This window comes from Theobroma cacao, chromosome 9 (genome assembly GCF_053813885.1).
Source record: "Theobroma cacao isolate CCN51 chromosome 9, ASM5381388v1, whole genome shotgun sequence".
Lineage (NCBI taxonomy): Eukaryota > Viridiplantae > Streptophyta > Magnoliopsida > Malvales > Malvaceae > Theobroma > Theobroma cacao.
The window spans coordinates 34495641-34567729 of record NC_142647.1 but is presented as its reverse complement, the minus strand read 5'-3'; the positions used below and the strand labels follow the sequence as shown (position 1 = coordinate 34567729).

General features: G+C 32.8%; 2 protein-coding genes and 1 pseudogene across 3 annotated transcripts; 1 reads left to right on the top strand and 2 right to left on the bottom strand.

Annotated features, from left to right (window-relative positions):
* Positions 1 to 4954: 4954 nt before the first annotated feature.
* Positions 4955 to 16231, bottom strand: AAE18 (acyl-activating enzyme 18). The gene is made up of 14 exons (XM_018127536.2): positions 15786 to 16231; positions 11157 to 11286; positions 10760 to 11019; positions 9939 to 10140; positions 9193 to 9233; positions 8486 to 8614; positions 8184 to 8257; positions 7871 to 8091; positions 7144 to 7238; positions 6837 to 7053; positions 6488 to 6613; positions 5940 to 6038; positions 5553 to 5759; positions 4955 to 5307 (listed from the first exon to the last, which is right to left on the bottom strand). Exons 1-14 carry the CDS (start codon positions 16058 to 16060, stop codon positions 5194 to 5196), a joined length of 2190 nt encoding a protein of 729 aa, XP_017983025.1. The 5' UTR covers positions 16061 to 16231; the 3' UTR covers positions 4955 to 5193.
* A 21800-nt stretch (positions 16232 to 38031) lies between these two features.
* LOC148760881 (uncharacterized) lies at positions 38032 to 55224 on the top strand (annotated as a pseudogene).
* A 976-nt stretch (positions 55225 to 56200) lies between these two features.
* On the bottom strand, positions 56201 to 63973 carry LOC18589589 (putative CoA ligase CCL12). Of its 2 annotated transcripts, none has more exons than XM_018127535.2 (14): positions 63270 to 63970; positions 62338 to 62467; positions 61962 to 62221; positions 61407 to 61608; positions 60752 to 60792; positions 60113 to 60241; positions 59902 to 59975; positions 59587 to 59807; positions 59049 to 59143; positions 58749 to 58965; positions 58425 to 58550; positions 57512 to 57610; positions 56972 to 57178; positions 56201 to 56529 (listed from the first exon to the last, which is right to left on the bottom strand). In XM_018127535.2, exons 1-14 carry the CDS (start codon positions 63557 to 63559, stop codon positions 56416 to 56418), a joined length of 2205 nt encoding a protein of 734 aa, XP_017983024.2. In that variant the 5' UTR covers positions 63560 to 63970; the 3' UTR covers positions 56201 to 56415. The 2 variants fall into 2 exon arrangements, with proteins under 2 accessions (XP_017983024.2, XP_088666370.1); XM_088810244.1 differs by lacking the exon at positions 56201 to 56529 and adding an exon at positions 56600 to 56782 and having other exon boundaries at positions 63270 to 63973.
* Between the last annotated feature and the right edge of the window lie 8116 nt (positions 63974 to 72089).

Below are 72089 nucleotides of genomic sequence, written 5' to 3'. Positions count from 1 at the left end.
TTCTTAATAGTTTGTTGGTATGCTTTAATATAACTTTATCATGAAGATATTTTTGTATATTCTTATTATATTTAAATTATATGTTTTTATTATGTGTTTTTATTAATAAATTATATATTTACTATTCTCTTATGTTAACTTATAAGTTTCTTATTATGTATCTTGTTTTATTGAAGAAAAATATTGATATTAATCTTATTGGATCCAAGATCAATGATGCAAATATATATTTAACAGATATTGCTACAATGCACATTATTTAAAAATAAGAAATATTTTTTCCAATTGACAAAGGAAGAAACCAATGTCAATACAATATCTGATAATACAAGATTAACTAAAGGCTCCGGAAGAGTCAATATTTTACTACCTAAAGGAACAAAGTTCATAATAGAGGATGCATTATTTTCTATTAAGTCTCAAAGAAATTTATTAAGTTTTTCATTTAAATGGATATCATATTGAGACAATGAATGAAAGAGACATTGAATACCTTTATATTACATCTATTATTTTGGGTAAAAAAGTGTGTATTGGAAAAATTACTCGCTTTGTCTTGTGGAATGTACTACTCAAAAATTAGAATAATTGAAACTCATGCTATAGTAAACTAGAAGTTTACTAATAATTTTAATGTTTGGCATGACCAATTAGGTCATCCCGGATTAATAATATTCCACAAAGTTATTGAAAATACATGTAGTCATCCATCGAAAATTTTTCAATCTAATGGATTGTCATATGTTGCTTGCTTTGAAAGCAAATTAATTATAAGACCATAGCTTTCTAAAGTTGGGACTGAATCCCCTACATTTTTTAAAACATATTCAAGGTGATATATGTGGATTTGTACATCCACCATGTGGACCATTTAGATATTTTACAGTTTTAATCGATGCATCGACTAAATGGTCATATGTGTGCTTATTATCAATTTAAAAATTGGCATTTGCAATCATTCATTTGCAAGCACATTTTCCTGATTATACAATCAAAGACTATTTATCTTTACAATGTTTGTGAATTTACATCTTAAGCCTTTTAATGAATATTGTATATTAATTGAAATAACCATTGAACAGCTTGTTACTCATGTTTATGCACAAAACGATCTAACAGAATTATTTATTAAACACTTTCGACTAATTTTAAGGTCACTGTTTCAGAAATCCAAAGTCTCAATTTCTGTTTGTGGGCATGCCATTTTGGATGCAACAGCACTTGTACTCATTAGGCCAACAAGTTATTATAAATTCTTCCTTATACAATTAGTTTATGTCGAAAACTAAATATTTACCATCTCAAATTTTTTGGGTGTGTGGTATATGTTCTAATTTCTCCACCACGATGCACAAAGATGGGTCCTTAAAGGAGGCTAGGAATATATGTTGGATATGAATCTCCATCTATAATTAAATATTTACAACCATCAACAGAAGATTTATTCACAATAAAGTTTGTCAATTGTCATTTTGATGAAACAATTATTCCAACATTAAGGGAAGAAAAATAAGTAATTGGAAAAGGAAATATCATGGAATGCATTATCGTTATCTAGTTTTGATCCTCACACAAATTGATGTGAACTTGAAGTTCAAAATATGATTTATTTGTAAAATACAACAAATCAATTACTAGACATATTTACCGACGTAAAAAGAATAACTAAATCTCATATACCAACTACAAAAGCTCCTATTAGAATTTATGTCCTTGTAGTATAAAGCACGCCAGAAGTATGAGAGAACAATCGATTCCAAAGATAAAATCCTCAAAAAAGAAAAGGACCAAATATACAAGATGGTCAGAAAGAGAAAACAAAACCTTTATAAGCGACCCCTAACATTATTGATAAAATTCTAGAAGAAATTCAAGTACTTGAAATCATTGAAAATGAAGAAATCTTAATAAATTATGTCATGACGTGGAAAAGATAGGATAGAAATAAAATAAATGTTGACGATATTTTTGTATATAATATAGTGCTCAATATTATGAAAGAAAATGAGGATCTTGAACTTACATATATTGAAGAATGTAGAAATAGAAATGATTGGCCAATTTGGAAAGATGCAATAACGTGGAACTGAATTCACTTACAAAATGTGAAGTTTTTGGACTTATTGTCCATACATCAAATGGTGTAAAACTAGTGGGATATAAATGGGTATATGTGCAAAAACGAAATGAGAAAAATGAAATTGTGAGATATAAAGCACAATTTGTCACACAAGGTTTTACCCAAAGGCCTAGTATTGATTATGTAAAGATATATTCTCTTTCAGTGAATGCAATTACAATTATATATTAATTAGTCTAGCAATACATGAAAAGATTGAAATGCATTTAATAAATATAGCTACACCCTATTTATATGGCTCACTTGATAACGATATCTATATGAAAATCCCAAAAGATTTAAGTTGCCTAAAGTACAAAAATTTTAATTCTCAAAAAATTTATTCGATTAAATTAAATAAATCTTTATATGGATTAAACACTCCAAACGCATGTGGTATAACCGTCTTAGTGAATATTTGCTGAAAGAAGGCCATAAAAATAATCTTATATGCTCATGTGTTTTTATAAAAAGATTCAGATCTGAAATTGTCATAAGTTTTATTTGTGTTAATGACTTGAACATTATTGGAACTTTTGATGAGTTATCAAAAGCCGTAGATTACTTAAAAAAAGAATTGAAGATGAAAGATCTTGGAAATATGAATTTGCGTTTAAGTCTTTAGATTGAGCACTTGACAAATTGAATTTTTGTCCATCAATTTAATTATGTGGCAAAAGTGCTAAAACTATTTTATAAGTACAAAGCACATCCATTGAGTTTACCAATGGTTGTAAGGTCACTAGATGTTAAAAAAGACCCTTTCTGAAATTGTGAGGATGATGAAGAACTTCTTAGTCTTGAAGTACCACATCTTAGTGCCAATGGAGCATTAATGTATCTTGCTAGCAATACATGACTTGATATATCATTTGTTGTTAATTTATTAGCAAGATATAATTCTTCTCCAAATGAAAAATATTGGAATGGAATTAAACATATACTTCGATATCTCAAAAGAATAATGAATATTACTTAAATATATCAAAATAAAATTTAATTGGTTATGCAGATACAGGATATTTATATGATCCATACAAAGTTCAATCCTAGACAGGTTATTTATTCATATATGGAGGTACGGCTATTTCATGGCATTCTGTAAAACAAACTATAGTTGCTATTTTTCTAACCATGTAGAAATTTTAGTAATTCATAAGGCAAATCATGAATGTGTAACTCAACATATTCGAGAAACGTTTGGCTTGTCAACCAAAACGAAAATTCCAACAACGTTATGAGGATAATACTACTAGCATAGCATAATTAAAGGAATGATACATTAAAGGCGATAGAGCAAAACATATTTCATCAAAATTCTTCTTCACTTAATCTCTAAGTTAGGGTGATATTAATGTTCAACAATTTTTTTTAAAAGTGACAATCTAGCATATTTGTTCACTAAAGTCCTTCCTACTGTAATATTTAAAAAGTTGGTACAAAAGATCGGAATGTGACATTTTAAATATCTCAATAATGCAGTCATTAGGAAGAGTAAAATATGCACTATACTCTTTTCCTTCATCAAGGTTTTTCCCATTAGGTTTTTCTTGATAAGGTTTTCAATAAGGCAATATTTCAAAAGTATATTCTTAAAAAGAATTATGTACTATTTTTTCTTCACTCGAATTTTTTTCTCATGAGGTTTTTTTTCTAATAAGGTTTCAATGAGGCATATTTTTAATACAATAGATATTAAAGGAAAGTGTTATGAATATTTTTACGAATATCTATTTATGTTATATATATATATATATATATATATATATATGAATGTAGATTAGATTGGATTAAGATTAGAATTTAATCTATCCATCTAATCTCCTAGTATTATCTGCACCCTATAAATTCTATCTAAATAAAGGATTATTAATTTATAAATAGGTCTCTCACATCATTAGTAAATACACACTTGAGTAAGATCTTTTTAATCCCTCTAAATACTTTCTCTCCCTCCAAATACTTTCCCTTATAATTGTTCTTTCAAATTATATTTCATAACATATTCTATATAAGACAAGATTTTTTTCATTTTTCACATTTTCTTTCTCTTTTGTCTCTCTCCTATCTTTGAAAGAAACGATTTATTGCTACATTTGAGCTTGAATTGATTTGATGAAGAGAGAAGTGATAGCTTTGGAATTTGGGGAGGCAGTCGGTTTGAGAAATTATAATAGGGTGATTAGGTTTTCTTCTCCACAATGCAATGACCAATATTGAGTTGTGAAGACTCCTTTATATATATATATATATATATATATATACATACACACACGAGCATGTCTAGTCTTGGTAAAATGAGAGATGTGAAAAACTTACCTTTGAATGAATTGGTCATTAGCAAAAACTATGTTAATAATATATAATGATCTATACAAGGACACTCAATTTTAACTGGTTAAAGTCTAAAAATGCAAAAGTCAATAACATCATTAAAGAATTCTCAGTCCATGATAACTTAATAATTATTGATCTTATTTTTCACTTCACATTATCAATTTGTTTAGATTTTTAATATATCAGATAAAAGTAGTGAGCGAAAAAATAAGTTTTAAATTTTTATTATTCTTAAAATATTCTCAAGTCAACAAAAAATATTTTACAAAATCTGCATGATTAACCCGCAATACTAACATCAATAGGATTAATGATTTTGCATGAAGGTGTAACCACTCAATGAAAATTACCGTTAATGTTACATCAACATAATCAAAAATTTTGTTTGAAAGGTGTTATGTAATTGTTCAAATATCTATTAGTAAAATTGGGATAAAATAACTTTACCCTAATAATAATTCAAATGTAAACTTTTTATTTTTACTTAGAAAATATAACTTAGTAAACTGAAAAGCAAATTTGCATTGCTCTGAAGTATACGTAGGTGGCTCTTTAACTTTAACAGGTCTAATCCAACATCATCAGAGCCCATAACAATGATAAGTGACAACAGATTGGGAAAACCAATCATTACTAAATTTTCATACTCTACACATCCACATCCATGCACAAAGGGGAGACAAATTTTCTTGCTGGTATCTGGTATATGATGCTGCAAGGCCTTGCTGAAGCTGCCGTTACATTCTACTTCGGACAGACAGTTCATGCTTTATTTGGTCCCTCAAAACTCTCCTAAGTAATTTGTTAGAAGCAGTTCGAGGAAACTCTGGGATTATCTTCACAATTTTCACCTGTGATCAATCAAAAAGCAGTAGAATTTAGTCCCCAACGATAACAAACATGATTGTCTCTCTAGCTTATCTATGAGAACTGAACAGGAAATCAGTTACTCTTTCTCATATAAGTGAAATGACTCTTTAGTTTCGACTTTTGACTCCAAGCATTCAGATTGATTTATACAGTGTTGCTTGCTTAGCTGCAAAAATTTCATGCCTAGAGAATAATGACTAGATATTAAAACATCAAAGAGCGAAACCTTGAACAAGGGGTTGAGGTTGACTTGAATGGCTTTTGAGAATATCATCTTCAGCTTCTCTGGTTGGTGATCATATCCTTTCTTTAGCACCACAAATATTACCAATAGTTCTGGACCACCATCTGGTGGTGCTACACTCACTGCAGCAGTCTCCAAGACGCTTTCGTCAGCCCGGTCACAAACTCGCTCAATTTCAACAGAACTTGTCTGTAGATCAGGGAAGTTTAGGATTTTCATGCTTTCAAAACTATGTAGAAGCCAAATTAAAGTTCGGTCAAATACTTGAAGCTCAGTCAAATATTTTAGGTATGAATGACAACAAAAGTTTAATGATCTTCAAGTTTGCTTAATCATCAATTAAAAATAGGAGGCAGGAGGGTGTACTACCTTAATGCCGCCAAGATTCATCGTGTCATCAGCCCTTCCTTGGACGACAAGATAGCCTCCAACAGTTCTCTTAAGGATATCCCCATGTCTCCTGAGGCGCTGCCAATGCATATATCAAATCATAAGATAGCACTTCCAAACATTTGTTAAGAAAACTTATATAGCAATCGTTGCTTGAATATTTTCTAACTGATCTTAGTCCATACAAGTGATACAGGAATATTATAATTTAAGTCTAACAAGGTTTTAGCGAAAGTGATATCTTCAGGTTGGAAGAATTGATGTCTTTAGAATTTGTTGCCTCATTTTCAAAATAGTAAAGCAGCATAACAAGGAGAATGCAATGTGGGGAAGAGGAACTCTTTTCTTATTGGATAGTTAAAGTTAGGGAGGGGAAATTCAAACTTGGGACCTCCTTCGTAGTGCATTTGACCAACTATTTACCATATAATCTGAAAAATTAACCAGGAGCTATAAAAACACTCTGTAACATACAGCTTTTAGACTGTACCATGCAAATATCATAAGAAAGAAAATTTTGATCATACCATTCCATTATGTATCGGCATTCCCTTAAAGTAAACCTTCTCATGATCAGCATTAAGCAATCTATCAGTTGCTCCCAAATAGAGAGGGAATAAACCGACTTCACCAACACAAGCTTTATCATCCGGCTGTCACAAAGGTCAAACAGGTCAGACATAGACACGCATGCACACGCTCTCACACACTCAGAGACACCTTACTCTTTTAGTATTATCGCAACAAATTTATTCATCTGTCTCCCGCACTGATCATAATAGGATTAGTTTGGGGATATGTAAATCTTGTGAACTAAAAAGTTGAATGGATATTGTTGTAAAAGAAACTGCACCAGCTTCAAGATTAAGTTCTTACATAAGCAACTCCATCTTCATCCAAGATAACTAGGCCAGTTGTCATTGATGCAGTGCTAAATGCTCCAAAAGCTTGTGGCTGCAGTTGACTCCCTTGGATGTAAGATGATGCTAGCTCTGTGCCTCCACAACATTCAATAACTGGCTTGTAGTAAGATTTTGAGGAAAGCCAAAGGTCATCATCAACATTAGAGGCTTCTCCAGTGCTAGCAAAGGATCTGCAGCCATATAAAATTGTTAAGTCCCTCTTGTGAGAATTATTACTGATGCAAAAGTTCCTTTTGGATTAAAAAGGAAACAATGTTCACTTTATCTTTGTCCAGTCTAGGCCTTCCATACACTTGGTATTCTTCCAAGCTTTCACTAAGCTTGGAACTGTGCCCAAAACAGTTACTCCTGCATCCTGAAACAAAATAAATGAAGAATAAAATAAGCTGGAGTTTAGATGGTGTATGATAATGTTCATTAATGCTATACACTGTTTCATACTCACAGCAAGAAGAATAATTTTAATTTGTTAACAGAATGAAGAAACGAATCAAAGATGCATTTCAATTACTTCCGTTTCCTTTTCTTGTAAGAGAAGTCCATAGCACAAAGCCTATCTAACTAAAGCCAAGGGAAGTTCTTGTCATCTTCCCAGAATAAACCAATAAACATCTAAAAAATATTTTTGAACAACTGCTATTGGTATGGGACATTATATTGTCAGAAGCATATTAGTTATTGAGGATTTAGGCCTGCAAACTGTTCTGTTTTATCCAAGGGCATGATATGCTCAAAATCGTTGCCTTCCACTTTGCCTGAGGGTCAAATTTCCCTGGTTGTATGCTAATCAATCAGATTGCCCCAGAAATAAGCCATGCATACTTCCATACTTATTGGCATTTTCCCATACAACTATAGTATGTTATAACTTGTTTACTATACATTGATTATAGGCATTTTCTTTGAAATAACTGGATACTAAAACTGAATTCAAGTCACACCTCACAAGCAGTAAGCATTGGCAAGAATAAATATTGTAGGTTTGACCTGAACAAATTTCCCAAATCCACGGCCCAAAGGAGATCCATGATAGAGAGCAAGGGCTGCACCAGTTAGAAAGCATGAGAACAGTAAAATCGGTCCCATCACCCATCCTAGATTTGTAGGCCAGCAGTAAACATCTCCAACTCCGATGTCAATGTGAGCCCATGCATCAGAAGAACATCGAATAGGGGAAAGTTGAGTCCATGTAATAGCTTTTGGTTCTCCTGGTCAAGATCAATAAATATAATTGAAAATCTTCAAACAAATAAAGGAAACAAACAGGAAAAAGTACAAAAGAAGTGACAAATTTTTCCACCTGTGGTTCCAGACGAGAATAGTATGTTAATTGCAGAATCTATTGGTTGATAAGTTGGAGTGTAATATTTTGGTCTGCCACAGATATAATGTAATTAAATACTTTTACAGCAATGTTAGACAGTTATGTAAAGCTGATCAACTTGAGAAACTGTAAAATTAATATATGGATACTTGTTTAGGTAATGAGAATGATAAAGAGGTACTTATTAGTACAATATTGATATAGTAAACTTCTCAAGCTGTAATTGTAGAAATACCTTGATCTAGTAAACTTCTCTCAAGCTGTAATTGTAGACATACCTTGAATGTTGATTGACACAGGCCAGAAAATCTTTCCATGATAGGTCTTGTTCTCTTAATTGAATGCCTACATCATTCCCACTCACAGGGAGCACGATAGCTTTACATGGAGAAGCCTCTACAACTCGACTGCATGATAAAGACAAACAGTCATGAATAACAACAGAGGTGATAAACATATCAATACTAGTACCCTACAATTTGTATCTTCAAGAAATTCAGAATTAAAATGAAGGCATTAACAGCTAGTTTGGCCTTCCATTTTCATGGTAAAGCACTCTCATTAAGGCCTACAAAGATGCAACTTAAATGAAAACTTGTATCTGGAACATATAGTTGAATGGAAGGTAGCATTTCTAAGGACGTTTTAAAGCCAGTACATGTTGAGAAAATTGAGAAAGACAACTTTCTTTGGTGGGGTAAATGAAAGGCAAAGCACAAGACAGTAATTCATTCATAACCATAACCTCAAAACCTAGTAATTCTCACATAAATTAGGTACTACAAATCCCCCCCCTCCCCCCCCCCCCCCCCCCATAGGCATTTCATACCAAAACAAAGAATATGTTGTAAATTTAAAGGAGCCTTTGGCTTCCAGAGGTCGTCTCTAGGAACAACAAACCAATGATTCTCCATCTACCGGTTGTTTGGGAAAGTAAAAGTAGCACATTATTTAGCCTGTGCAACCAAAACTTAATTTGTTTTACCTGTATAAAGGAAACTTTCGACCTCCCCTTAGTATATAATCCTGAATACAAAGTGAAGGTATATCATTTCGAAAATAAAGCAAATAGGAAACTAGGACTAACATTGAGAGTTTTGCAAAAGTCTCAGAGAGCTAATATGTGATATAAATGCCAATTTATCAAGCTTTGATGTTATTCACTACAATCAACGTGTGCAGGAGTGACCAATTGAAAAAGAGTAAGTTTAGAACTATGAATAGGAACAGAAATCAGAATGAACAGAAAAATTACAACTGACTATTTAGTAGACATTGACTATCTACATCTAAGAATAAGAACGAACCATTAGACCGTGTAAGAATTACAGCCAAAAGTAATTTGGAGAATAGCATATATGTAAAAGCCCAGGGATTTTAAAAAAAAAAATGGAGTTTTGTTATATGAAGATGACCAATATATTTCAAAGATAGTCTATTGGACAAGATGATAACAAGAAATGATGTTACAGAAAAAATAGAGCAGCTCAGACCACTTTACACACACAATTCTGAGTATCTGAAATCATTTGGGAGAAAGCACAGAAAAGTTTTCTAGCAGATAAATTCTTATTCCCACCATTCATTTGTGTCAACTACCATATTCAGTGAAGCTTTCATCAACATATGCAATCTCGAAGCTAAACATTCTGGATGAGATTTTGTTCATATCCTTCAGCAACTTTATATTTTTCATTAAAAATTAAATAACCTACAGAAGTGGAAGAACACCTGAGTGAAGATAGCCTTCGCCTTAGAGACCCGCAAACGGGTTGCAATTTCCTTTGCAGCAAAACTATCAGCTATTGATACAACAACAAATCCAGCTAAAACTATTGCCAGGTATATAATAACTGCATTGACCGTCATTGGCATATCAATTGCGATTGCATCACCTTTTTGGAAAGTTGCATCTAGTGCATTTGCCACTAACCTGTAAAATGAAAATCAGAATGAAGATGGTATAACAGGAACAAAGAAAATAACATCATAAGATGAAATAAGGGATGTAATGTTTGGAGTTGCAAATAATCCAAAAACTACGCTGTAGGCATGCAGTACTACTCCTCATGCCCTCCATTTACGTTAAGGCTTCCTCTATACCTTAATGTGTAATCACCATGGTTTCGCAAATTTAGAAAGATTTAAATACAAAAAGGAGGCCAACATTTTTGAAATACCACCAATTTGGGCACAGGGGACCACTGAATTACTATGTCCTCGTGAGAGAACATGCTAATCACTAATTAATTAACTGGAAACTTCTAAATCATCATTTAAAAATTTCACTGGTAATTAAGATGGCATTTCCTGTTTTGATGATACCCACGCATAATTGTCCATAACTTCATTATTGTCATTTATTTTTCTTTTCTTTAAAAGAACCAAATTATATGAAATTAAGAAATAACACTGAAAAATCAGTAATAACTTCTCACTGGCATTTGATTTCAGACATTTTAGCTCCATTTGTATCTATGACATACTCAAACACAAAATGAAATGTAGGTCTTAAGAACCAGGTACAGCAGGTCAAGTAAATGATAGCATACATTACTTGTTCTCGTAATTCTTTAAGTGTCATACGGTTCACATCAGAATCATCATTGCCTTCATCTCTCCATACAACTGCAAAACTATCATCCTCTTTTCTGGGATGACTTGAGGGTAATAAGCAACATTCAGCAATATTCAAAACTGAACCAGGAAGCCAAGTTCCCCCAGGTCTTGATCCGTCAGCGGTATCCAGAATGCATTTAGGAGATTCATGAAATATAACTGAAAGCTCTTTTAGAATAATTGACCAATAAACCTGATAATTATTCAAAAAAAAGAAAAAAAGCTAGTCTTAGAAGACAAGATAAAATTTAGTAAAACTTCTTAATGCAGCATTGAGCGCTGTATTTGCCTGAAAAAGGTGCAAGGGGAAAAACATTAGTTGCTTATTACCTCAGGATGTTGGACAGTGAAATCCCGAAAGAGGTTAAAACTTGCAATGGGATCCTTGTATGAAGTCCCTAAAAGCTTTGGACCATGAATTTCCATTGTTCGTCCCAGGTTCGTAAGTTTAGACTCATATCTGGGCACTCAGAAAAGAATGTTTGACTCAGGAAAATGACAAAGTTTGACTGCCTGTCATAATTCTTGCAAACTTAGCCAAACAGAAGTACTGAATCATATGCGGGCTCGATCCCTTAAAAACAGATTCAAGCCACTTTGTGCATGGAATTCACATATAGTAAGATTCCCTACAGTTATCCATTATGAAATTGCTGGAATATTGTTGCTAATTCCAAAATTCTATGTTCAAATGAAACTTTTCTCAAGCTTGCTAACCCTTTGGTGAGATTAATTAAAAATTTCTTCTAACTTCAAAGAATATTCAAAAAATTAGTTACTATGCTCTCGAAAAGGCTCCATCATATCAACTAATTCTACAATTCTACTGACACATATATGAAGACACAATGGTAAGGCCTCCAATGGTCAAGTTACTGCTGGGGGGAAGGGCGAAGGAAGAGATATAAAAGTGAATGGAATAAGTGACCTGATGAGAGGAACGTTCACATAAAGGGTAAGGCTGACCTTGCATAAGGTAATTGCATGACCTAACCTGATGTGCTCCCTGCTTTATGCATGGTTGATTGGCATGTGTCTACAATGTGTTGTATTAGGTCAAACAATTGTATGGTGTTTGATATGGACAGAAAAGAAACTGAACATAAAAATTAGGATAAAAGTCATTCTTTCTATAATGAGGGGGAGTACATGACCCTTAAAGAGTCACATGTTTCTCTCTTTTGGTGTTTCATTCAAACATTTAAGCTTCCACTCCCCCTTCAGCTATAAGCTTCTTCGCTCCTTTTGACTTATTCCAAATAGGAGGGATTGTCCATGAGAGAAGTACTAAATCAGAGTAATTTTTTTTACTCATTTAAACCTTTTTCTAAATTCCTATACATGCAACGGTTTAGATGTCTAGTGTTTTTATTAGGGTTGCTCTCTTGGATCTTTATATATATTGCTACTACTATGTGCCCTTGGGTTTAGTTTGGGACACCTTTTGATTGCTTTTGGAGGAGTGTTGCTTATATAGGAAGGGATTTAATTGCTTAGGAATTTGTATGACTTATAAAGCAAGTAATTCCCACATTAAATGCAAAGGTGTGTCTTATAGAGGAAGATGTTTATCCATTGAATGCAAATAATGTGGCTTATAGAGGAAGGGATTCCCACATTGAATGCAAAGGACATGTCTTACAAAAGAAAGGATTTGCACATTGAAAAGCAAAGGACTCATACGGTTGCCTTTGAATTTCATGGCCATGGCCAATTGCCTTATGTGGTTTTCTTTATAAGGGCTTCTATATGCTCGTTGAGTTATGCTTATTGGAGAGTTTATGTGTCATGCTTTTACATACCTTGATGCCTACTGCTTTCTGGTATCTTTTCTTTTCTTGGTTATTTTGTTAGTTTCTTCATGCTCTCTTATCTGTAATGTTTGTTTAGCTTAAAGCCTTGAATCATTGTTTCAAACGCAAAGCCCAACACCTGGATATATTTTTCTCCAATGTTCAATGTTAAGAAAAAAACGATTTTTTTTTTTGTCTTTACTCGGCTACAATTAATTTCTGTTCCTTCTCCTGATGTAAAAACACATATTTTGTAAAATATATGCCATAAAAAAAAACCCTATAAAAACAAAATTACATCTGCCATATGTATCCTTTAGGCTTCACTCATATGATGTTTTTTGTTTTATGGCTCAATGGTTTTACAAAGATATGGCAGATATCTTTGAATAATACCAAGATTAAGAAGGCCTTGTATCCATGGTATCTGTTATCAAAGTCATCAATTAGATGAACTTTTCAGATAGAACCTTCATTTCTGTTTTCCCAAGTTCATGATTTAGATAATAAAAGAGAACAAGTGTAATAATATTCTTTTAATGAGAACAGAATTGAAAAGGAACCTGTCAAAGATTTGCTATTTAATTTTACTAGAGCTTAATGGACATGTAACTCTTGTCTCAATTTAGTGATATTCTGGATTGAATTTTGGTTTTAATTTTTTTTGCCAATTCCATGATTCATATAGAGAAAAGTGTGAGAACATTTCCATGATTGAAAAGTATTTATCAAGTTCAATCTGTTTTAAAAATAAATTCTGCTAAGGTGAAACATTTCTTTTTATTATAACTTAATGGACATATATCTCTTTAGTCTTAAATTAAATGATCTTTTTGCACTTAAGTTTTGTTTTTGTTTTGTGCTTATTTTCATGGTTCATATAGAGAGAAGTTGACAGGATTCATTGATTCAAAAATGAATTGTCAAATTGCTTTGAATATGTGCATCATTGAATGAAAATTTCCTTTTAAACATTAATAATTTCCACTCACTCTAACTTCATTATTGATAAGATTATTCTTTTGAGAATTTGTAGTATGATGGACTTCTTTGAACAGGAATGCGATTGAAAAGGTATTGTAATATACTGTACCATATTTATTTTCTCAATTTCATTCAAAAGGCCCTCTTGGACTTAACTTTAATTATTTTTTTTCTCATTTCGAATTTATGATTGATATAAATAGTTTGTTGGATTCTCTGCTATGGAAACATAAGCAAGAAGGGTTTTTTCAATCATTCATGGAAACAGAAATTCATTTGATATTAACTTTGTAAAATTCATAGAGAAGGGGAGTCAGCCTTTAGAGGAACTAGAGGATTTCTTAAAAGGGTAAGCTAAATTGGAAGCCAATTGCCATGGATAAGCCTCTAGAGGAGTGTAAGAACAAATAATTATCCAAGGCTTTAAGTTAGACAAAATTAGAGCTAACAGAGCCTGAAGAAAGTGGCAAATAACAAAAAAGAAAGAATAGAGATTAGAAAGTAGTAGATATGAAAGCATGAAAGAGCATACAAAATAAACTCATCAATAAGCGAAATAAGCAAAAGTCATTGAGCATGGAAAAGCAAGTTACATAAAGCTCTTATAAAGAAAATCACACAAGGCAACTCGTCATGAAATTTAAAGGGAATCCTAAAGTGACTCATTGGCATTCAATGTGCAAATCACTTATTCTATAAGCCCTAATCATTCCCAAGCAATCAAAAGGGTACCCTTGAATCTTTTGTATTTAATGTGACAAACCTTTCCTTTATAAGCCATACTCCTCGTCAATTAATAAAATCCCTTCCTCTAAAAACCATACTCCTCCACAAGCAATCAAAAATGTGTTCCAAGTTAACCTTAACAACACATAGTAGCCGTGTATATATGAGGATCCAACAAATCCAACTCAAGAAATGTACTCCCAATCTCAACTATTGCTTGCATAAGAATTTAAGAAAAGTAAAAATAAATCAAACAAAACTTAAACCAATTTAATACTATCATTTTTTTAATATAAAAGTAATAAAAAAATTAATTTTTACATTCAAAAAATATTGCAAAAATATTAAAAATAAAAAAACATTTAGATCTAATATTTAATATATCACGATTGAGTTTTCGTTGTTGACTTTTTGTATATTATATTTTGTCAGTCTTGTAATTTTTAATTTTTAAAGTAGTAAATAGTTGGATCAAATGTATAATTATTTTAATTTAATTGTAAATTACGAAAAAAAAATTTAAAAAAATTACAATCAAGGAAAGAAAAAGCTAAAAAAAGTGGAACAATAGAAAATTGTGTTAAAAATATATGTTATAGATGATATAGATGTTTTTACGTCTCTATTCTTTTTCCCCTTTTTTCTCTTTCTTTTATATTCTCATGGTTATTTAGAATTAATCAATATTGCTCAAATAATCCATAGTACCTTCCCAACACTCTTGGTAGGATCCAAAATTATTTCATTTAGGAATTTTTAAGAAATTCCTCACTTACAACTTTCCAAAAAATGTTCCAATTTTTGAGGTTTTCTAGATTACATTCTCATTATTGAGTTTATTCAACTACATTTTCATTTAATAAATTAAGAAATTTTATTAATAAAAAATTTAAACATAATACCAAAACAAATAAATAAGCAAAAGACAAAAATGGACTAGAAACCATTCTCATGAACAAGAAAAAGCCTATTGGACTGGACCCAAGTTAGCAGGGCCAAGACAGATCCGGGTTGGGCCACAGGACCCATCCAAACCCAGCCACGATCGGCCTTGCACGCCGCGGGTTGCTTGCAATCTTATAAAATAAAGCAACCAAGCGGACCCTCAACCACCGAAGGGGTCTGACATCCTAACCTTGGCAGCAACCAAAAGCTAACCCGCCATGGAGGCTACAGCTACCCCAGAAGTAGAGGGTGAAACCAAAAAGGAAAAATATTTAAATATGAAATGAATTTCCTATTTGAGATTTAAATCTTACAATTAATATAGACATAGTTTCATTTCTATACATTTTGCATTATTTTGTTTTGTTTTGATTTATTTGAATTTAATTTTATAAAGTATACATCACATAGGAACCTGTACAAACAAGCGGAAGTTGGTACTGAATATAGATATAAATGCAGGTGATAATAGAAGGAAGGTAAAGGAAGATAAAAGAAGAGGAGACATTACACAGAAGGGAACCAGTAAAGAGGGGGGCCGTCAACGGAGGCATCCCAGCGAGCATAGACGCTGTAGTAGACAAGTTGGTGCAGCGAATGCTGGTGCCATGGCTTCAGCACTCTCCTACGCACCACCTCCCTCCACACCTCTCTTGCATCGCCTCCTGCTTTCGCTATTGCTTCTGTTACAACTCCATGGATCTCTTTCGCCTCCTCTTTGCTTAATCCGCCTGCCTTGCACAGATCTTCTACGCCCACCTGAGCAATGCTCTTGTTTCCCATCATTTCGCCCACCACTCAATCTCTCTGTTACTCTCTCAAATTTGGCGTAGCGCGGGTTAATTTTTCTACTAAATAGAAACTGAGTGTGTAGAGTAGCTGATTGAGGTAGGTGAGGAAAGTAGGTAGGCACATCGGAGAAAGGAAGTTGAGCGGATTTTCTATGCATTTTGCACCCATTCTTTATACTAATATTATTAAATTATACAATTATTTAACGCTGAACTTTCTCATTCCTCTTCCTCTTGTCACAATTCTCCTTGAATTGGGTTTGAGTGAAAAAATTTTAAAATCATATATATATATAAGTGTGAGTATCCATTTTATTATAATTTAAGATCTTTTTTTATTTAGTCAAGCAACAAAGACAACCCAAATAACCCAATAGATATAGAAATGTAATTTGATCTGAATTTTTATATTTAATTAAATATATTTAGATTTAAATTAGATTAAGTTAAAATTTAAATTTAATTCATTCAAATCAAATTTCTTAACATTATTTTTATTTTGTAACTTCTATTTAGATAAGGGTTATTAATATATAAATAGATCTCTTACTTTATTTATAACTAAATACTCTTGAATAAGATCTTATCACTTTATTAATATTTTTCTATTATAGATAAATTTTATCATCATCTTTACGTCAAAGTCTCATTTTTTTCAAGTTTCAAAAGGAGTTAAATAGTTGGTCTTTGATTATTTTTTTTTAACAAATCAGGTACATGACTTGATATTTTTTTAGTATTTTCATTCCTTGATAATTAGCCTTCATGTAAATTTTGCTATCATATAGTATTTATCATATTTTTATCTCTTGATTTATTAAATCAGATTGAGCATGAAAATATATATAATTATATATGATATCTTTGTTCTAGTTTTGAAATATGATTTTCTCAATATATAATTTTTTTTGTTGAATTTCGACTAAAATTTTGCTCAACATATGTAAAATCCATTTTTGATGCTATGAGATTTTGCATAAAATATTTTTGAATTAAACATATGAAATTGACTTTGTATGATATCTAACTTTGTGTGATACCTATTTTTGTAATAAGTGAAAAATATAACACTTGGGCTAATCCAAAATATATTTTGTTTTAGATTTCATGTCTTTTTTGTGGTTGAGCGAAATAATGAGTTACTGATTAAAAATCATGAATTTCGTCTATTCTCTGAAGTGAATGTGACATAATTTAATAATTATAATAATAGATGTGAAAAAGATCGCCACAATAATTGCAATCATGGTGATTACACTATTTTAAGAATACATTTAACCACAAGAAGTAAATGGATACTTTTATCTACCAAAAATAGATGAGTAGTGAAGAGATATAAGAAAAAGATAAAAATGGATAGAATAAAAGAAATATAGAAAATTTCTGTCATCAATGTGACATGACAGGTTATTGGTCGCATACTTTTCGTATGTTGAAACATTTGAACTTTATCAAGAATTACTGAAAGCTAAAAAAAAAATATTGAAACAAATTTTGTTAAATATGATTTTAACTATGGCCAAATTGATATAATACATATAGATGTTGTTGTTTTTCTGATCCACTCTAAAAGAGGAATTGATTATGTGATTGGTGATTAAAATATAAAAGAATGAAATTTTTTTATATAATTTGTTAGTATGTTTTAGTATAATTTTCTTATGAAAAATAAAATATTTTTATATTTTCTCATTATATTTCAATGATATGTTTTTATTATGTTTTTTAATGAAAAATTATATATATATATATATATATATATTATGTTATCTTATGCTAACTTGCAAGTTTTTTACCATATATGTATCTATTTTATTGAAGAACAATATAAATATTCATCTAAATTATACTATACAAATATTAGAATTACTGAAATTCATGCTATAGTAAAGCAGAAGCTTATTAATGATTTTAATGTTTGACATGACTAGTTGGACCATCCGGATCATAATGATGCAAAAAAAATTGAAAATTCATATGGCCATCTATTGAAAAACTAGAAGATTTTTCAATTTGAAAAATTCTCATATGTTGTTTGCTCTCAAGGTAAATTAATTATAAGACCATCACCAGCTATACTTAGTACTGAATGTCTTATATTTTTTAAACGTATTCAAGGTGATATAAACGAACCCACTGTTTAGATATTTTATTAATTTAGTCAATCATCGACTAGATGGCCACATTTGTGCTTATTATTAACTTGCAATTTGGCATTTGTAAGATTAGTCGCTCAAATCATTCGTTTGCAAACACATTTTTCTAATTATGCAATCAAGACTATTTATCTTGACAATGCTAGTGAATTTATATTCTAAGCCTTTAATGAATATTGTATATTAGTTGGAATAACTATTAAATAGCTTGTTGCTCATTTTTATATACAAAACGGTTCAATACTTCCAACTAATTGGAAAGCCATTGCTTATGAAAACTGAACTCCCCATTTTTGTTTAGGGACATGCCATTTTTGCATGTAGTGGTACTTGTATGCATCATGCCAACGAGCTATCATAAACTCTCCTTTATACAATTGGTTTATAGTTAGAAACTAAATATTTCACATATAAGAATTTTTGGATGTACGGTATATGTCCCAATTGCTCCACCACAACGAATAAAGATGGGTTCTCAAAGGAGGTTAGGAATATATGTTAGACATAAATCTTCATCCATAATTAAATCTCTAGAATCATTAATAGGAGATTTTTTCATGGCAATGTTTGCCAATTATCATTTTGATTAAACAAATTTTTTAACATTAGAGGGACAAATAAGTAGCTAGAAAAAAAATTCTTGGAATGCATTATCACTATTTAGTTTTGATCCTCACACAAATCAATATCAACTTAAAATTTAAAAAAATAATTCATTTACAAAATATAACGAATTAATTATCAGACGTATTTATTGATTTAAAGAGAATAACTAAATCTCATATACTAGTTGCAAATGCTCCTACTAGAATTGATGGCCTTATAAGACAAGGCACGCTGGAAACGTGGGAAACCAATCAGTTCTAAAGATAAAATCCTCGAAATGAAAAATTAGTAAATATATAAGGTCAAAAAGAGGAAAAAAAACCCCAAAAGAGATCCCTAACAAAATCGATAAAATTTCAAAAAAAATTCAAGTACCTAAAATCATGGAAAATGAAGAGATCTAAAAAAATTACGTCATAATGGGAAAAAATGGAACTATAATGAAATAAATTTCGACAATATTTTTGAATATAATGTAACGCTGAATATTATGAAAAAAAAAATGAGGATCTCGAACCTATATCTATTAAAGAATGTAGACACAGAAATGATTATCTAATGTGGAAAGACACAACTGAGGCTGAATTGAATTCACTTACAAAACATGATATTTTTGAACCTGTAGTCCATACAACAAATTGAGTAAAACCAATGGGATCTCAATGGGTATTTGTGTGAAAACAAAATGCGAAAAATGAGATTGTAAGATATAAAATATGGCTTGTTGCACAAGGTTTTACCCAAAAACCTAGTATTGATTATGAAGAGACATATTCTCTTGTGGTGGATGCAATTACATTTCTATTTTTAATTAGTCTAGCAATACATGAGAAGATTAAAATGTATTTAATGAATGTAGCTACAATCTATTTATATGGCTCACTTGATATCGATATTTATATAAAAATTCTTTAAAAAAAGTAAGTTCCCTATAGCACACAATTCTCGAAAAATTCTTTCAATCAAATTAAATAAATATTTATATGGATTAAAAGCAATCTGAACACATGTGGTATAACTTTAGTGAATATTTGTTGAAATACGGTTATAAAATGATCCTATATGCCTACGTGTTTTTATCAAAAGATTTGGATCTGAATTTGTTAAACCTGAATATTATTGAAATCCTTGACGAGTTATCAAATGAAATACCCCATACTTTGATATGGTGATAAATAAAGTTGAGCGAATGCAAATTGAGGTCAATTAAAATGTTTAAAAGTGATAAGTGACGAAAGGAGTAGTTTAGGATAAAATATTTCGCAAGTGAGAAAATAATAATAAAATAATAATAATTTCATCAGAGGAGAATTGGTGAGATAAAAGGCGATTCGAAAGTCAAGTGAGGCATAATAAGGTATTTCAGGTACCAAGGAGACAAGATAAAATTTTTAATATATTAATATTTAGCCGGATGTCGAAATTAGTCAAGAAGAAATATCATATGGTTGATTCAAGTGGGGGAGAAGATGACAAGCCCGACTCTATAAAAATAATTGTCATGACATACATGTGATGGATAGCATGTTTGCATGCTAAGAGAGTCCCGAAAAAAATTTACAAAAGTCGGTATTATACCTAGACGTACAACAAAGTTGATTTAAACCTCGAACTAGATCAAATAGAGAATTTATGATGAAATTAAGAATTTTAAAGTCCCAGAATGGTTTAATATGGTGATTCGGAGTTTGAGGATCAATTTGGAGTCAAACCGAAATTTTCGCTATCTAGGGGCAAAATGATCATTTGCCACCTGGGGACAAAATGAAAATTTTTAGAAAAGATTTTTGGCCCCATTTGACTTATTGGAGTAAGATTTGAAGTTTAGAAGTGAAAAATTTTAATTTCAGTATAATTTGGAGTAAAAGGGTAAAATGGTAATTTTACCATCTGGAATCGAAAATTTAATTTTTGAAAGGGTTTTGATCAAATTTAATTATTTGGAGTGTGAAATGAGTATGAGGAGTGCAAATTATGCATTATGGCAAATTTTCAATTTTTGGGGCAAAAATGTAATTTTTGAAAAGTTTGGGGGCAAAAGTGTAATTTTGAAAAATTTGCTCCACCAAAACTTTGGAAAAATCTGGAAATTTCACTTAAGACTTGGATAAGTCAAAGGGAATGCATGGTGAAAAAAATAGGACAAGTGGATGGCTAGAAAAAAAAATGAATTAATAAAATATTTAAAATATGAATAAAATAATATTATTTCATTAAACAATAAAAAGGCATAAAAAAAAATCAGCCCACCCATTCTTCTTCTTCAACATTCGGCCAAGCAAGAAACAAGAGAGAGAAAGGAGAAAACAAAACCCTAGAGAGAGAAAATCAAAGAAAAAGTGTGAATTTTCAAGGAAATTAAGTGAAAAATGTGAGATTTTTTCTATTAAGCTTGAGTTTTCTTATTCCCAAGCATTTCTCTTTATTTTCCATGATTAAATTACATGTTTTCATGATGAATTCAATTCTGAAAAAATGGGTTAGGAGAGAGAAAGTTGTTGGATTTATTTGATTTTAATTTATGTTAGTGTTTTTAGTTAGTTTAGCATATTTAGAAACAAAACAACAAGAAAAGAATTTATTTTCTCCCCCAACCATTAATGGCTGAATTTACCATGTAGTGAGTGAGGATGAGTTTGATTTTATTCTAGGAGAATTGGTTAAGGAATAATGAATTATGAGCCTAGAAAAATAATGGGAATTTTCAGAGCAAAAATACGAATTTTTACCCACTAGGGGTATTTTCGTAATTTGCTGTTGGGACTGATAAGTTGCATCACACTGAGGGACATTAAGTTAATTTGGGTGCAATTGAGGTATAGAAACTAAAAAGAATTAAATTGGAGTTTAAACGAACCCGTTAGGAATTTAATCGGGTGATAAGACGAATTAGGCCAATATCGGGTTTAGATAGTTACCAGTGCATTTTTGCATTCCATATCATGCATTGGTAGTCTAAATTAGTTTAATTTTGATTTAGTACCAACTTAGTGAAATTCTCGATTTTGTACTGTGTCAAGGTGGTGAGTCCTCTAATAAAGGCAAGGAAATTGCATTCGAGGACCAGTAGACAGAGTGCTTCGAAAGTCTGCATTCTAGACATTGTGAGTAAACTTATTATTGTCTTAATTATCTAGAGTAGTTTTATACAACTGTGTGATTTTATGGAAAATGGGTTTAAATGGTAAATTGCTATGTTTTAAGAGAAATTGTAATTTTATAAAATGATTTTATAAATTTTCTAGAAAATCGAATATTGGTTTTGAAAATAGAGTAATTGGAGACTGCTAGTTTGTGTTTCAAATTTATGGTTTTGAATTGAATGGCTTATGATAATAAATGAGCATGAATGGCTAATTTGATTTTGGTGTTAAAATTATTTATACTGTGTTTTCAGCCTTGAGAGGCTAGATTGCGATAAATTGCCATGTCATGCTAGAATGAATTTTATTAAATTGGTGGAGTATATATTAATTATTTATTGCAGAGGGAGTTCCGTGGACCAACCTATTAGAGGGGCACGGTAAACTCCATTATATTATTACCTCGAACGGAGAGGCGCGTAGGGTATCTCCTAGGGTAAAGCTTAGGGTTCACTTCACGCCAAACCACCACGTGAAGGGGAACTCAGCCAACGCCAAGGAACGACTGTATTTTTCTCAAACTAAAAATATATTTTAAGTGTATACAAAATTTTAACAGCCTTGGCGGACTCGGTTGGATGCCCTGCGCAAGGTATCACCGAGTATGAGTTTTGGCACGAGCCAAAGTTTTAAGAAATTCATAAGCCAAGTTGATTACTCGATTTATATGGATTTATTTTATTTGGTTGAAATGAGTTGAATGGTAATGAAATTACAGTATGATGATTTATTTTAATTGTCTCCATTTACTCGACTTTAGATAGTTTAGATGGTATCTGTTTACTCACTGGGATTTTATAATCTCACCACCCTCATTTCCTCACATTTCAGGCTCAGGGAATTCCGTAGTTAGCTGACTTGGACACGGACCTTCATTTGGACTCGAATCGGTAAAAGCTGTAGGTTTCCAGCTTCCGATGCATTTTGAATAGATATGGGCCCATGTGTCACTGTAAAAGAAATTTTATGCTTTGGTTATTTGCTTTATAGTATATATGAATATAATTATCTTTTACGCTATAAGAATTATGTACCGATAGTTTTATGAAAATTATTTTACAAGAAAATAGTTTATTTTATTGAATATTTTTATCATATTCAAATGGTCAAATTTTCACTTCAAATGAACGTTTTAGATACTTAATTTTTTTATCATTAAATATATATTTTCGGCTTACCTACTACATTTTTAGCAAGTTTCGAGGTTTTCGACAAAAATGACGAAAATGTCCCTGTGAGCCAAAAAAAAAAAAACAATATGTTATGTTATGATTTGGAAATGATTTGTAATCCTTCGTATTTTGATTATTTGATAACTATTGCTCACCGGGGAAGTGCGAAAGCTGATACAAGAGCCTTGCGAGGTTTCGATCGACATTCGGGGTGAAGAATGTTTGTCGAGGCTTCGCGGTGGTTGTCACGGGCTCGATGGGGAGTTCCGGGTCGTGACATCAAAAGTCATGGGTCACTTAAAGACTTAGAAAAACAAAGTTTTGTTTGAGTCTTTAGATTGAGTACTTGACAAATAGAAATTTTGTCCATCAATTAAATTATATAGTAAAAGTGCTAAAACAATTCTATATAAAGTACATCCATTGAATTCACTAATAGTTTTAAGGTCACTAGATGTGAAAAACGATCTTTTCCAACCTCATGAGGACGATGAATAACTTCTTGGTTTTGAGGTACCATATCTTAGTGCAGTCAAAGCACTAATGTGTCTTGCTAGCAATAAATGACCTGATATATCATTTGTTATAAATTTATTAACAAGATATAGTTTTTTTCTAACTCGAAGACATTGAAATGAAATTAAACATATACTTTGAACTTTGAGGAACAATGAATATGGGCTTTTATTACTCAAATGTGTTCAAAATCAAATTTAATTGGTTATGCAGATGCATGATATTGATTTGATCTACACAGCACTCGATTTTAGATAGGTTACTTATTCACATAAGGAGGTACAACTATTCCATGGCATTCTATAAAACAAGCTATAGTCATTACTTCTTTTAACCATGTAGAAATTTTAGCAATTCATGAGGTAATAATCGTGAATGTGTCTGGTTAAGATTTATATCTTAACGTATTCGAGAAACGTGTGGCTTATCAACCAAGAAGGAAATTCCAACAATATTATATGAGGATAATGCCACTTGCATAGCTTAGTTAAAGGAAAGATACATTAAAAGCGATAGAATAAAACATAATTTGCCAAAATTCTTCTCTGCCCATGATCTCTTAAAAAAAAGTGATAGTAGTGTTCAACAAATTCGTTCAAGTGACAATCTAGTAGATATATTCACCAAAGTCCTTCTTGCTACAACATTTGAAAAGTTGATACAAAAGATTAGAATGCATCATTTTAAAGATCTTAAATAATACAATCATTAAGGAAGTAAAATACATACTTCACTTTTTTTCTTCATCAAGGTTTTTCCCACTGGGTTTTTCTTGGTAAGGTTTTTAATGAGGCATTATTTTAAAAATGTAATCTTCAAAAGAATTATGTACACTTATTCATTCACTCAGATTTTTTTTCAAAAGGTTTTTTCCTATTAAAGTTTTAACAAGGCATATTATTAATACAATGAATATTCAAGGGGAGTGTTATGAATATATATATATGAATGTCCATTATGTCACGGTCCTAGAGTTCAAACTAAGTCAGGTAGCCAAGACAGGCCAAATAGCCCAATAGGCCAGCATAGGAGTATAATTTGATTTGAATTCTTATATTTGATTATTTATATCTAGATTTGGATTACATTGGGGTAAATTTTGAATTTAATCCATCCAAATCAAATCTCTTAGCATTATCTTTATTTTGTAAATTCTATCTATATAGGGATATATAATTAGCTTATAAATAAGTCTCTTACTTCATTTGTAAATATATACTCTTGAATACGATGATTGCTATATATCTATTAAATATAAGATGAAAACTAATAAACTTGCAATTAATCAATTTGTTATAATTGAAAAGATTGTTGATAACTTTAAATTTTATAAAATGGATATGTATGAATTTATCATTATGTTCTTGAATATTGATAAATTACTATCATCATAGATAAACATCAAGAGTGTTGGCTCCATTAGTTTTTGATGATAATAAAACATTCTCATTTATTTGTGTCTAATACCTTTACTTGAGTGTGTAGGAAATTAATATATGAAATTAATTTATTAACTCTTCAAAGAGTATTTTTGAAAGAAAAAGAGGAATAAAAGCAACAAGATGTAACTGAATAACAAGGAGGAAGCTTATTGGTGAAACAAGGAAGAATGTTGGTTGATCAAAGTTTCAAATTGGAGAAATGGCAGGCTAAAGAGATTGAGAAACAGAATCAACTTAGTCGACCAAGATAGTCAACTAAGTGCTCTCTACCAATATTTGCAAACCAGAAACAAAATCAACTTAGTAGACCAAGTCAGTCGACTAAGAGCTCTCTGTCTACGATTTGAACCAGAGCACTACAAGACAGATTAACAGCTAGAACTCATCCTCAACTGTTTTCAACGAATATAAATTGCCAAACTGCCATCAAACTTGCATCTCCAAGTATAAAAGGGTCTTCCAACAATTAGAAACAAGTTTTAAGAAGCATTGAATGAGATTTGAGCTACAGAAAGTAGAAAAACCAAAAAAGTTTCACTGCACTTGTCTGCACTTAAACGTCTACTCTTTGCATTTGTATTTAGCACTCAATCCTGTACCAATCAGATCAACCAGTGATCATAGGTACCTTATTTTACTACTTCTCTTGTATTCTTAGAGTGAGGAAGTCACTCTAAAGGGTTGTTCAAGCTTGGGATAGCTTGATTGTTGTAGATTGTGGTTGAGCCTTGGAAAACCACATTGGGTTTTAGTTGAGCCGGTGAAAAACTAGTGGTAAAGGTTGTGGCTGAGCTTGGTAAAAGCCATTGTAAAGCTTGGTGAAAGCTTGTGAATTTCACTAGTCCATAGTGGATTTGTGAGAAAATCCTTGGTTGGATAATCAAGGTAGTGGATGTAGGTATTGAACCGAACCACTCTAAGTTGCTATGCATTTTATACTCTACTTTGGTTTTCTTAAGTTTTGAAAATTAGTTTCCAATATTGTTAAGAGCTAAATTGTGTTATTCACCCCCCTCTAGCACATATTATAGGGACCAACAAAAAGAACCTTAAAATATATATAAATAAAGATTTGTTTATGCTTGCAAGTCATCTTCAAATTGAAGAGCAATAGTGTCACGACCCAATTCCTGGGCCATGATCGGCTCATGGGCTCAATGGACATAGCCCACTAAGCCCAAGCAAGCCTATCTATGTGACTCCATTCATTGATTTCATCATTCGTTCTTACCACTGTATTTCGAAGTTCTTACTAACGAGTATGTAAAAACTTTTCTATCGAAACCATATATTCACATTTATATGATTCAAAATAATATCATCCGTGCCATTACATAGTGGCAACATTAAACAATATAAACATCTATTGCTTAAGACATATACACGTCTTAACAATTTACATTACGGCACGTGTGTTCAACAAAAAGGACTTTAGACTTCCAGCGGAGCAACCATAGCGAAGGTGCAGCTACTGGATGTCATTGATACCTACCAAAAGATCGATACAAGTCTACGAGGACACCTCGTCCTAGTTACTAGCTGCCTCTTGATCTGAAAACATGAAGTTGAAAATGGTGAGTGTAAACTCAGTGAGTGAACATAAGAAGGGAACAAGCAATCAATAGGAAGAATTTGGAAATCATGATGCACTTGTTTCAAAAACAATGCAATTGATTTAGTTTCTTACCAAAAACCCCTCATTTCAAACTTTGATTAATAACCTCATAGTGTTGCAAAAACCCATAATCAATCCATGAAGTTAAATGGGTGAAAAGTATATCAAAATCAAGCAAGGTAGCAAGCATGGCAGCAAGTTTCTCGCTGCAACGAAGTTCATTCTCACTACAGTGAGATTCGGGCGACCAAAATAGAAAGTTTCTCGCTGCAGCGAGAAAACAGTGTTAATTTGCATGTTTTTTAATTTTTCTATCATATCTCCCGCTACAGAAGTCCAATTGACCTAATTTTTAGACCATTAGAAATATAAGAGGTAGGGCTACAACTTTTGTGTTTACCACTTTTCTCAGTTCAGATGGGAATATAGTCAAAATCTTCATCGAAGTGAAAGTACTACACCAAAACCCAAGAGTTTTTCACTGCAGCGAGTTGTTGGCTGCCAAAACAGAATGTTTCTCGCTGCAATGAGAAGCAGGGCACCTAAGTGTAAAAAAGACCTCCTTTTCACTAAAAATCCATTTGGTGTTGCCATAAAAATCAATTTGCAAGAAAATGAGAAATTCTCAAGATTCATCATGCCAAATTTAACATGCATTACAACCATAAACCACATTCATGAGCTTTCTATAACACACACAATTATATATACATACATCGTCATCATGTGTGCACTCCCTACTTGCACACTCTATTATCATCATGTGTGCACTCCCTACACGCACACTCTATCATCATCATGTGTGCACTCTCTACTCGCACACTTCAACATCACCACCCAACATCATTCATCAATACACAACACATATTCATAAGATATATACACACCTACCAACATACTATAAAGCATACGGATTCATCCTTATACACATCTCACATTTCACAATATCAAAAATATTTAATCAAGGCTTGTTCCCTGGCACACATTTGCAAAGAAAAGTTTGATAAAATCATTCAAATATCTTGTGCAAACACATTTGCATTCCCAAAACAAGTTTGAAATGCAAGTCCACTCACCAGTATTTCGTTGAACCTTTAGTTGATTCTAACTTCCCTAATGGTCCAAATGGGACGGTGGGGCTTCGTTGGAACCTATCATCACATTAACATCACAATTAACTCAATTCTCATAATTACAAGTTCTACAAGCTATCACCTACTAGTTTCCAAGTGCCATTAAATGGCTATCCATTTTCACTATCCTAATCACTCCAAAGTGAATTTCCAACCTCAACTACCAAAACCCCCACAAGTCTAAACACTAATCATTTTCAACACTAAAAATCAATTCTAGTTCACCACTCACCTTGGTAGCTTTGTGCTTGAAATTCTTTCCAAAAATTTTCAAGCTATTAATAAAGCTTCCTCTTTCTCTCTCTAAAACACCTAACTAGTGAGAGAGAGTATGGAAATAAGATTTTTCAAGGGTTTTAAAGAGAGAGAGTGGAAGAGCACAAAGATTTATGAAAGGGTGCACCAAAAGCATGAAAAGTTGAGCTATTTTGAGGGAGGTTATGGAGGTTCATATCAAGCTTCCATGGAGGTTGGAAGCAACGTGAAAGAGAAGAAAAAGAAGAAGAAAAGCTGCTGGAGAATGAAAAAGCTGCTAGAAGAAAGAGATATTTATAGCCCATGCTTATCCACTACACTTAAATTACCAAAATGCCCCTCCACAAATTAGCTTGTTCTCCTCCAATCCTTTATGCAATCTTTTTACTCCTTTGACATTGGGACAAGGTCCATAATGGTCTAGAAATGTTCGGGTTCATGAAAACTTAAAAATTTTGACCCGATGTGAAAAATGACCATTTTGCCCCTACCGTGAAAATCATCACCATTTTTATTTTCTTCGTCATTTTATCCATATTTTCATCATTCATTTATGCCTTAGGCCTACTTAGGCCTTAATATTATTTAAAACTTACTTTTAAGGGCTTACTAAGGAAATGACGAAATTACCCCTGATCAGGGATATCGCATGTACTTCTTCTATCTACGAGTCTATAAAGGTCAAGGTCATACAAATAGTGTAAGGAACATGAGAAAGAACAAAAGACTCAAAGTCAAATGCTCGAGAGATGGATGAAGGACAAAAGACTCAAAGTCAAATGCTCGAGAAATGGATGAAGGAAAGTCCAACAAATCCACAAAAAAGAAAGAATTTTATGATAATGCCTAAAAATCCAAGAAAGAAAAGAGTGCATGTTTCCATTAGGGAACAAGGTCTTCCATAAAAAAAAAAATACTACTTTTTCAAGAAAAAGAAGAATGTATTGGTAGCAAGTAGATAAAACTTTGTTGCGATAATATTTGAAATTTATGTCTTGGAAGATAATGAGGCATAGTGGGTTGATTTAGTAGCTAGAAAATATTATTGTAAAGACAGGTTTGTTCTACCCAATGGATGAATATATGTTGAAAAGAGTTATGTATACAAAGGTATGTTTATAATCATTTTATTAGTAATTATAAGAATAAAATGATTATTTTTCTTATATGATTACTTGATTATTAATATCATAGCTTATGACATATTAATTATAAAATAATGCTTGCTATGTCTAATTCATAATTAATTCTAGATATTGATAACATGTAAACAATAAAACTCACATGCTTACTAAGTTTATTAATCCATCTTCTATTGTTGGTAGTTCTAAATGTTTGAATTGGTACATAATGTTAAATGTGGTTCACATAACTCACTCTCATAGGAGGAAAGAAATATTATGTGCTTTTATTAATGATTATTTAAGATTTGCTATGTTTTGTATATTGCATTCTAAAGTGAAATGCTTAATAAATTTAAGATTTATAAATCAGAAATTGAATTATATTGTGAATCTTTTATCAAGTGCTTAAAATTGAATAAAAGTGGAGAATACTATAATACAAATTAGTTTGAATCCACCAATGTAGTCAATAAATTTAAGCATTTTACACACCATGATAAAATGGTATGGTAGAAAGGAAAAATAGGATCTAAATCGAAATGACAAATGTGATGTTGTCATACTCGAATCTTGGATAAGGTTTTTAGGGTGAAATTTTATTAATAGTTTGTCACATATTAAATAGGTGCTTCAAAAGAAAACTAAGATAATCCCAAATGACCAATAAAAGAAAAAGAAGCCAAATCTTTATTATTTGAAGGTTCGGAGATTTCAGAATTCAAAAGAAAGAAATTAGGTGAAAAAGGAATAAAATGCATATTCATAAGCTACGCATAGCACAGTAAAGCATATAAATTCATGATAATTGAACCAAATAATTCAATTTTAGTTTACAATGTTTTCGAATTAAGAGATGTAATTTTCTACAAAAATAAATTTACATATATTTCAAGACAACTATAGTCATGACAATCCATTCAACCAAATGAAATTTTACTAGAACAAATTGAAAATAGTGATGAATTTTGTCTAAAATAAGGAAAAATATAACTATTAGAAAGGTAAAAGTCTTTGGACCAGATTTCTATATTTTTCTTGTGGAAATGATGGATGAAAATATAAATAATAAAGTTCCTTATTATTTTAATATGGAATAAGATCCAATTACATATGGCAAGATAATAAATTTTCAAAATACTTTATTATGGAAAAAGCAATTAACTATGAAATAGACTCAATGGAAAATAACACTTAGATTTTGATTTATATTTCACCTAGTTCCAAACCAATAGGTTAGAAATAAATTTTCAAAGAGAATAATGAAGGTGAATGACATAATTGACAAGTTTAACGTGAAGTTGATAGTGAAAGCCTTTATAGAAAATTAAGAAATTGACTACTTTGATATTTATGCTTCATTGTTAGAATTGCTAAACTTAGACTTTTAATTTCATTTGCCTTAATTTATAATTTGGTAATTTACCAAATGGATATAAATATCACTTTTGTAAATGGTGAGTTAGAGGAAGTCTACATAAACTAATCGAAAGGGTTTATGTTTTAGGGCAAGAGCATAAGGTTTGTAAGCTTGTCAAATAGTTATATAGACTTAAATAAGCACCAAAATAATGACATAAAAAATTTGAAGAAGTTGTTTTAGCCAATTACTATAAAATAAATCAGTTTGATAAGTGTATATATAGCAATTCCATACTGATAAAAGAGTTATAATTTACTTATATTTGGATGACATGCTAATATTTGACATGGATTTGGAACAAGTTGAAAAGATAAAGGAATTTTTGTCAAATAATTTCATAATAAAAAATATGAGTGTAGCAAATGTTATTTTATAAATTAAAATATTTCAAGATGAAAATGACATAACTTTGTTACAATTGCACTATATTAAAAAAGTGCTCAAAATGTTTGATCTTATTAATTGTATGTACCAGCACACCCATGGATCCTCAAATAAAATTAATACCTGATATTGGTAGGATGGTTGATCAATTGCAATATACAAAAATAATTGGTTGCCTAATGTATGCAATAATGTGTATAAAACCAGATATAGCATTTTCTATTGAGAAATTAAGTAGGTACACAAGTAATTTCCGTAACTTGCATTGACAAGCAATAAATAGAATACTTAGGCACTTATAGAAAACAAAAAATTATGATCTTTGTTGTAATAAATATACAACAATGCTAGAAGGATATTCAAATGCTAGTTGGATTACAAGTTTGTAAGATCATGCTTCCACAAGTAGATGTACTTTCACGCTTGGTGAGAGTGATATTTTTGGGGATTTCAAAAAAGAAACATGTATAATAGATTCCACTATGACAATCAAATATATTACATTGGCTACGACCAATAAAAAACCGATACTTAAAAATTCATTATGTTATGTACCTTTGTAGCCTAAAACAATTTCTTCAAATTTTATCCGTTGTGATAATGAATTAACTTAGCTAGGGATGTGTAAAATGGAAAGTCTAGATATATTGAGTTAAGATATAGTTATATTTGACAGTTAATTTTAGATTGAGTGATTACTATTGTTAGCTTTAAAATTATTATAGTTTTGATTATGACAAAATGATGAAATTTGCTTGAATATTATTTAAGTAATCTTTGACAAATTCTTGAAATGATTTAACTCCCATACATTTATTCTTACATAGACACAAGCTTGACTCTTGAAGTTATTGAACTATATCTATAAGCTTGTATGACTTAAGTATATGAGTGCTTATGATTCCTATTCATTAAAGTTTGATTTAAAGATTAAATGAAAATCTAGATGCACTCATTAAGGGGGAGTTTTGAATATCTTTTTTAATGATGGAAAAAAAAGGAGAGAAGGAAAGTAAGTTAAATTGAGTGTGATAGGTTTCCATGTTTAAGTTATGTGTGTGATGCTTAGTTAGGATTTTATTGAATATTAAGTGCTAGTTATTATGGATATTCAATATATCTTGCTTAGTTACTGTGGGCATTGTATTATCTTATTTAGCTGTTATGGATTTAATAAATAGTTTATTGCAAATTTTTAAAGAAAACTAGATGCATTGACTAAGGGGGAGCAACTCATTATGCATAAAGATTTGAAGCATTCATATTTGAACATAGACATTGCACTTTTAATCTAGGAGTGTTTTGTCATCATCAAAAATAAGAGAAAAAGAATGTTGACTCTATATGTTTTTGATGATAGCAAAATATTCACATTCATTTGTGTCTAATGCCTTTACTTGAGTGTGCAGGAAAATTAATGTATGAAATTAATAAATCAATCTTTCAAAGAGTATATCAAAAGAAAAAGAGGGATAAAAATAACAAGATATAACAGTCTAACAAGGAGAAAGCTTATTGGTGAAACATAGAAGAATGTTGGTTGACCAAGTTTCAAATTGGAGGAATGGCGGGTTGAAGAGTTTGAGAAACAGAACCAACTTAGTCGATCAAGTCAGTTGACTAAGTGCTCTCTGCCAAAATCTACAACCTAAAACAGAATCAACTTAGTCGACCAAGTCAGTCATCTAAGAGCTCTCTATCTGCAAATTGAACTAGAGCATTACAAGACAGATTATGTAAAACCCGACCCTATAAATACATGTCATGACATACATGCACTGAGTAGCATGTTATTATGCTAGGAAAGCACATAAGAAAAGACGAAACCCGATATCGTACCTAACGGTACACTTGAGTTGATTTAACCTCGAACTAGTTCAAATAGGAATTGTAGGATGAAATTTAATATTTTATAGTCTAGGAATGACTAAAAATGATTGTTTGGAGTTCGAGGGATCATTTGGGGTAAAATTGGAAATTTTGATGTTCAAGGGCAAAATCGTCATTTTGCCACCTAAGATAATAATTTGATCATGGAGTGAAATTTTTGACCAAGATTAACTATTTGGAGTATAATTTAATGATAGGAAGTGAAAAAGTTTAATTCTGGTGATTTTTGGAGTGTAGGGCAAAATCGTAATTTTGCCACCCGCGGACAAAATTTGAGATTTTGAGAGAATTTAGATCAAATTTGACAAATTGGAGAATGGTATGAGTATAAGGGATGAAAAATATGTCTATGGGCAATTTTTCAGTTTTTTGGGCAAAAATGTAATTGTTCACTTTTACGGGGGCAAAAGTGTAAATTTCAAAAATTACTCCACCAAGACTTTGGATAAGTCTGAGAATTTTATCTAAGCTATGGATATGTGGGACAAGTGTATGGTGAAAATTTGGAAACAAATGGATGAAATTTTAAAAATGGGCCAATGGGAAAGTGACACGTGACATTTTTTTAATGAAATAATATTATTTTAATGAAAAGTCAGCCCATTTAAACCCCATTTTAAGTGCTGGCCGGCCATAAGGAAGAACAACAGAGGAAATAGAGAGCAAAGGAAGAAAAAAAGAAAAACCAAAGAGAAACAAGAAAATTCAAAGGGGAATTCACGGTTTTCGACCGTTTACACGTCTAACGGTAAGATTGTTCGATTTTAGCTTGATTTCTACCTTTCCTATGCCTTTATTTCCATTTAGCATGCTTGAGGAGAGAGATCAAAAAGTGATATCAAGGGCTGGATGAAATTCTAGGGGAGAGAAATTGAAATTTTTAGGTTTTGATTTTTAGTTAAATTGATAGTTTTAGTTAGTTAAATGTGTTTAGAAATTAAATTGGACAAGAAATCATTAAATTTTCACAATACCCACTCTTGGCTGGATGCTCAATGCTGTACAATGATGATGAATTGATTTTATTCTAAGGGAAATGAAGAGAAAATGATGAAAAACGATTAAACGTGATAGAAAAACAAAGTAGAAAATTAACTGAGTTAATGTCCCATTTTTGGCCGAATTTTTCAAGGAAGGGAGTGAGCTGATTTTGTTGTTTTTAGAAGGTTATTGGCTTATATTTAATGGTTAGAAATGTTGGACAGAGAATGGGATGATTTAGAGCTAAAATGGAGCGCGTTAGCAATTTATCGGGCAAAGTGCCAAAAATAGGTTAATACCGCGTTTAAGCCGTTTTAGGCTATTACATTTCATACCATGCATTAGTATAGGATTTAAGTTAATTATATAGTGATTTAGCATCAATATGATGAATTGTGTAAATTTTTGTAATGTGTCTAGGAGGAGAGCCTTCCGGAAAAGGCAAAAAAGTCGTACCCGACAAGTAGTGATCGGGGCGCTTAGAAAGCTTTTAGTTTGTACAAACGGTGAGTAAACTTATTATTATTGCAAATTATCTAGAGTTTATTTTTAAATGCCCTTTATGTATTTTATGAAATGAAAACGAGATTAAAACGGGATTTTTGATGTTTTAGGAATAAATGTGACAAATAAAAATATATTGTATTGATTATGAAATTGAGTAATTGGAGGCTGCAAATTGACTTGAAAAATATATATTTTCCTAGGAATGGCTTATGAGAAATGAGTATATGTGGCTATATTTTGTGAGTGCATTGGGAAATTTATATAAGTTGTTTTTACTATACAGGTTGGATAAATAAATAAAAGCCACGTTATACTGTCGAAATTTTATTAAAATTGGTGGGTTAGTCACTGCAGTGACGGGTTTTCGTGGACTGCCTATTAGAGGGGCACGGTAAACCCAGTTATATAGTTACTCCGGTTGTAGAGGCGAGGAGGGTAACTCCCGAGATAGTATTAGAGCTCACTTCATGTCGAACCCCCACGTGAATGTGTAACTCGACCAACGCCAAGGGACGACTTGTTTTAAAAATAAAAATGTGTTTCACGTGTGAATATTTTAACACCCTTGGTGGACTCGGTTAAATGCCTCGGCCAAGGTATCCCCGAGGATTAGTTTTGGCTTGAGCCTTGTTTTAATAAAAGACATAAGCCTTAACAACTGTTTTGGTAAATTACAAATATTTTATGGTTTAAGAAATAAATTGAAAACATTATGAAATGGGTTGAAATTTGTTGTTTAAACTTGCCTCCATTTTACTCGCCTTTAGATATTTATGATAATGTCTGTTTACTCATTGGGATTTTATAATCTCACCACCCTCCTTTCCACCCATTTCAGGTTCAGTATAGACTGTAGATAGCTGATCTCATCGAGGACTACCATTGGATCTGCATTTTCCAAACCGTAGGTTCACAGTCCTCTTTACTTTTGTTTATTCGGGGGCCCTCTTGTTATTGTAAATTAAATTAAATATTTTGGTTTACTGTATTTCAGTATGTATAAATTTATTTAGCTTTTACGCTATAAAAATTATTCACGTATAACTCTATAAATATTGTTTTATAAGAAAATAGAATATTTTCCTTAATATTTCTTTTATTTTCTTATTATATTCAAATAATCGTAATTTTGTTTTAAATGAAGATTTTAGACTTTTAAACTCATTTTGAATATGAATTATGTGTTTTGTACTTGTATATTACGTTTTAGCCAGTTTCGAAATTTTTGAGAAAAAAATGACCAAAATACCCCTGTGTGGCGAAAATTTTATTTTGATTGTTTTTTATCTAAAATAGTATATATTCTCTAAAAACTCGATATTTAACAATGATTGCTCACAGGAAAGGAAAGAAACTGATATGTAAGCCTTGCGGGGTTCCGGTTGGCATTCCGGATAATGAGTGTTAATCAGGACGTCGCGGCGATTGTCATGGGCCTGAGGGAGGTTCCGGGTCGTGACAGATTAACTGCTAGAACTTATCCTCAACTATTTTTAACGGTCATAAATTGTCAAATTGCCATCAGAGGTGTTTCTCCAAGTATAAAAGGGTATTTCAATGGTTAGAAATTAGTTTTTTCAAAGAATTGAAGGCTTCCAAGTGATATAAAGTTGAAAAACCATAAAATCGTCTCTGCACCTTATTGCACTTAAACGTCAATCTTTGTAATAGTGTTCAGCACTTCATCTTGTACCATCTAGATCAAGTAAGTGATCATATGTACTTCTTTATTTCTTCTCTTCTTGTACACTTAGAGTGAGCGAGTCACTCTAAGGGATTTATTCAAGCTTGGATTGCTTGATTGAGTGTAAAAGTTCCAACTTAGCCTAGAAAAGTTGATTGTTGGGTTTTGGTTGATCCTGGTAAAACCATTGTTGTAAGTTATGGTTGAGCCTTTGAAAAACCACCTTGGGTTTTGGTTGAGCCCGTAAAAAACCATTGTAAAAGGTTATGGTTGAGCCTTTAAATAATCACTTTAGGTTTTAGTTTAGCCTGTGAAAAACTAGTGAAAAAGGTTTTGGCTGAGCCTTGTAAAAGCCATTGTAAAGCTTGGTGAAGGCTTGTGAATTTCACCGGTTATTAGTGGAATTGTTGGAAAAATCCTTGGTTGGATAATCAAGGTAGTGGATGTAGGTCTTGGACCGAATTACTATAAATTACTGTGCATTGTCTACTCTGTTTTTATTTTTTTTGTGCTGAAAATTAGTTCCTCATCTTGTCAAGAGCCAATTTATGCTATTCACCCCCCTCTAACACATATTATTGGGACCAACATCTATAACGTTCTGAGATCATGAAAAAATTTGGCATATCCTTTGATGAAAAGTCTTGCTAGAGATTTTATAAATGAGATCTCAAAGGGAACATGACTCAAGCTCATAAATTAAAGTCACCCATGGTGGAACCTTAACTCAACACTTGGTATAACGTCAAGTCTTAAGTTCAATAAGACAAAATACATTATTTGCATGTGGCTGGTAGCACTATAAATATGATATATAATATTTTCATCCCAAGTAAGTTACTAAGTACACATAATGGTAAGAAATTGACAAGTAATATAATCTTAATAGACCCATAACATAAATTTGTTAAGAGTGCTATGGTTATAGGGGCACTATTGATTAGATCTATTTATGTGAGTGTGAAGTGTAACCTCTTCTAGAAATTCAAGAGTTTGGCTTTAAAAGCACTAACAAAAAAAGGATGATGATGGCTAGCCACAAAAGTGTGGCAAGATAGTTTAGATTCATTGAGTGTTGAAATCATTGAGTGAGATGTGTTTAATTAATAAAATGAAATAACTAATTCAAAATATAATCGACCATGCAATTTTAGTTAACTTTAACATGTTTTCACTAAATAAAAGTTCAATCAAAAGACACTTTCATTTATATAATTGATCATTTCCAAGATTATAAAAAATCTAGATTTATTTTGAACATGTTGGGATTGTTGCACATTTTCAACAATAATAGTGTGGGAACATCTCACATCAAAAAAATAGAAGGAAAAACAAGTCCTTTGAATAGTTATGTCTATTCAAGTAACTATGTTTATTCAAATAATTACATTTGTTCAAATAATTATGTTTGTTCAAAAGGTTATGTGTGTAGAAACAAATATATTTTTTCTATAAATAAGACATTTTGGTATAGAAACAATATCAATCAATCTCTTCTCCATTTCTTCATATTCTCCAAATTGTTTTTATACAATTGCATTACTAAAAAATTTTATAGGAGTTTAATAATCATGACATACACTGATAAGAGTTTAATGGATTGATTTTGTTAATACAAAGCGCAATCAATCATTGAGCTACTATAATCTTCTTGCACAACAACGATATGAGCGAATAAAACCTTACAACAATTGACTTTGGCAAAAGAACTCGACAATACTGTCTCAAAAATTTGGAGATGGATATAATGTTTTGGGTGCTATGCTGCAGAAAAATGCTCCAATTCTATTGAAACAATGACCAAAACTGATGCTTCAAGTGGAAGATTTGAGAAAAAAAAAGTAAGACAAGGTTACCCCTTTATATTAAAGGGTTCTCTCTACTTTGATTGAAGAAGATGAAAATAAAGAAATTTACCACCACAACGAAGCAAATAATATGTATCTGCACTATGCAAGTGATGATTCCCAAATAGATGTCAAATCTAAAGATAGGGACAGAATGGAATCTGAAGTTGAGTCAACTGCAGATTTTCAATGTCAAAAGAACTCTTAGTTAGACAAATTCTTTTATGATGTGAATGTTGTATCTAACACATTTAGGAACTCTTGCATGTCTAATTCATTACATAGTAGTGAACAGTGGTTGGGAGATGATTTTTCCCATTCGGAGATGGGGCTTGTGAGCGAAATATGTTCAACTGACTGGGGTCAGCTCCAACCTAAGGATGATATCAGTTTATGTGTATGGATGACAAGCTTTTAGAGGAATTACACAATATTGGTCTTTATCTAGGGACTTTTCCTGATTTGGTAAAAAGAAAGAAAGCAAAAAATCAAAGATTTGTTGAACTTAATGAACGTCTTTGTCAACAATTTGGAAAAAGAAGAAAAAGTTAGGGAAGATTGATAAAGCCATTCAAAATGGAGAGATGCAGATAGAAAGAACATCGAGCATGTTGCAAAGGATCAATTAATCCATATGGCTTACAAAAAACATTTGGCATGTCGTGGGAGTAATTCATCAAAAATCGCAGTTTGTAAGGTTTCAAAACATGTTGCATTGGCTTTCATCAAGTGAACTCTTGATAGATGTCCTAAATATGAATATAAGTTGTTTTAGCAAACTTGCTTTGCAAAATGTCATGTTTTTGTACCTCCATGTAGCAATAAAGCAAAATCTATTGATTGTATTGGCTTCAAAACTACTAACAATTCTTATAATGAAGCTTCAAACCATCAAGCAGAAGTTAAAGGCCTAAGTGTTGTTTCTAGTAATTTTAAGAGGTATGATATTAGTTCAAATGCTCTTCCATTTGTTCACTCATTTGAACATACTGTTTCCAACTATGAATTTATGTTAAACAAAAGGAGGAAGAAGGCAGTACTGATTGACGATGTTATTGGTAGTGCTTCTTCTAGGGTAATGTCAACTCTTGATGGCACTATTAGTGGAGTAAGGGGAAAAAGAAGTGATAGAGATAGGGATCAAAGCAGAGATAATTTAAGAAATAACTTTGTGTCTGGGGCTAGTTGGGCATCATTGGATGGTTCTACCGATGATAGGGAAACGAAAACAAAGCCTAAGCAAAAGAACAATCATTTATCAACTTCAAGAAATCTACCTTTAAGTAAAAAGAAATCCAATGAATTTCCCACATTTGACCATGTTTTTGGCCTATTTGAGTGCCACGTCTTGGGTATTTCTAGCTAATGCATGGCAATGGGAATAGCTAACAAAGCTTTGATCCTCGGTAATTTTTTTGGCATGTTTTGCATTTATTATGGACAAAATAGGCTTACATCATGGGGTGGGGTTTGGTTTTCCCTATGGCCCAACAAAACATCAGTTCTACAATATGAATCCAACATGTTGGTTTCCCCACCATTCTTCAGCACTCATTTTCTATATAAAACAAACACCTTATATTTCTCACCAAATTAATATTAATCTTCTTTGGCGTGTTTGGGTCAAAGCTTGGATTCCACGCGGACAAATTTGGTTGGTGTCTTTTTTTGGCATTTAAAGGAAAAAAAATATACGTGGTGTCACGACTTGGAACTCCCGTCGAGCCCGTGACGACCGTCGCGAAGCCTCGATAGACATTCTTTCCCCGGATGCCCTTCGAGACCTCGCAAGGCTTTTGTACTAGTTTTTCCACTCCTTTTTTCTTTTTTTTTTAATAATAAAATAAAATAAAATATTAATTAAAATAATCTATTTTAATGCAAAACAATATATATATATTGTTGAAACATCAAAAATTAATTATCTGCACATAAAAACAAAATAAATTTATACATACTGTTATATAGAAAACTAGAGTATGCAATTTAAATTACAATGACACGTGGGCCCCAAATAACTGAGAAGGTTTAAGTCTATAACCTAGCTTTCTAGGATGCAACTCCGAAATTTACTTCTTGATGCAATTGACAGTCTACTGCCTATTCTGAGCTTGAAAAATGTATAGGAAAAAAGGGTGAGATTATAAAATCCCAGTGAGTAGATAAACATCATCAAAATAATCTAAAGCCGAGTAATAGGAGACAATATAAAAACATTGTATCTCAATAATGTTCATAACGCAAAATTTGCTCAATCTATACCAAACAATTTCTTTTCATCAAATTTCTCAACTTATGAATTTCACAAAATTGGCCCCTGCCAGAATCATTCTCGTGGGTACCTTCGTCAAGGTATCCCACTGAGACCGCCAAGGCTGTTTATTGTCACACACACAAACACATTTCACCTCTGACAACACAGTCGTTCCTTGTCATTGGCTGAGTCTCACTTTCACGTGGTGGCTAGCGTGAAGTGTACTCAAATCCTACCTCGGGAGTTCTCCTACGCATCTCTCCAATCGAGGTAAGCTCAATAATTGGGAACCGTGCCCCTCTAATTAGGCTACCCCACGGAACCCCCATCACTGCAGTGCCCACTTTATAATCCATCAACCAATAAAATCACAATAGTATCACATGACTCACTTCACACATTCAAGGCAAATCAAAGCAGTTCACATATTCTTTAAATCATAAAAATAACCAGTCATACCCACATTTATCATAAGCCATTTGATGTAAAATCATGAATAAACAACACAATCATAGTATAGGTCTCTAATTACTCTATTTTTTAAATCATTATTAAATTTTCAAAAATTTTATAAAATTATTTTATAAAATCCCATTTTCCCATAAAACACATAATTTTCCAATTAAACCATTTTTTCATAAAATCACACAATTAAATAAATCTACTCTAGATAATTAAGACGATAGTAAGTTTACTCACTGTACTAGGAGTAGATGTACTCCTATTCTCGGTCCTCGAGTGCAGTCTTTTACCCGTATCAGATAGCTCACCACCTACCACAATACATGACACAAAAAAATTCAATAATTTGTGTCAAATCAATATATATTATTTCAGGCTATTATCCATTCGTATGCACTAGATAGGGTGTGAAATGTTTGGACAATCGCTTAATTACGGTGTCCGACCTAACTCACTTATACACGGTGTAAATTTCTAAAATCTTCAATTCAACTCCAATTCCATCCATTTCAATTTCAATTATCCAATTATATCCACAATACCTTAATGACTATGAATGTGGTCCAATTCATCAGTTCGGATCACAAATTACGCTTTTACCCCTAGTGGGTAAAATTTTCAAATTTTGCATCAAAAATTCCCATTTAATTTCCAACCTCATAATTCATCATTTTTCCATCTAATTCTCTTAAAATAAAGTCAACCTCATCCTCACACACCATTGGCTAGATTCGGTCTAGAGAAATTCATGGAGAAAATGAATATTTTTCTTGTTGTTTTACTCATAAACATGCTAAACTAACACTAAACACTAACATAGTTCAAAATCAAATTAATCTAACAACTTTCTCTCTCTAAACCCATATGATCAGATTTGAATCCATCATCAAAACACATAATTTAACCATGGAAAATAAGGAGAAATGCATGGAAATGATAGATCTTAAGCTAAGCTTGAAAAATCATACCTTTAAACACTTGATTCCTTGAAAAATCACACTTTTTCTTTGAATTTTCTCACTCTGGGGTTTGTTCTTATTTCTCTCTCTCTCCTGCTGGTTTTGGCTGACCCTCCCAATGAAGAATTCTCAAATTTTCAAGCCTTTTAATAGGCTTAATAAAATATTATTATTTTATTTACCTTTTGAATATTTATTATTTTATCTTTTTCTACCACTCAATCGTCTTCACTTATCCATGTCTTCCATGAAATTTCTAGACTTTCCAAAGTTTTGGTGGAGCAAATTTTTAAAATTTACACTTTTGCCCCTGTAAAAGTGAAAAATTACATTTTTACCCCAAAAATTGAAAAATTGCCAAAATGCATAATTTTCACTCCTTATACTCATATCATGCTCCATTTAATCAAATTTGATCTAAATTCTTTCAAAAAATTCATTTCGTCCTCGAGTGGCAAAATTACCATTTTGCCCCTATACTCCAAAAATACCAAAAATTCATATATTTTCACTGCTAAATCCTCCAATTGTACTTCAATACTCATATCGTACTCAAATATGTCAAATGGGGCTAAGAAAATCTTTTTTGAAAATTTTCATTTTGTCCTCAAATTGCAAAATGACCATTTTGCCCCATAACCGGTCAATTTTCCTGATTGATTTTAAATTGATCCTCGAATTCCGAATCACCATTCTAAGTAGATTTTGGGGTTTCAGAATTCTCAAAATCTTTTTAAATTTTTCATTTGAACTAGCTCGAGGTATAAATCAACTTCACAGCACCTCTAGAGGCAATACCGTCTTTTGTCGATTTCTCGAGCTTCCTCAATATACAAACATTCTATCGAGCATGTGAATGACATCATAATTATTTACAAAGCAAGGTTTGACACGTGGGACCATGTCTTGCGAAAGAAAAAGCTTTCAGTCTTAGGTCAGATGTTGGGTTTGGGAAAGAAAAAGTTTTCAACCTTGGGTCAGATGTTGGTTCATTCGTTGCTTTGTCTTGGTTTTCCCAATTTTTGCTTGTGTGATATAGCCGCATGTGTGCAACGGCTTTAGCCCACATGCGTATTTTCAAAAGTGTTTTTTTTTTTTGCGGCTATGTATGTTGATAGTTTAGCTCATCGGGGAAATGGTTTCAATCGATTTCCTTTATACGATTTAATATGTGGGTGGCTGAAATAGGTGCTTTGTTTAATTTTGGCCACTCGATGTAGTACCATCTTCTCCAAGTCTTTCATACATTTTGTCCCTTGGTTTTGTTGAATTAGGTGAGAATATTTTTGGCTTTTTCGAAGTTTTCTTCCATCATTTTTTGCTTTCGATTGTTTAATCTTACCTTCTTTGCTAAACTTTTCGTTCTTTCTTCTGTTCTTTAAAGGGTTGTTTCTGGTTTCCTTTTTCTTCAACTTGTTGTGATTTTGCTTTCAAAGGTCATTCTTTGCTACTTCTATTGTTAATAGATTTTTGTTTTATATGTGTATTTGAAACTGAAACGTGAATAAATTAGTTTCGTTGTGTTTTGAGTTTGCTAGTTTGTGTTTGGAAACAACAGATTCTTTGTGTGTGTATTTGAAACTGAAATGTGAATAAATTGGTTTTATTTCTTGGTATATGCCCTTGAGCCAATTGGATTAGTCAAGGAATATAAATTGTCATTTATTGCATACTTAATCGCATAACTATATATGATAGTGGTTTTTCTTCATGTTAGTGCAATAATAAGGAGTTATTAAGTACAAATTGGATGAAGCCCATGGAACATAAAGGCCTTGCAAGAGAATTGTAAAGTTGTTACAATTATGAGATCACTATGCATCAAAGCCATGTTCTTAAAATTGTTGATGGTCATTGTATTGTCAAGATAGGGCATTGACAATGCTCAAAGACTGGTACATGTTAAGCCTCCTTATTTGGAAAGTAAGTAATAGATCTCATAAATTGAAGTATATCAGATGCTTGAGGATAATATGTAGGTGCTTGTTAAAGAACAAGTTCATTGAACATGACCCGCTATGAGAACTCCATTTGGTATTTCACTCAAGTGTCTATGGAATATGTTCTCATGTGATAATCATGCAACTAATCCTTGAACTTCAGACAGCAAGTCATCTTGTATGAGGAATGACATACTTTGATTTCACCTCTATGGGGTCTAGAGGCAACCAGATGCCTAAACAGGGTGTTTTTAGGCATGCCATGAAGCATTTGAATGTGAATGAGTGGTCAAGAGAGGATCATCACCCCAAGTGATATGAGGGGATGTATCTCACTTGTTCTCAATTCTTGATTAACTTGTATAAAGTCTTTGGCCAAAGCATGATGAATTTAAGGAAAGTTAGTTTCTTAAATTCATAAGGTTACTCATGATTTATGAGAACTAATATGGAATGTTATAAGTAGACACTAAGCCATGCTTTATGACATATCTAGGATATTTGATGAAAAGATCGTATTGCACTGATAAGCTTATCACTGAAGGGTTTTGTCAAATTTTTTAGTTGACTCTTTAATATTTGGGTGGTCTGATGTATTGCTATATGCCGCTCATGATATATAAATATAAATCAATTATCAAATTGATATTTGATTGGGATTTATATTCATTGCCAACATGTTAAAAGCCTAATAGGTCACACACATTAAGTGACATGATTGAGATTAAGTAAGGATAATCAATTAAGTTGGACTTATTTGGAATAGACCAAAATAAAGTGGAAAATTAATTGAGTTCACAAGGACTTAATTAAATTAAAATACAACTATTGTATCTAGGGTTACAACGTAGTTTAGCTATATAAATATGTTATGTTAGCAAATTAAAACTCCAAGCCTCCAGCGTTTCATAAAATAAGAAAAAAATAGTTTTCTTTGCTTGACAAAAATAAGATTTGGTAAGTATTTTTTATCTTTTTGTTTTAGAAACAAAACTTGCTAGCAAAGGTAAAATCCTACCTTTGAGAAGGTCTTATTCGGTCACTGTGTGGATTACTGTTAGAGGCCAAACATTTGGGTAGCTAAAGATTTGACAAATCCTAAAGGTGAAGAAGCAAAGATTTTGGTTGTAGGATTTTAGACTATCTTATTCTCTTTTCGGGGTTTCTTGGTTCATCACAAGCATTTTTGATTCAATTGGCTCTTGATTACAATATCTAGAGCAAGGTATGTAATTCTTAAACTTATGAATAGTCATAACTTATTTAAAAATTACATGAAAGACACAAACATTGATCTTGTAGGATTCGGTTGTTTCTCTAATTAAATGCTAGTTTCTTATTTCGTTGTGTTATATTTTTATTTCTTGATTATTTTTATGTTTGAACATGAGGTCGAATCCCAACATTATTGTGTTTTAAGTTTGCTGGTTTGCGTTTAGAAACAACAAATTCTAACTGTGCTTCTTAATATTTGGTTTTTTTTTCTTTTTGAGGCTTGGGGAGTTTGTTGGTTTGTGTTTATCCAGGATCTTGTCTTAGATTGTAAACAAGAAGGATAAAGATTTATTTTTCTATTCTTTTTTGGGCTTGGGGAGGGAAAGTATGAGAGAAATAATATGCTTAAATTGTCTTTAAAATCTATGCTAGTCTTGATTGATGTATTCATTATTTTAAAAGGTCTAAAGCCAACAAAGATATCTAATTATCCACGATCCTATCTGTAACACCCTCAATTTTTTATGTAAACCAAGAATGATTTATGAAATATGTGGAGTCTTGAGGACTTTGATGATAAGATGTGTATGCTTAGTGCTTAAGAGTGTACATATTGACACTTAGGCAAAACTTTGAGGAAACATGTGATAAATCTCATAATTTGAGGTTTTGATTTAAGTTTGATGTTATGTTTGTTGATTTATGTGCATGGGATTCATTTAAATGAATGATTTGAGGTGTAATATTAACCAAGAATAATATTTGGAATGTTAAACTTGGACTTTGGAGTTTTTGGGAAGCTTAGAACTGCCGATAAGGGTAAAAGTATCAATACATCAAAGAGGAAAGGCAAAAATAAAAAGGGATTTCGGGCCATTTCACCCTACTCTTTCTCTCAACTCTTTCTCTACCTCTCTTTTTCTTAAAAGTCCAAAACCCTAACCTTCCAAATTGAATTTCTGAGCAATTTAGAGCTATTTGGAGCTTGGGAAACTATCATGGAGGTAAGATTTAATGTTTTTACCGATTATTTTCCAATTTAATTGGTTAATAACTTTGAATCTGACTTTTCTCCAGATTTGGTATTTTTCCCTCTTTAGCTTGGATTGGGGAATTTGGAGCTAAAACTCATGCAATCCGACTTTCAAGGTATGGGTTTAGTTCATTAATGAAGGATTTGAGATTAAATAGTAGGATTGCTAAGATTTAGTTAATTGTGTGCAAAGCTGGCATTTTTCAAAAGTCAGGAATAATTAATCTTTTGATGCTTTGATGTGTTTGAAGGGAGAAATGAAGTTAAATAAACTCATTGACAAGCTAGTTGACGATTGGAGGCTAAGGATTGAAGCTTGGTGGGGAGTGCCTCTTATTCTCACTATGAGTGGGTTTAATTTAATATGCATGCAATGCATGACGCATGAAAGATGTGCTACTATGGTATTAGAATGAAATATGTATGCCTAGACAAATGAACCTAGGCTAGAGAGTGATATATGTATATATGTATATGTGTGGGATGTGTGTGATTACACTGTGATGTGAGCCACATAGGTGGCTTATGATGTGTGTGTCTAGAGGCCATGATGAATCCCAAGGAGTAGATTACCCTAGGTGAATGATATGCCTTGGAGACTTAAAAGTACTTGAACCTAACTGAGCTTAAGACGATTGAAGCTCGATAAATGTGAATTGAGGTTTGATAAGGAAATTGTGAATGATAAAGGCATAATGGCCTTATTTGTGGATTTGTGTTTCCGTCTGAGGAATGAATTCCAGATGTTGATCTGATTTGCGGTTGAGTGAATTTCTGCTCCCTTATGACTATTTGTGTGCTTGTAGGGATGGTGGCACTAATCCCGCCTGTGACTCTCACCTGCAGTGCTTTGATGCCATTTGTTGAGATTACTCTTGCTGATGTCGACGTCAAAAGTTTACTCCGGTCAATGATTTGTTCTCCACCCCATTGCTTTGGCACGCACGTGATCTATTTCTTCGCTAGTGGCTTGCCTTAAGCTTGATTTGATTCTTTGCCAGTGGGTCACCATGCGTGATTTGACTGTGTCCAGGAGAGGATCACTCGTCGATTTGATTTGTATATGATGTGAGATAGCCATGAAGAGGTTTAGGTAAATGTGATATGATTCTGATGTGATACTTCAACGACTAGAGTGTGTCGTGAAAAATGATTTGAATAACTTTGATCGACTTCGAGGGTAAGCCTAACGATATGTGTGATGACCTTTGGAGACATTGAGGATGATGATATGCACTCATATTGGAGATTTAGGGATAATGATATGCCTTATATTTGGAGACTTTGGCTAGAACATCCAGTTGCACGGAAGGTGCATATTATATATATATATATATATATATATATATATATATATATATATATATATATACATAAACATATATGATTTTGTTTATCTATATCACTTATTGAGCATTATAGTACTCACCCATTTGTATATTATGTACAGATAGATAGGCCACAAAGCTATGTGGTAAAGGTTGTCTAGTGATAAACTAATTTTGGCATCCTGTAGGTTCTTCGTTTTGGTCACTCCACTAAGTCAGTTAAAGCCTTCCATTGTGGATAATGTGTGTAGGCACTGAATGCCATGTTACATTGTGTGTAAGGGTTGTTATGTATGAACCCGCCTTGATTGGCCAATGTATGGCCTTTTGACTATTTATATAAACTATGTGCCAGGGATACTATATTTATGTTTGAATTTATTGTGAATATTTGATTATTGAATCCCTTGCCTTATGTATGTTTGAATATGAACTCTGAGACTTGCTCGGGTTTAGTGGGCTTGCTTGCTAGGTTCGTGTGCTGGTCATGACCTCCAGGTTTGGGTTGTGACATTGTTTTAGTTTCATAAATCATGAATAGAAACCTAATCCAAATCCATTCAAAGACATTCTGTCAAGCCAGTAAAAATATGTATTGCAATATGGAATCAAATTTTTGACTATGTTATTTGTCTTAAGGCTAGTAAAAATATGTATTACAATGTGGAAGCAAATTATTGACTGTGTTATTTGTCTTAAATTATGCTATGAATTGTTTAGATACAGTGGTTCATTTTCATGTAGCTTTTCTAATTGTTAATTGTCAATTTTTTCTCTCAGAAAGATACCTATTTAATTATTATTATCTTATACATTGGCAATGGAAATTATATAATTGTGTCAATTTAGTCCATATATTTAGTTGAGAAAAAAGGTTTAGGATAACATTTAGATCTCCATTATTAATATAGTTTGCATACTGATTTCCTTTTTCTATATTTTCTTTCTAAGAAAATAGATTATCTATAATAATAATAAAGTTTAATGTAATGTTTATTATTCTTTTACAGAGACCTCATGATACAGTATCACTAAAATCAAATCTAATACTTTCTCTTTATATTTGCAGTAAAAACAATTTAAAAGTAGTGTTGTATGTGGACAATGCTAAAGGAATAAATCAAAACTATCTTTTGGCTGATGTGATCAACCCCGTCATCATATTTGCTGTCACCACAGTGTAGAAATACTTGAGTATGAATATCATATATTGTTGTTTAATTGATAGTTTGCCAAACAAGTTTTTAAACAATTATATTTTTTTCAAACATTATTTACCTTGCTTCCTGCTCAGCAACCAAATTATACATTGACCTAGAGACACCAAAAACAACAACATTTAAGCAAAAGTGAGCATACTATTTATAAACCTTTATATTAAATGAAAAACAAAACAATCTATAACTAGACTGCATATTGCAGATATGCATGGACAAGCAAAAAGCATACACTGCATTCAGTGTATAGGTCATAGATAAGCAAAAAGACATGCACCAATTAGTTGTAAACAATCCTAAAATCAAATGGCATTAGAACTTAGTACCTAACCATTTCTACACACTCCAGTACACAAGATTTAGAGTGACAGCCATTATAACTGATATTGACTGTACAAATGGATGGTTCTACAATTTATGCAACAAATGTAGAGGACGATTGTGTTTCTGTGCTTGGAAATATTGGTGTCCACAGCATGAAGAGAAAACACCAATACCAACGTAAGTAAACAGATGGAATAAATGTTTTTAAAATTAAATTTTTAATTAGGCACACAATTTTTTTGTATGCTTAATGAAACTTTTCCCTTTCAGATATGAATTACAGTTTTTGAAAATGAAAACTAAAATAATAACATTCTACGTTCTAGAAACAACTTTTTCCTTTCAATCTAGAACACTGTGCTTTGTACATAAGGAACTCTGGAAACTAACTTTTCAAATTTCTTTGGTTCCTTAAATACCTAAAACAGATATACTTAGATTATTTTTTAGCTTTGTTGGATTGGGTTTTCAAACCTAGAGAACAGACTTAGCTTGATTAACAATTCTTACAGATATTGTCTAGCATTTCTATTATTTATATTTTCATTTTGAGTGGGGATTTTAAATTGGACAGTAGATATAGTCTAATTAATAGATTGTTATTGTTTTATTGTTGAAGAACATATAGGGTTTGTGTAACATCCCATACTTTAGCATGGTAGTAAATATACCTTTAAGGGTACGATAAAGGTTAATTATGGCTAAGTGAAGAGTTTTTGGAATGGTAGAAGGTGAAAGGAACATTTTAAAATAAATAATTTTTTTGAATAAAATAATATAGATGCCGAATTGATTTTGTTACATGAAGAACGTGTGATTCATACAATTGATCTAAGTGGGAGAGACAAACTAGAAGTTTATATATATATATATATAAAGATATGGTATTTTGGTGGGCCCAAGTATTATATTTAATTAGAAATATATATCTATATATATATAATATTCAAAGTGATGTATGGGTGGCATAAATATTCTTCTATATTGATGCAAAGTGACTTATAAAGAGAACACTTCATGGCTATTAAATAGAGGCTGGAAATATTTTACACTAATGGTCAAAGGATGAGAGGATTACAAGGATTAAACATTCTGGTGCATGAAATTCTATTTCCTAAGAGGGAGGCTGAATGGTGAAATAAAGAAGGAAATGCATGAACTCTTAATAGAGACTAAGGTGGCTGAATTATGTAGAGATAAAGTGAGATTATATTGAGATTTAAGCTAATGAAAGAGGGGTGAAATTTGCCACTTAATTTGAAGGGATTTTATATGGATGAAGATAATCCAAATACCATCACTAAGAATAAAGCAAACCACCACATAAAGCTAGTAAAGAGAGTAAGAAAATAAAATAATGTGGAGGTAAAAATTTACCTTGTGAAATCTACCCACTTTGAAAGGGATGACTTAAGCTTTCTTTCAAGCTTCTTTCAAATTCTTTCAAACACTCGAGAGCCTTAACAAAGCCTTGCCAAATTCTCCATTTTCATTCCATATCCAAGTGGAGTTTAAAAGTCTTTTTAACACCCTACATAAACTCATAACTCTCTTCAATACTTCAGCTACTTGAAAGCCATAAAAGTCCATCTCAAAGATTTTTGTTTTTTTAGGTGATTCACGGGAGAGAAGGAAGACAACTAAAAGAGATGTAATTTCCTTTGCAGCTAAAGGTTGTAATTATTGTTGAGAGGATTTGAGGTGTTCATAATGAAAGGTTGGTAGGAAATCAAGTTAAGGTAAGAGAATCATGATTTTTAGCTTGAGAATGCTTTAAGTATGAGTTAATAACTATGGAAATGTTTGGTGGCAGCAAGGTCAGCATGGTTTGAGAGGAAATACACATGCATTCCATTCAATCCAAGGTATTTAAGAAATCACTTTGAAAATTAACTTAAGGGTTGTTGGATTATCTTGGAGGTTTAAAGAGTATTAAAGGTAAGTATGTTCCTTAGTTTTTAGTTCTAATGGTGATGAGATTTTTTGGATATTGAGTTATTTGAATCACATTTGTAGCATTTAAACAACGGCGATGTTAGTTTCTCTCAAAATCCGAGAACCAACAATGAAAACTAGAGCATTTTGATACATTTTTAAGAGATTTAAAGTTCTTAGAACAAGGTAAGGATTTTTAGAATATAGATTGGGTTTTAGTGTGTATGATTTAAGTTTGATATTTTCTTTATGGTAGCAAAGTAAATGTGAAAATTTGGTGCATGTGTATCTGAAAGTTTGCTAAGGTGATTGGAGATAATTGATTATTATTGAGCTGCATAAAGTAGTCTAGAATACTATTAAAGTTAAGCATAATATTCTTAAGCAGAAATATGTTTAATATATTTTTTGTCGAATGAGTAGAATTTAATAAATGTATATGGATTTTTAAAGGAACATATGAAGTAAATTTTACGCATTTATAGCTACTGCCCGTATATGTAAATGATTAGTTTAAGAGGAGTAATCACTAAAACAAGATATGTATTAATAAGAGTTGCTTCAAATTGATGCCAGTGGAGTTAAAAGAGGAAGGCATAGTGTAAACTTGAAACTGCCAATTTGGACTTTTAAGGTAAGTTAAATAATACTTGATATGCTATAGGTGCATGTTTATTTAGAAAACAAATTTAATGATTAGTTCCTCATCAAACAGATTTGGTTGGTGCCATATGTATGATTAACACTTTCTGGAGAAATTTACTAAGGTGACCTAAAAAGGGAGCTAAGTGAAAGACTAATGGTGTAAGCTAAGTGAATATTGGTGAGGAATCCCACCAAGTTAAGGTGAGTGGGGTGTACCTATTTTAAAGACCATATTTCCTATGTTTTATTAAATATATAAATTTATGTTCATTGAATGCATTTGTGGAAAGCATGGGCTGTTAAATGCGATTAGGATGATAGTGATTATACTAAATGTTTATAAATTGTTTTCCCTACTCTGAATGTAAGTATATACAATAAAGGTTTTCAAAAATTGGGAAACAAGCAAGTCGTTTGTGATTGTGATGCTTTGAATCTGCATATAAACATGCCTATGAAATGTATTCCTTTCAATTTATCATAAACTCGAACAAGTATGCTGTTTTTACGTATCAAATCATGCCTCGATAAAATGATTTTATTGTGTACATGCATACTTGATTTTATGATGATGTTACATCATGTCAGGCACAAGATTTTTCGTGCATGAAGATGGTTTTAATATGGATATCATATACTAAATATCAAAATTTCCCCTATATTGGGATGTTGATTACTTGACGTACAGATACACTTAATGGTAAGCTTGTTGAAGCACCAGGTTGTGTGACCTTTGTGCACAAAGTTATCTATGTAGGGAGAAGAACTTCTAATGTAGGAGGCTAAATGTAAAGAAGATAAACCCTGATATAGTAAGCTGAATGTAAAGAGAAGTACACCATGGCATAGAATGTTGGGGCAAAACCTTTGGGTTTATATTACATGGTGAGACCACAAGCTTCCGTGACGTAGCTGGAGCCACCGGGTTAGCATAGTTGGGTATATTTATTATGTGGGAGATGGCCCACTAATTTGAGTCCTATCAGAGATTGGTTCTCTAGTGTTTGGTTTTAAATTTAATTATAGCATGGCTATGAATTATATAATTGTTTTCTACATGGCAACGGATTGCTGCATACATGGAAAACCTATATTTTCCAATTGGTTTACACACTTAAAAATTATTGTTGTGTTCTTGCTATGTAAAATGTTTTCATTATCTAAGCTAACATATGATTTGGAGTAGTGTTGCATATATAATGGTTTTAAAGGTGCATGTTATTTATTACAATAGCATAAAGATGATTTTATTACGATGTAAGGTTGTATAAGTAAATAGTATTTTATATGTGCAAGATTGTCCTAATTGATTATTGGTTTATTTATCATTATTTTGGTTATTATTCAAATATTCCAACCTTAATGCTTGTTTCCTGTTTTCGCCTTGCTCACTGAGTCCATGAGACTCACCCCACTGTTTATTTTGCAAACAAGTGATCCGCTTAGTGCATCCTCTGGTGAGTTTTCCTTCCATTACAATCTAGGTAATGACTTCTTGTAGTACCTTCCCCTGTGTCACTCCACTGCTAGAGGTCCTTGTGATTGTTTATGAGTTCGGTTAGTTATGTCTAATGAATCGAAGAATGTAATCTAAGTGCTAGGGTTATGTTTTAATGTGATGTATGAACAACAATGTTTTTTTTTTTTTTTTTTGTATTTATGTTTTATATTAAGTACGACAATGGTTTGAATATGTCAAAAATTAAAAGAGAGTATATTATGTTTAGGTTTAACCATGCAATATGACGTTGATAGCTAGGATAAACTTACATTGAGAAGAGAACAAATAATTATACTTTGCCATTATGAAACATATCTGTTCAAGTAATACACTCAAAGTTTTAAATCTCATCACTAAATATTTAACAATTGGCAAAAAAAAAAAAAAGAAGTTTAAATCAAGGCTAGCTAAAAACCTGTTGAGCTTGCTCGCGAGACTTGAGCGCCAGTAGTAATCACGAGAGTCAATTGTTGCAGTTTGATTATACTTTATGTTTGCTGGATTAGATTTACAAAACTAAAGAACAAGTTTAATTTGATAACAGATTTTTAGTTTGCTAATACTAAAGAACAGACTTAGTTTTATCATGCCTTAGGCTTTTGTATTGTTTGTGAATACAAATACAACTATATTACTTCAACTGACAAAATAGTCTTCTCCACTACTAATTTTACTTTCTAATGATATTCAACAATTTTAGATATCCCATACAATTCACTGTGCAAGACCTTACTGGAAATATGGAATTGGTGGCACTTGGAAAACCAGTAGAGTAATTAGTAGGAGCTACAATTACAAAGCTTGCAGCACTAAAGACTTATCAATAGAATGATATTGCCTGGACCTATAAAAGCCTTAATGCAACAGACCAGGACATTCATTATAGGTCTGACCTCAAGAGCAGTGAAAGCAAGCCTTGCCAATTACAAGATGTTTGACTACAGCGTAATCAAAGACCAACAATTCCTGACTCCCACTGTTACCAATACCACTATACCAGTAGCACCTCTAGCAACATCTGAAGTACAAAACCAAGAACCCGCAGCATCACCAATAAGTAGCCGAATAATCAGAGAGTTGTTCCCAAATTGTACACATCAAAAGCACGGCCGCACAAGCCACGACGAAGAATCACTAACCAAAAAATATAAACCCAGGTATAAAAAACACACATACTAGAATAAACTAAAAATTCTATACTAAAATTACTTACTATGATTTTACAGATGCAGGCCACACTCCAAACCCATCACTGATGCTACATCAACTTGAATGAAAACTTTTTGTCCACCTATGCTTACCAATCAGCCGGGGAATTTAAAGTGCCATCCACATCTAGCAATGTCTTATATTTTTGTATCAAAGCACATGTTGTGTACAACACTTACATCATGAACTTAATTTGTATATATATAAATATAAAATGATGGCAATACATTAACAAACAATCTTGATTTTGTATATGCTTAGAATGTCGGTAATTGCTAAACGATGAATTTTGTTATTAAGGTGGGAATGAATATAAAAAATGAATGATGGTATTACGATTACCCTTCATTTATGCTTTGTGTTTTATATTTTTATAGCAGCTGTATGTATGGCTTTTGCAAAGAATTCTTCAATGATCATTCTTGTTTCTGCTGATTACTTTCTTTATAGTTTATGCTTTTATTGAAACTATTGAGATTGAGTTTGGAGGGTATTTCACAACTGTTATTCTGAACAATACCTGATGGGAGTTGTACAATTGTTTCTGCTGGTTTCTTCCTTTCTGTTTTATGTTTTTAACAAAGCAGTTAAGAAGTGTTATTCTATCCCATTGTTAATTCTTCAGTTATTTCTGTTGTTTAATTTCTTTGTGTTTTATGCTTTTATTGGAGTTGAACATATTGTTTGTGCAGGATATTCTTAAATGATCACTCTTCGTACAAGTGAAAACTGTTACCTTGCCTCATACTTCATGAGGGCTGCACATCTAGTTTTTTGATAAAACTACAAGTGAAATTAACAGTCATTATATTTGTTTATAAAAGTAAGTCATAATTATACACGTATCATGCAACTTTCCTTTCAGAGCGTAATAAACCGTTATACCATCCGAGCGCAAAACGCGGGATATTCCTAGTGGATTTAATGGCAGGCCTTCAGAGCCTTCGCTGCCTGCTCGTGGATCTAGTCAGCCTTTGCCCAATGCTGGCAACGTGACTGAAAGAGAAGTGAGGTTATCATCTTGTAGTAACATTCATCGGAATGCATCTAAAGAAGCAGATGAAGCCATTGATTTTCGAAACTCGCAACTAAACGAGTTAGATACAATAATGGAGGAATCGGGTGTTTCCAATGACCTTGGTGGGCTTCAAGATCTGAGTTCCTGGCTAAACATCGATGAGGATCATGGTTTGCAACACCATGGTTTCATGGGTTTAGAAATGCCAATAGATGACCTCTCGGACTTGAAATTTGCATTTTGAAATCCCTGCCCTTTGCGGTGGCCAGTTAGGTTACTACTGACCAGCCTGTCTGGTGCAATCTGATCAGAGAAGTGTAATTGTGATTCAGTTTTTTGTAGATATAATATTTTGTGCATTGGAAGAAGCATTGAATAATTTTCTGTCCATTGTTCCACCACTCACTCCATCACATCCCATGATTAGTTGATTACCTATCAGAGTTCCATATTTCTTTGCTGTTCCATTGAAACAAAACAGATTTAAGAAACACAAATAAATTCATCAAAACAAGTTGAAAGGTGCCTTTCCATTGAGCCAGTGCAATTACATTTACCAGATACCAAGACAATCCAATACCAAATATTGAGACAAACAAGAAGCCCCCTATTTTCAAGTTGCTTGAGAAGCTTATTGCAGTTCAATAACGTCCAAAATATAAGAGATTTCCACGGATCAGAAACCACCAACCGCAAACCGACCCTTTCTCAAAGAACTTCTAGGTAATGATTTTGAAAGAGGTTAGCTGAGCATGAATTGATATTGCATGGGTTTGACGTAACAATAATAATTATTTATTCATAAAACTTATGAAAAATAAATATGGTGAAAGGATTAATTAGTACTTAAATGTAACAAAAGAGATGTACTCATCAATAATTTTCTCTGTGTAAAGATAAATTGTAATATACTAATGGACATTACTGCAATTAGTGAATAAAATAGATTAATTAATTTAAGAAACTAAAAGTGAAAATTATATTAAAAAATTTAAACTGATTAATAGTTATGAGATAACATAGACTTGAGCCAACCGGTGTAGAGAAAGATTCTGATGACCACATTCATATTCTTTTTATTTGCCTTATTTGAATGGGTAATATTGCTATTTAGTTTACTATCAAAATTAGTTAACAACAAATCTAAAAATCCTAAAAAAAAAAAAAAAGCACGCATCCCTACTTAAATGTTTGGCAATAGGCCAGTCAGGCACACCGTATGCATTTCATAATCTATAGCTGTTTTTACTCTGCCATCATAGAACTATTTGCACTGATCATCCAGCATCATCAGAGTGCATTATTTCCAGAACAAATTGAAAGAACCAATGCTTACAAGATTACTTATCCCATACCTTCATTTTATGAAGGATAACTTACATGAATATATACATTTTTGGTCTGGTTCAGTCATAACAACCTAAATTGCCAGCCACTAAATTCTACTTCTAGTGAACAGCTCCTGCTTAACTTGATCCCTCAAAACTCTTCGTAGTAATTTGTTCGAAGCAGTTCGGGGAAACTCTGGAACTATCTTGACAAAGCTCACCTGTTAGTGTCAAAACCAAAGGAAAACGAGATCCCATCAGCTCATTTGGTAGGGAAGCAATAAGTATCTTCTGCATAACCTATCTATGGAATGAACAGGTTGACTTACAGTTCTCATTAAGGTTAATATTAAATAAGATTAAAAAATGAACTAAAAGCCACTTACTGAGTGAATAGAAGTCAGTCTGTTAAATCTTTAAAATACAATAGCTGATTAACGTTTGAAGCCACTTTGTATGAGTTTCCACTAGACACTAAAGGCATTGACACCAAGACAAAAGTTTTACTATAACTCAAAAACTTCACTAGCCGTTGAAATAACTCAGTAATTTTAAATTTTATGACAGAGTTCAAATATAACAATGTGGCAAATCGTTAGGTTGGGTGCCCAGACAGTGTATAAATATGAAAAAGATACTTATTACACATCCCAGATGTCTAACCTTAAACAAAGGATTGAGGTTGCTCTGAATAGCTCTTGAGAATATCATCTTCAACTTCTCCGGCTGACGACTAACTCCTTTCTTTAGCACTGCAAATATTATCAACTGTTCTGGACCACCATCTGGTGGCGCTACACTGACGGCAGCAGTCTCCAAGATGCTGTGATCAGCTCGGTCACACACACGCTCAATTTCAACAGAACTTGTCTGCATATTGGGAAAGATTTTAACTTTCATCCAAAGATTGCTTTGAGTTTATAACAATAAAGGATTACAAAAAACCAAATTCACTCGCATTTAAATAACACTAAGATATCTTTCCTGAGCATATTTGACAAAAAAGAAAAAAATTCAATAGTCAAAGAATTGCTTCTTGCAATTTAATTTTAGCAAGCAGACTCCAAATATGCTTACAAATTCATAGGTTTTGCATCAGGCCTATACATTAAATGATCTTCAATTGGCTTCATTATTAGCGCATTAAAAGAGGAAGAGAGAGAGAGTAAGAAGGGGTGGGGGAGGGGGAGGAGAATGCTGTACCTTTATGCCACCAAGATTCATGGTGTCATCAGCCCTGCCCTGCACAATGAAATAGCTACCAACAGTTTGTTTGAGGACATCCCCATGTCTCCTCAGGCGCTGCCAGTGCATACATCAAGATCATAAGAATGTACTAGAAACCACTTCCAAGAATCAGTTTAACAAAATTACATAGAAATTATTGTTTGCTACTACTCTAACTGCTATTAACTACAGCAAGCATAGAGGTTAATCTAAGATAGAGATTCAAGATTAAAAAAAAGTTTTTGTCTGAAGCCATATGTTGTGGTTTAGACTATTGATGTGCACAGCTTGGTTGCTTCATGGTCTTTGAGACAGTAGACTAGCCCCTGCAAGAGAAAGAAGTTTAGGGCCTCTGCTATTGGGTAAGCAACATGTTGATTGAAGTAGCATTTCCAGTTTTTGAGGACACTAGCTAAAAATCAGTTGATACTTTCTTGGTTTCCTCTTTTCTCAGATTTGTTAAGATGTCTGATCAGCTGAAACAGTCAGAACATCAATGCCTAGCAGATAATTATAATGATCTTAAATACAAATATGGACCATATATTTGCTGGCATTTGGAGCCTAAATGCACCCTGCAATTGACCAGCTTGAAGCTGGTCAGAACAATAAGTCCATTTGAAAAGTCTGCACAACTTGTAATTTAAAAAGAAAAATAGCCACAAAGGGGTATGCAACACATAGCATCACAAATAAGTATAAATATAGATCTCCACCGTAATTAGTCTAAGAAAGACACAGTACGCCTGGTTTGCTACAGATTCTTACACAATTCAGGTACTTCATGATCTTTCGCAGTTTCTAGGGGCTTTGTGTACTTTTTCGCTTTCTTGAAATTGAATTCTTTACGGGAAAATATATATTCTAAGAAAGATGCATTTGGCCTTACTATTCCATTATGCATTGGCATTCCCTTGAAATAGACTTTCTCATGATCAGCATTAAGCAATCTATCAGTTGCTCCCAAGTAGAGAGGGAGTAAACCCACTTCACCAACACAAACTTCATCATCCGGCTGTCACAAAGGTCAGAGGAATCAAAATATAGTAATACACACAACATAGATCAGTTTGAATGACTCCTTTGTATTCCATGCTGTGACCATGACATATATTATCCATCTAGCACTCCAAACAAATTCGGTAGGGGCATGATCTAAGCAATGGTCAAAGAAACTAAACTGCAGTCAAAACCAGCCAGAAAATGCTCTTACATAAGAATGTCCATGTTCATCTAGGATGACAAAGCCTGCTGTCATTGCAGCAGTGCTAAAGGCTCCAAAAGCTTGTGGCTGCAGCAGGCTCCCTTGGATATAGGCTGATGAAAGCTCTGTGCCTCCACAACATTCAAGAACAGGCTTGTAGTAAGATTTTGAAGAAAGCCATAGGTCGTCATCAACATTGGAGGCTTCTCCAGTGGTAGCAAAGCATCTAAAGATATTTATTTGTCAGTCCTTTTTGTTGATGGTTCAAGTCATATAACAAAATTTATACTTGAAATTCAAAAGAATTACTTTATCTTTGTCCAGTCTAAGCCTTCCAAACAGTTTGTACTTTTCCAAGATTTTACCAAGCTTGGAACTGTGCCCAAAACAGTGACTCCAGCATCCTGAACAATATAACAGTAGGAAAATAAGGTGGGATAAGATGTTAAACACTGGTATACAGTATTTTGCAATACTTGTAGGCAAGAAGCCCAACTCTTTTACTAGAAAAATCAAAGGAAAATATAATAAGGACCCGTGTATCCTGTCTCATCTAAGGATATGATACACCCAAGATACTTGGCTTCAGCTCTCCAGAAGGTTTAATCTCCTTCAGTTTATAACAATTCACCAGATTGCTCTTGATATTTGCAATGCCTTGTTACCTTATTTATGTCATTTTTAAAATTTCTTTAATGGTATTAACCAAGCTATAACCTTGATGATTGGCATATTAAATATTAGTATTGTTTTTAAAACATCCCTTTTGAACTCTGATTTGGCAGGATGAGAACAGGTGATGGCCATTTACCAAAGAAAAATAAGCATTGAAATTTGAGAGTACCACCTGAACAAATTTTCCAAAACCATGTCCCAAAGGAGATCCATGATACAGAGCAAGTGTTGCACCATTTAAAAAGCATGTGAAGAGTAAAACTGGCCCCATCACCCATCCTAGATTTGTGGGCCAGCAGTAAACATCTCCAACTTTAATATCATTATGAGCCCACCCATCAGCAGAACATCGAATTGGGGAAAGTTGTGTCCATGGAATGGCTTTTGGTTCTCCTGGTCAATGCCAAAAAGTTGAACTAGAAAGTCAATTAAGGGCATTTCAATCTACAGCTTTAAGTGTGCATAACAGCAAAACAACTCTCTTTACCTGTGGTTCCAGATGAAAAAAGAATATTGATCACAGAGTCTGTTGGTTGATAAATTGGAGTGTAATGATTTGGTCTGCCACAAAGACACAATGTCATCACATAATAACAGTAAATTAATCTAAACTAGTGTTAAATAAAGAAAAGAGAGGAAGTAAAAATGTTAACCCCCTTTTGAGTTAACTTCTCTCACTTTGTGATTGTAGAGATTACCTTGGATGTTGGTTGAGACTGGAAAGGAATTCATTCCATGATAGATCCTGCTCTCTTAATTGAATGCCTACGTTATTCCCACTCACAGGGAGCACGATAGCTTTATACGGATTAGCTTCTACAACTCGACTGCAAACGAATGACAAATACTCGTAACAGCACCAGTAATGTTCTCATAAACATATTACACCTCAAATTTGTCTTGTAGATCATTTTAGTCCTTCAAAAAATCATGTTACAGGAAAACTGGAATTCAGAATAGATCACTGAAGGGAAAGTAGCTTTTTAGCTGACATATTGGAGAGAGCACCCCAGGAGACTTGAAGAATTCAATGAAGTTTTGATTGGGAGAAAGCATACCAAAAAGAAACTTCAATTCCCTATCAGTTAATATGACTAGGTATTAGAGGGCTCCTTCCCCCATAGCCATTTCACACAAAACAAAGTTTCTCTCTTTAAAAAAAAGATCCCATAGAGAGAGAATTAGAAAGATGTATTAGTTTATTTTAAATGGCTTTTGAATCCCAAAGTTCGATTTTGGCTAGTTTAGGAAGCACAAACCCAGAGATTTTCCACCAACCAAAACTTTAAAGAAGAAAATTGTAGCGTCTAGCATGTACATGAACAAAGTAAGATTACCTGTATAGAGAAAACTTTCGACCTCCTCTCAGAATAAAATCCTGAATACAAAGAGTGAAGATTTGTATCATTTCCAATACAAAGCAGAAAACAAAAATAGCTTTAAAATTGAAAATTCAATTAGCAAAGCCAGTGGACCAAGTTTATATGAATGCCAAATTGCTTAGGCTTTGATTTCATCCACTATAATACGAGACCAAGAAAGTGAAATCCCAAAAAAAAAAGGATTTGACAAAATTAAAGTTAAAGCAAACAGGATGCTAATCACCATATAGAACTATGAATTTGACTTATTGTTTATCTGTCATCTAAAAAGTCTAAAAACAGGAAACAAAAAAAAAAGGGAAGTGAAAAACAATTTGGCCTCTAAAGATGAGGAAAACACTTCTAAACAAAGTTCAAGGGATAAGATGTATGAAGAAGATTAAATAATGCCACAGAGAAACAGAACCACTCAGACCCCATTGCAAATAATTGAGCATCTCAAGTCATTTGGAAAAAAACACAGAAATTAGCATCAAATACCACATTAGATGAACTTGTCATAATGCACAAAACACTGGAAATGTGAAAAATGTGGGACACTTTAGTTCATACTTTTTTCCAATTTCATATCTTTAATGAATTAGATAACCTAAGGAAATAAAAAATTTACCTGAGTGAAGATGGCCTTTGCATTAGAGACACGCAAACGTGTCACAATTTCTGTGGCTGCAAAACTGTCAGCAATGGATACAACAACAAATCCACCTAATATAATTGCCAGATATATAACAACAGCACTGACTGTCATTGGCATGTCAATGGCAATCGCATCACCCTTTGAAAAGGTGGCATCCAGTGCGTTTGCAACCAACCTGTCAATCATTTTTAAACGTATGACCAAAAGGTTAAAGCGAGATACTACTTAAACAAGAAAGGAACAGAATGAAGATAGTAGAAGAGGAACAAATATCAGATCACTTAATAAGATGAAATAATATGACAATGACAATATAGGGATTTGATGTAAACATTGCTCCTAGACAAGCAGTCCTATGCCTTAAATAAAATTAAAGAAAAAATTGATGAGTATCAAAAATGATTTTTTTTTTTAAAAATGAAAAAACAGAAAAAAAAACTATGCCACCCCAAACACAGAAATTTAAAGCAGGCCAAAAGAACAAGATACAGTTTGACTGCCAACTGTGATAGAAATGTAAGCACATACATTACTTGTTCTCGAAGTTCTTTTAACGTCATGTGATTCACATCCAAATTATCACAGCCTTCTTCTCTCCATACAATAGCACAACTGTCATCCTGTTTTTTAGGATGACTAGAGGGCAATAAACAACATTCAGCTATATTCACAACTGCACCAGGAAGCCATGTTCCACTGGGTTTCGATTTGTTACTCTTATCTAAAATGCTTCTTGGGGATTCACGAAATACAACTGAAAGTTCTTTTAGAACGATAGACCAATAAACCTGAAATTATTCAAAGTTTCAGTTAGAAGGGAAAAAAATATCTACGACTTTATATTACATTCAGAAAGAGATTAACATATAGCTCACAAGGTACAAGGACAAAAATTTACGTTTACCTCAGGATGCTGGACAGAGAATTTCTGAAAGAGGCTAAAACTTGCAATAGGGTCCTTGTATGAAGTCCCTAAAAGCTTTGGACCATGAACCTCCATTAAATGTCCCAGATTTGTATATTTAGACTGAGATCTGGGAATAGGAAAAAATAAAAACCATTTGGCTAACTTAGCAGAAAGATATGCTAAGTTCAAGTCATTGATTTGACTGAATATGCCCACTATTCTGTCCTCTTTTACTGCTAATGTACAACAATCAAATATATCAGGAATACGTTACATTAGCCTAAAATCTAGAAGCAGAGATTTTCTAGCCATTCACATATATTTTTACTTCAGAACTAAAATATCTTGATTTTTAAAGTAAAATTGACTGATACAGGCATCAAGCAGCAACGAAGTGTTTTTGTGAATCATAAGATAGCAGAACTTACTGCACATTATGTAGGAAATTAAAAAATTTCCATGCATCAAACCAGACAATGAAGTTGGATTTTATCATATGACGAACTACTTAATTTAAACTGTAATTTTGTTTATTTGCATTTTTGAGTGTCTACTCTCAATTTCACTCACGTTCCTTCTAATGTTTCATCATTTCCCTTTTTTTGCCATTTTAATTTTAGAAGTGAAATTTGTTTCATTTGTACTTAACTCTTCAACAATTATAAAAAAAAAATTAAGAAAATAATTCAATAGCAACTCCTCTGTAATTAGAATATATTGCCAGGAGGTATACTCAGTTCATTACATAGATAGAGGCATAATATCTTATTTAGCAGTTTAATACTTTAATTAGCATACAAGTTCACAAACATACTATCTTTTGCTCTGCTTCTGCAAGGCTTAGCTTCAAGGAATACCCTTAGGAGTAGAATTTAAAGCAACAATTTATGTTGTCGAACTGAAGGGAAAGAGTAAAGAGGAGAGATTACAGAGAAGGGAACCAGTAAAGAGGAGGGCCATTGGTGGAGGCATCCCAGTTGGCATAGACAGAGTAGTAGAGCAACTGATGCAGCTGATGCGGGTGCCATGGCTTCAACACTCGCCTACGCACCACCTCTCTCCAAACCTCCCTTGGGTCTGGGTCGGAGCTGTTGCTTTGTGCAATGCCTATGGCTTCTGTTATGACTTGATAAATCTCCCTGGCTCCCTCTATGCTTAACCTTAACCCACCAGCGTTGCATAAATCTTCTAACCCCACTTCAGCTATGCTCTTTCCCATCTCTTTCTGGTATGACTTTCTCTCCACAAATGTCTGTGTAGCGGTAATAACTTATTTAAGCGATGGAAGCTGTTAGGTACGCAATGACATGAAAGTTTGGGAAGGGACGTTGAGCCACGTGATAAACTTTGCAGTAGGATTGCAAAGAAGATAATGCCCTCCAATGATTAGAATAGAGAAAAGCATTCATATCTTGGACTGAAGCTGAACACAAATGCAACCATGAATATTGTATTAGCAATAGCAGATGACGTGTTGGATCAATTCAAAGAAACAAACAAGTAGACCCTCATGGTCATCCTTCTCTTTCCACTTTTTCTTCTTGACAATGGCGTAGGCCACAGCTGAGCTTGGTTTTTCTCAAAAGCTCTCTCAGCAACCCCACCCCTTAGGCTTTTCACTCCACTTATTTACCAAAACATCATATCATTTTGTTTACTGTATGAATTGTGTATTAATAATGAGGTCCTACTTATCCAAAATTTACACCAATTAATATGATATAAGGTATAAAATTTACATTCTCAATCAATCAAATAAATATGTTGATAGCACCAAATATTTGACCTATTGGTTAATCCACCGTCGCTGCTTAATATAAGAAAAGGTATTTTTATATTATAAGTATAAATCTTTACAATGTTATACATATCTATATATACAGATTTGTGATAATCAGAAAATTATGGTGAAGATTTGAGAAGTAGATTTCATGAAGGCAAATTAGAAAATTATGGTGAAGATTTGGGAAGCAGATTTCATGGAAGCAAATCCTTGTTTGGCAGATTTCATGCTTAAAGGCATTGATTGTGTGGTTTGCATTGATGCTGGAAAATCTGGTCAGTTAATGTTTTGCTGTTACTTCTTGTCTTTCCTTTTGTTGTCCTGTATATGCCCCCACAAGATGGTGGAGCCATTAGTGACACCAATCTTGGACCTTAAGTTGAAAACCTTTGCTTAGCGAGAGGCTTGGTGAGTCCATATGCAAGTTGATCATTTGTTGGAATGTAAGAGACCTTAAGTTGTCCATTTTGAACATGTTGGCGTACAAAGTGGTAGTCAAGAGCTAGATGCTTCATTCTTTAGTGAAACACAGGATTGGAATAAGTACGTAGCTCCAATGTTGTCACAGTGCAAGATTGGTGTGGAGGAAGAAGAGACATGCAGTTCATTGAGAAGATTCTTGATCCAGATTAGTTCTGCAGTGGTGTTGGCAATAGCTCTATATTCAGCTTCTGTGGAAGATCTTGCCACTGATCTTTGCTTGGATGATTTTCAAGATACAGGATTACTTCCAAGATATATTATGTAGACAGTAGTGGAGGTTCGATCATCAATATTTCTAGCCCAATCAAAGTCATTGAAGGCATAAATTTTTAGAGATGATTGTTTGTTTAAGTGCAGCCCATGATGAATGGTGCCTTTCAAATATCTTAGAATTCTTTTGAGACTTGACCAGTGAGTAAGAGTTAGGGAATGCATGAATTGAGATAATTTGTTGATGGCATAAGTGATGTCAGGTCTGGTTAGTGAGAGGTATTGAAGAGAACCAATGAGCTTTCTGTAATCTGATGCCTCAACTAAACTAGTTCCATCTTTGAGTTGCAGCTTGACATTGGTGGCCATTGGTGTGGCAACTTCTTTGGCATTGTCCATTTTAAATTTTTGTTGTAGTTCTCTGATATATTTGTGTTGACATAGGAACATGCTTGTAGGTGTTATGGTTACCTCCACTCCCAAAAAGAAATTTAAAGGTCTAAGATCTTTCAAAGAGAATCTTTTAGAGAGCTGCTACAAAAAGTTTTTCAATGTTGTGTCATCATTGCCAATAACCAATAAGTCATCAACATATACCAAAAAATAAATAATGGCAGAATTTTTGGTATAAATAAATAATGAAGCATCCGAAATTGAGTTTTGGAACCCATAACCAGTAAGGAAACTGCTCAATTCTTGATACCAAGCACAAAGAGCCTATTTAAGACCATAAATTGCCTTGTGAAGCTTGCAAACATGAAAGGGCTTGTCTTTGTCAAGAAATCCAGTAGGTTGTGCCATGTAAACTTCTTCAGATAAAGTGCCTTGAAGAAAGGCATTGTTGACATCAAGTTGTTGATGTGAGACCTTGACCTTTATAGACTCGTAAAGGGAAGTATACGCGATATCCCTGATTAGGGGTAATTTCGTCATTTCATTAGTGAGCCCATAAAAGTAAGATTTTAAATAATATTAAGGCCTAAGTAGGCCTAAGGCATAAATGAATGATGAAAATATGGGTAAAATGACAAGGAAACAAAAATTTTGATAATTTTCACAATAGGGGCAAAATGATCATTTTTCACCTCGGGTGAGAATTTTAAGTTTTCATGAACCTGAGCATGTCTAGACCATTATGGACCTTGTCCTAGTGTCAAAAAAGCAAAAAGATTGCACAAAAGATTGAAGAAGAATAAGTTAATTTGTGGAGGGGCATTTTCGTAATTTAAGTGGAGTGGATAAGTTTGGCTATAAAATATCTTCTCCTTCCAGCAGCTTCTTGAACTTCCAGCAGCTTGTCTTCTTTTTCTTCTTCCATCTCATGTTAATTCCAACCTCTATGGAAGCTTGATATGGAGATTGCATAATTTTCTTTCTCTAGCTTTAATTTCCATACTTTTGTGCCCTTTTGACTAGAACCCTTGTATTCTTTCACTCTTTCACTTCAAAACCCTTGATAAATCTTATTTCCATACTTTCTCTCACTAGTTGGGAGTTTTAGAGAGAGAAAGAGAGAATTACACCATTTGTTTGGAAGCTATTAGAAGAGAATTCAACTATAAAGAAACCCTAGGGTGAGTGATGAACTAAGCTTGATTTTTAGTTGTGAATAATGGCTAGTAATTGGGATTATGAGCTATTTTATTGTTGAGTATATTCATTCATTTTATAGTGATTAGGATAATGAACATAGATAGCCATTTAAAGTGACAATTGAAAGCCAGTTGAGAGATAGCTTTTAGGGTTTATAGTATGTGAAGTAACATAATGGTGATGTTAATGTGATGGTAGGTTTCAAGGAAGCCCCATCATCCCATTTGGACAATTAGGGGAATTGGAGTCATCTAAAGGCTCAATAATATACCGGTGAGTGGATTGCCTAACAAAATTGTTTTGAGAATATGACCGTTTTGTACAAAGTATTCGAATGATTCTATACAACTTTTGTTAAAACAAGTGCCTTGGGAACAAGCCTTTGATAAATCAATTTTATGTTATGACATGTGGTTATCATGGATCTCTATGCTGCAACATTATGTTGATATACATATATGTTTGAATATAGTGTTGTGTAATTATATTAACTCGGCTATGTGCGAGTAGGGAGTGCGTATAAGCCGAGGATGACCCGATTATGTGCGAGTAGGGAGTGTGCATAACCCGGTGATGACCCAGCCATGTGCAAGTAGGGAGTGCGCAAGAGCTGGTGATGATGATGATGTGATGGTGTGCATGATGATGATGGGTATACATATACATATATACATATGTAAATATGTGTGTTATAGGAAATTAATGAGTAAGGGAATATGGTTGTAATGCAAGTGAAACTTGACATGTTAAACTTTGAAAAATTGTTATGCATTTCATGTTGGCTTGGACATTTCAGCAGGGTGGTTTTTCTATGGGAAGAAGGGCAAATTTTTCATTGATGCCCTGTTTCTCGTTGCAGCAAGAATCATTTTCGTTGTAGCGAGAAACTCTCGGGTTTGGAGGGGTAGACTGGCTGAAAACTTGTTGCAGTGAGAATGAATTTTCGCTGCAGTGAGAATGACACTGTAGCTTATCGCTGCAGCGAAATTCATTCTCGTTGCAGCGAGAAACTTTCTGTTTCTGGGTCACAATTTCGCTGCAGCAAGATTGAATCTCTCTGCAGCGAAAAACTTTCTGTTTTGGTCTCCTATCTTGTCCAATTGCTGCCCTATTTTTCATTTCTTTGCTACCATATCTGAGCATGGACTTCCAACATTAAGGACTAAATGAGTTAAGTTTAAAATGAGGAGGTTTAGTGAAAAACCCTCAGCCAGTTGAGAAACCCTCGTTCGGCTAATAACTTAATCCCAATGTCGCTGCAGCGAGAATGTCTTTCCGCTGCAGCGAAGATTCGTTGTCGTATTTGACTTGCTTGCGTATCATTGAAGCTTTCATTCTTCAAATGGTTCATTATGTATGGGTTCATAATTGTCAAATGATTAATCATTTAAGGGCTAAATGTGGGGTTTTTAATATGAATGGAACTAAATTGCATTGTTTTGAAACAAGTGCATCATGATTTTAAATTCTCTCTTGTTGTTGCTTGTTCCCTTTCTTGTTCACTCACTTGGTTTATACTCACCATTTTCAACTTCCTGTTTTCAGATCACGAGACAGTCGGTAACTAGGACGAGGTGTCCTTGTAGACTTGTATCCATCTTTTGGTAGGTGTCTCCGCATTCACTAGCTGTACATTCGTTCGAGTCCCTCCGTTAGAAGTCGAGTATTCTTTTGTTGTGTATAGACAAACCTAATGTAAATTATTAAGATACATGTTGTAAATAATGTACATACACTTGTTTGGTATGCCAATATGAGGTGACAATGTTTAATATTATTTTGATTTTAAGTTATGAAATATAACTTAGCAGTTTATGATGGAATGATGAACATGTCAAATTAATAGGCTTACTTGGGCTTAATGGACTACGTTTATTGGGCTCTTACGCCAGTCATGGCCCGAAATTTAGGTCGTGATAGTTGAATAGGCCACCCATAAGATAAGGCAATGCTCAAAACAATCTTGATGGTAGTAGGCTTAATGACAGGACTTAATGTGTCTGTATAGTCAATGCCTTCACGCTGATGGAACCCTTTTGCCACTAATCTCGCTTTATACCTGTCTATTGAGCCATCTGGCTTTCTTTTGATCTTGAACACCCATTTGCAACCTATAACATTTTGCTTAGAAGATGGAGGAACTAATACCCAAGTTTGATTTTTAACTAGTGCATTGAACTCTTCTATCATTGCTTGTCTCTATTTTGGGTCTTGCATAGCTTGGTGAACACAAGTGGGTTCAATAGGACAAGGAAGTGGATGTTTGGTTGTAATGAACACTCTTTTGGGTTTAAAGATATTGTTTTGGGATTTTGTGGTCATGGTATGAGTTCTTGTGGGTTGAGATTGAGGTAAGTTCAATGGTAAGTTAATAGTTGGTATTGAAGGTGAGTGAGAATCATTACCTGATGAAGAATTCAAAGTAGTAGGAGAGAGGTGATCAATCTGAGTAGGTGTCTGTTGAGTAGATGAGCTGGTCATATTAGCAACATTTTGGGCCGAAGAGTTGTAAAATTCAGAAGGTTGCTAAGCTGCAATTGAATATGGAGAAAGCCATTGTTGAACAGAGGTAGTTTGTGTCTTGGCTGAGGTGAATGGAAATATGTGTTCTTGAAACATGACATGCCTAGACACAAAAATCCTTTGACTTTCATGATCAAAGCATTTGTAAGCACTTTGGTTGATAGAATATCTTAAAAAGACACAAGGTTTGGACTTTGGTTGAAGTTTGTGTTTGTTGTAAGGCTTGAGCCATGGATAGCAAAGACAACCAAAGACCTTGAGTTTGGAGTAGTTTGGTGGAGTTTCGAAAATAATTTCAAAAGGTGATTTAAGATTAAGAAGTGGGGTGGGAAGTTTGTTGATTGGGTAAACAGCAACTTGAAAGGCATGTGACCAGAATTTTAAAGGCATAGAGGCATGATGAAGTAAGGTTAGACCTGTCTCAACTATATGTTTGTGTCTTCTTTCTGCAGCTCCATTGAGTTCTAGTGTGTATGGGGGGGTTGTCAGATGAGAAATACCATGCGTTGCAAGATATTTGGACATCTTCTGATATTTTCCTCCATTGTCAGAGTATATGCAAGTGATGGATGTGTTAAATGCTTTCTTAACCAATGCTTTGAATATGGGAAGCAAAAGGTAGACATCAGAATTGTGTTTCATAAGGAAAAACCATATATACTTGGTGAAATGATCAATATATATAACATAGTATCTAAAGCCTTCAACGAAAGAGATTTGAGCAGGCCCTCATACATCAGTGTAGAGTAATTGCAAATGTTTAGTGCTTGACAAAGTTGACTGACCAAATGGCAGTTTATGACTTTTATTGCAAGCACAAGAATTACAACTAAATGCTTTGTTGGAAGCAATGGATGGTAAACCAAAAAATTTTAGCATAAAGGTAAGGATTTCAGATGATGGATGACCAAGTCTTCTATGCCAAACATCAAAGGAAGTTTTGACACTAAGAAATGTCGTTGTAATCATTGAAAGATGTGACATGCATCTTGGAAGCTCATACAGACCATTCCTATTCAGACTTCTCACCAGTGGTGCCCCCATGCTTGAATCCTTCACCAGAAAATGAAAAGGGAAAAATTCAACAAATACATTATTAGTTTTACAAAATTTGGATATTGATATGAGGTTTCTATTCATGACCGGTACATGTAATACATTTGTTAATTTGAGAGGTTTATTAGTGGTAGAGATAATAGAAGAGCCAATGTGATTAATTGACAAACTTGTACCACCACCAACAGCTATCTTTTCTGGACCACCATATTCAGTGTAGAGTGATAGATTATTCAAGTCTGCTGTCACATGGTGAGATGCCCTTGAGTCTACCACCCAATTCTTATTATCATGAAATTGAGAGGCTGTTGCAATGTTGGCAACTGGTTCCTTGATGCTTGATTTGTTGAGCCTACAAATCTTTGCAGTGTGACCTGGTTTCTCACAAAGCTGACACATTGGTTTAGGAGTATTATGTGCATAACTTCCAGTGAATTTCTTTCTTAAATAATGAGAGTTATTACGATTGGCAAGATATGAAGTTATTCATAGAATTACCTCCTCTGGATGTATAGTTACCTCTGGTTTTTTTGGTGACATAGTTTGCCGTGACAAGATAGAAATCATCTTGTTTCAATGTTGTCTCAAAGTTTGTGAGTTTGTCATGAAATTCTTCAAATGATATGGCAGACTCCCTTGCTCTAATAGTTGTTGATAATTCCTGAATTCATATGCTAAGCCATTCAATATGAAGATCACTAGATCTTCCTCGCCTACTGGGGTTTAAGCCATTGCAAGCTCATCTGCAGTGTTTTTCATGAGTTGCAAATATTCTGTAACAGATCTACCTTCTTGTGTTGACAACATCAACTTCTTTTTTAAAGACGTAACTCTTGTGAGAGTTTTGCTGGCAAACATCTTTCATAACTTCTCTCATGCTTCTTGAGAAGTTTTTGCTGTTGCAATGAGTGGTAATATTGTTTCAGAAACTGATGCCACAATGGCATGCAAAATAAACTAGTCTTACCTAAACCAGAAAGTGCATTCTAGATTTATGGTGTGTGAGCCATCAATATTCATGGCTAGAGGACAAGCCTTTTGTCCTGTAATGAAGTCAATTAAATCATACCCTGTCAGTAAGGACTTGAATTGTATTTGCTAGGAAGCAAAATTGGTTGAGGTCAATTTGAGAGGTATTTGTGCTGCTACATTGATAGAAATAAGAGTGGTGGTGTTATTTGAGGAAGGGTTGGTAGCTACCATGAGAGAGCTTTGAAAAGGATCGAAAGGCTAATGATGCAATTTGCTCTGATACCATATAAGAAAAGGTATTTGTATATTATAAGCATAAATCTTTACAATGTTATACATATCTATATATACAGATTTGTGATAATCAGAAAATTATGGTGAAGATTTGAGAAGAAAATTTCATAGAGGCAAATCAAAAAATAATGGTGAAGATTTGAGAAGCAGATTTCATAAAGGCAAATCAAAAAATTATGGTAAAGATTTGGGAAGCAGATTTCTTAGAGGCAAATCCTTGTTTGGCAGATTTCATGCTTGAAGGCATTGATTATGTGATTTGCATTGATGCCAAAAAATTTGGTAAGTTAATGTTTTGCTGTTACTTCTTATCTTTCCTTTTGTTGTCCTATATACTTAAAAAGTAAAGATCGAATTACCTCTCTCAAATCCAAAAAAAATAAATATATTGATACTAATTATTAAATTAAGACTTTTTCTAAAAAAAACCACACTAATTAAAGAAAATTGAGTTGCTATATTTTAGTTACAAAATTAATTGTACTTGTAACTTTTTTTTTTCTTCTTTTATTTGATACCACTGATCAAGCTTTTTATTATCTAAAAGTGGTGTAATTACTGATTTATTTGTAAAGAGAAAATTATTAGTATGACGTTAATTTTTTGTTCAATCTTTGATATAGAGAATATGAATTACCATGTGTGAAATTAATTTATTTTTCAAAGCTTTTTGGATGTGAGGCACTTGCTCATGAAGTACCTTTATTTTTATTCTATAATTTTCTTGTAGTAAACTCTTGGATTTTACCTTAAATAATAATTGTTGTTATTGAATTAAAAATTAAAATTTCATATTTTGAAACAATTAAAAGTAGTGGATAATTCAAAAAGTGTG

What these genes read in the sequence shown, in the direction of transcription:
- AAE18 (XM_018127536.2), bottom strand. Translation starts at nt 16,060, where the DNA reads ATGATGGGAAACAAGAGCATTGCTCAGGTGGGCGTAGAAGATCTGTGC. An exon ending in CGAAAGTTTCCTTTATACAG is followed by an intron (nt 8,615 to 9,192) that starts GTAAAACAAATT and finishes TTTATCATGCAG; the next exon opens with TCGAGTTGTAGAGGCTTCTC. An exon ending in CTAGACTGGACAAAGATAAA is followed by an intron (nt 7,054 to 7,143) that starts GTGAACATTGTT and finishes ATATGGCTGCAG; the next exon opens with ATCCTTTGCTAGCACTGGAG.
- LOC18589589 (XM_018127535.2), bottom strand. Translation starts at nt 63,559, where the DNA reads ATGGGAAAGAGCATAGCTGAAGTGGGGTTAGAAGATTTATGCAACGCT. An exon ending in CGAAAGTTTTCTCTATACAG is followed by an intron (nt 60,242 to 60,751) that starts GTAATCTTACTT and finishes ATTCGTTTGCAG; the next exon opens with TCGAGTTGTAGAAGCTAATC. An exon ending in GTTTTGGAAAATTTGTTCAG is followed by an intron (nt 59,144 to 59,586) that starts GTGGTACTCTCA and finishes TATATTGTTCAG; the next exon opens with GATGCTGGAGTCACTGTTTT.